The following is a 72,089-nucleotide window of genomic DNA, read 5'->3' as shown; positions in this document are numbered from 1 at the left end:
GTTTCATTGAATTGACATGAGTCACTCAGGAAAGCTAAATCTCAGGTTGTCTTTCTGCTTGATCTTGCTAGGTAATTAAGGTTATGGCTTTATGCCTCAGTTTGATTTGAAACACTGAGAAGAACACCCACCTGACAGGTAGCAGGGCACAAACTCTGTCTAGAATGTCATGCTTCATTGTATCTAATATGCCTTCCTATGTCCAGTCTGAAGCACAGAGAAGGGAAACCTTAAGAAATACATCAAATAAATATCTCTTATTCCTTGCTGTCTTTATCTTCCCCGCCATTCTTTAGGTTAGAAAATCATCACACCAGTTAGAATGGCGATCATTAAAAAGTCAGGAAACAACAGATGCTGGAGAGGATGTGGAGAAATAGGAACAACTGTAAACTGGTTCAACCATTGTGGAAGACAGTGTGGCAATTCCTCAAGGATCTAGAACTAGAAATACCATTTGACCTAGCCATCCCATCACTGGGTATATACCCAAAGGATTATAAATCATGCTGCTATAAAGACACGTGCACACGTATGCTTATTGCAGCACTATTCACAATAGCAAAGACTTGGAACCAACCCAAATGTCCATCAATGATAGACTGGATTAAGAAAATGTGGGGGAGGGGGAGGGATAGCATTAGGAGATATACCTAATGTAAATGACGAGTTAATGGGTATAGCACTTCAACATGGCACATGTATACATATGTAACAAACCTGCATGTTGTGTACATGTACCCTAGAACTTAAAGTATAATAAAAAAAGGTAAAGAGATTTTCAAATATAAAATTTCAAATATATATATATATAAAAGAAAATGGACTATATTTTACTTTCCATCTTATATACTCATACTATCAAATAATCTATGTAGGTATGAGAGGTAGAAAGAGAATCTTCTTTCCACTATAAGAGAATTATTGAGATAGGTATCAATTCTTGGTGTTAAATTTGCTTAATAAAGTAGATTAACAGATCTTAAAAATTATACCTAATGATAATAACAGGTTGCTCTGTTACCATTGGTTATTCTAAAGGTGAATTCTATTTTGGAATTTGAAAGTTTGAGTATTAACCTAATCTTTTTCTTTACAGTTTAAATATTTCTTTTAGCAGATGGTTTGCTTGGTATAATCAAGAATAGAATATGTACTTAGAAAAGCAAAATTTAAAATGCACATAAAAATCTAAAATTATTTTATCTATTACTTTGTCATATGTAGAACCTTGGTAAATGCATTCTCTGCTTCATGACCAAATCTGCCTGAAATGATTATTTTTTTCTATAATTTCTTTATAATCCTAAGTGTGAAATTCAGAAGGTGTTAAAGTTTCTGGAGAAAGACAAGCCAGAAAAAATTGTGGATAAAATCCTCCATCACAGCTCTTTTGATGTGATGAAGCAGAACTCTTGTACAAATTATACTACTATGGGAAAGAATGAGATGGACCATTATGTGTTTCCCTTCATAAGGAAGGGTGAGGCCATCATATACTGGTTTCTGTACAGCTTGCTATTGTGATCATGGAGAGAGTAGATAACAGCAATATTGTAGGAAATGGAAAGAAATTTGGTATACTGGGGAGAGAAAAATGGAAAACTAAACAAAACAAAAAAATTTTAGAGGAAATAATCCGTGGCAAAGAAATTCTTTTTTTCTCAGGAAGTCTAACATGTAAGACAAGCCTTCTAATGAGAAATATTTACTAAATAGCATGTGAATCAATAAGCATGAGTGTTGGCACCCATTTCTATGTCAGAAGAATGCCCTTTGTCTGAATCATCTAGATACTCTCTACATTCCTTAAAAATTTTACTGTGTTAGGTAGCTAGCTTAAATAATGTTAGGCATACTAAATTAATAAAAGAGTGTCCACTCCTTGAATTTGTTGCTATGACTATGGTAAATTATTCATTCCTCATTAAAGAATCTCAGTGGCATAAAACCACACATTTCATTTCTCATTTCAGTAACATGTTGGTGGATACTAGTCACCTATGGCCACTGCACTGAGCTCTCCTGGGCTCAGCTTCCTGGATCTTCTCTTTCTGAAACCCAGGCTGAAATTGCTGCCCATATGTGGATTATGCCCAATATCATGATAGAGAGAAAAAGCAAGAGAGTCAATGAAACTTATAATATCTTTTGAAACTTCTTTTTAGATGTGGTGTGTGTCACATATATTCAAAGTTCATTGGCCAAAGCATATTAGAAATCCAAGCTATGTTAAGGGGCAAGGAGGAATTGCACAACACATGACAGTGAACAGGGATGTAAAATCCTCTTATGGTAAAGAAGGGAGTAAATAATTGTTAGCAGTAAAAAAATTTAAGACATTTTTTGAGAGACAGGTGTTTTGGCTATAGGCTATAAAGTGTAATGGTAATTATAATGTGTTTTCATAGGTCTCAGGTTTTTTTTTTCATTTTAATTAGGAAGTATGCCATGGGTAAGTATTGCTGGGAATATCTGGATCTCGGCCAGGTACAATTTTGTCTTTCAGGAGATGTTTGGCAACTTCTGCAGACATTTTTGATTGTCACAACTAGGAGGAGACTGTTGGCATTGCATAGAGGCTAGGAAAGCTGCTAAACATCCTACAATGCCCAAGTCAGTTCTCCTTTCCCCCAGCAAAGAATTGTCTGGCTCCAACTTTCAACAGTGAATATTTAAATCAATTAAGTAAAACGCCAAAGTTGAGAAACCCTGAGCCAGATTAACATAGATTTTAGATATTTTTTCCTACAACCAGGCTTCCAACTATATCTCTGCCTTACCCTGCGATATATTCTATGAAAATGGCATTAATTTTTCTTATCAGATATTTATTGTAAATGCTATGTCCTATATCCTTCCTGTAAGGTTTTCGAGAAGGATAACATTTTGAAGACTGGGAAATTCTGTGGTAAAAAACAAAAAAATGATTAATTGCATTTAACCCAGCAATGTCCAATCTTACTTGACCATAAAACTTTTTTTTTAATAAATTATCATTTGACATGGGGAAACATATATATGTATATATATATGTATATATATATGCTTATATGTATTTATACATGTTTATACATATTTATATACATTTATATATTTATATATGTGTGTGTGTGTGTATATATATATATATATATTTATTTATTTATTTTGAAACAGAGTCTCGCTCTGTCCCCCAGACTGGAGTGAAGTGGTGTGATCTCGACTCACTGCAGCCTCCACTCTTGGGTTCAAGTGATTCTTCTTCCTCAGCCTCCCAAGTAATTGGGATTTAGGCACATGCCACCACACCTGGCTAATTTTTGTATTTTTATTAGAGATGGGGTTTCACCATGTTGACCAGGCTGGTCTCGAACTCCTGGCCTCATGTGATCTGCCGCCTCGGCCTCCCAAAGTGCTTGGATTACAGGTGTGAGCCACCACGCCCAGCCAGAAAACATAATTTTAAAAGGACTAAAAAGTCCTTTATATCTTTTGTTTAGAAAATTCTTGAAGCCAAAGAATCGAGATTTTGAGATGTGTTTTTTTCCCAGTGACATTTCTATAAGCTATTTAAGGGATTGTTTATTTACACAGGATACTGAAAAAATCTGTGGGAATTTTTTGAAGACTAACAAGGTCTAGAAGTATGGGAGTGGAAGTTTAGGATGAGAGATATGGCACCGATATGATGTCCAAAAGTTAAAGGGGTAAAAATAAAGGGTATAGTAATTCAAATTAAAACTTGTTTCAGAAGAAACATTTTACAGTAGTCTCAAATGTGTTATTTTATATTTCTTTTTAGGTGTTTCAGGAGACTGGAAGAATCAATTCACTGTAGCCCAGTATGAGAAATTTGAAGATTATGAAAAAAAAATGAAAGAGTCCACACTGCAGTTTCGATCAGAAATCTAAGAAGTACCTGCTTTTTCTCAATCTCCTTTAGTTAGCACTTAATTTATAAGAAGGAAATCTTTCCCGTATTTGGTAAAGGAAAATTCAGTAGTGATGTATTTCTTATTTACCCACATTGTTTGTAATGGAATAATAAAAAAATTGCAAAGTCTACATAGGAAAACTCAATAGTATCTCTATGATTTTAATTTCCTTCCACTCTGTTTTGGCTAGCCTTACAAATGAAAGTATAAAATGAAGTTTAAAATCTACAAAGTTACCCTATTTTTCAAATCTAATTCTGAATTGCTAGACTTGCCAAGAAGACATTTAGGCCAGTTTTCAAGATTAATGGATCAGAACAAAAAAAGGCTTAATTTCTCTCTGTTCTATGCTGAGAGTAATCCCAGCGTAATATAAGTTTGACAACATCTTTGTACAAGAAATTCACTGAAATTTATTGCCCTAGAATGGTTTACTATAGATTAAATTTTGAATAGTTTATTATTCATAGTATTTTACAGTCATATTTCATATGTTAATGATCTAAAATAGCACCAAACAAGTAATCGGAAAATGTGTTCAATGAAGTATTGTTTGCATAGTAATGTGTTATCTACTGCCAGAGAGAAAAATCAGTTAGTTATAATGATATTAAAGTGATTAAAATGTATTAAATACCTCTTGTGCAGTAACCCTGAATGCAAAGAACTTTAAGTCAGGTGAGAGACAAAAAGACAACGTGGGGAAACTTTGTCCCTTCTGCTAAATTTTGCTGTGAACCTAAAACTGCTTTAAAAAAATAAGAGTCTCTCAAAGAAAAAAAAAAAACAAAATAAAAATATATACACAGAGAAATAATTATGACAGCTTACAAAACAGCCACAATACTAGCAGCTGACATTTACTGAGTACTTAAATTGTGCCGCAAACTATGCTATACAGTTTACATAGCTTTAGTTCAACTGACATCCATTCAAGTCTTTAACATATATATTTTAATTTTTCCTAATTTTACTGAAAGTAAACTGACTGAGAGGGTAATAAATACCCAAGTACACATGTAAAATATTCAGTAAAAGCATGGAGAAAGAATAGTTTGATTTTTTATTTTATTTTTTTAAGAGACAAGGTCTCACTATGTTGCCCAAGCTGGAGTGCAGTGGCTATTCACAGGCATGATAATTTTGCCACTGCGCCTGGCCTTTCTTCATAATGGGTTAAGAGTCTCAGTTACTCACTCTTATTCCCCTAAACCCTTAGTAGGTATCCTGTCTCTTTTATGTTCTCATATATCTGCCATTGCAGGTTAATCAGATCTTCTAATTTATAGCTAATTCAGATGTGACTACATTTAAAAAGACAGCTGAAAATCCTTCCTGACATGAAAATAGCAGATCTCATATCTTCTATGGGACTGTTTACTGCTCTAATCTAGCAATCTCCAAATCTTCTGAATTATTCACCATTGCAATAAAAAGTTTTGAGTACTCTCCAAAAATATACACACATTCATTTCTTGGAAATTACACATATGTATGTTGTATGAATATATTAATCATACTGTGGAATGCACATAAATAAAAATAAAAAGAATATAAAAAAGAATAATCTAGAATATATTTTTATTAACTATAAAAAGTACATTTATTCTCACTAAAATATTTTAATTGTTATACTTTAGAATGAGAAAAATGTGATTAAAATGTCTTTATTAATTTAACAAATCTTGGTTTGACACCTTGATTTGGAATTATGGTTCTAAATTCAAATTATTTCAGCACTTTGTTGCAGTGAATATAAAAATGAAAAAAAGGCATAAATGAAACAATTGCAAATTTTCCTATGCCTACTAAAACTTATTTGCCTTTTCAGAAAAGGTTTTTGCTGAAATATGGTAAATACCTTTCTATCTTTGTTCTGTCTTTATGCAACATATCATTCATGTTGCGTTTTTTTTTTTGTTTCTAACAAGGAAGATCAAAATCTACTGAAAGTCCATGAACATTTCTAAATGACTTAAATAACTATGTTGTTTTCCAGTTTTTGGAAATGCATTTATATTAGAATTTTTAAATAATACATTTACATTATTTTCACCATCAATTTCCAAAATTTTCAAAAGTCCCTCTCCTTAGTTCACTTTTGAGTTATGTTTTAGGAAGTCCTTATTATCCTATTCATTGTTAATATTAAATTTCTCTGAAATCATAAAACTGACAAGCATTTTTTATCGTAAAGAGCAATTTGAAAGGACATTTTTAAGGATACATTTTAAAAATGGCAAAACTTTTGTGCTTAAATATTTGTATGATTTATCTTCATCTTTTTAAAAGGTAAAATTTGTTCTTCTTTAAGAGCACTGTGTTTATAAAATTAGTTATATATATAACCAATTTTCTGCAAACAGTCACCCACTTCAGTGGCTGAAAGTAAAACAAGACAAAACAGTTGAAAATGCCACTGTCAATTCTTCTGTCTTCTTGGAACTCCCTTTTCTTAGAATATTGGTGGTACTACTGCACATACTTCATAATCATCCGACATAGGGAACAAATGAGGATTCTAGTGTGAATCTGCAAATTGTATTGGAATAAATATCAATTTCTTTCTTATTTTTGTCATTACATATCATTATATATTATCACCATATATGTATAATTATATATAATCACTATATATGCATAATTATATATAATCATTACATATACGTATAATTACATATAATCATATAAACTGGGGACTGTCTGTATGCATATATGTGTGTGTGTGTGTGTGTGTGTGTGTGTGTGTGTGTAAACAGATGGTCCCCAAGTTATGAGGGTTTGACTTAACGATTTTTCCACTTTACGATGGGTTTATCATGATATGGTCCCATTGTAAGTTTAAGAGTTCTTTAAAAATTACAATGGAATTGCGGTTGCTATTGAATGAATAACACATTCTGCATCATCATAAAATTGAAAAATTGTAAGTCAAACCATTGTAAATTGGGGACTATCTGCTCTTTGCCAGAATTCAGTGCATTTTCAACTTACAATATTTTTTATTTATGATGGGTATATCAGGATGTAGCCTCATCATAAGTAGAGAAGTATTTGTACATGAATAAAATATATATCTATGCACATGTATTTATAGAAAAATCAATTAACATTTTCTTCTTGAACCACATTTTATGAACCTAGGTACTCTTTGGAGTGTATGTATGATACTTTAAAGAACAATCCTGTAAATCACAGATAATTCTTTACTTGTTATCTGCCTTTCAGGAACGTTTATCGACTAGTTTTCTCTTCAATTCTTTACTGCCAACATATTATTTTCAAAGGTTCCACATTAAACTACCTTTTAGTGACTAAAAGTTTCCCATTACTTTTTACTTATTCTCTCATGGTCTTAGAACCTAGGTTTCTGAAGGTTGTTGTCTCTGGCATTTAGATTACCACCTAGACAGAACTTACATTAAATAAACTCAAATTAACTCTTTAACTTAATCTGGTGTTATTTTTTATCTTAAGATATCATGACTGACATAGGAAATATAATCAAGCTGATGATGTCAGACTATCTCATTTCCCCTTTAAGGCTAGTTCAGATACATTAAATGTTAAAAGAATGAGCCAACACAACTAATTCTGTAGCATCTAAAGCAAGGAAAGTTAGGGTAATCTAATCATTTGTGTTCTTCATGACACATATTGAAGCTATTGTAAAATTCAACTGCTGTGTCTGGTGATATTTGTTCAAAATATTCCCATCAATGCCTACCTTTTTGTTCACAACATTTGAATCAGATTTGAATCACCTCTGTCAGGGTCTCCATATACAACGAATCACATTTCAGTCAGACCTCTTCTCTTCTTCATTTGGCTTCCAGCCCACATCAGGGTGCTTCTGCTATATGGCATTGCTCCCTCTGGCATTAAATAGCACTAGTTGAGATACAAATCCTTCTATCCAAGATTCACTATTGAGGACTAAAAATTATTGATACACAAAACAACTTGGATGGGTAACAACGGAATTACCCTGAATGAAAAAAAAAAAAAGCTAATCTCAAAAGGTAAAATACTGTATGATTTTATTTATATAACATTCTTGAAATGGAGAACCAATTAATGGTTGCCAGAATTTATGAAAAGGTTAGGAGGGAAGTAGATATAATTATAAAGGAGCAACCTGAGGGATACTGTAGTGATAGAAATAGTCATATATTAACTGTATACATATTCTGGTTTTGATATTGTACTACAGTTTTGCAACATGTTACCACTGGAGAAAACTGGGTAAAGAGCATTTGTGATTTTGTATAATTTTTAAAACTTCATGTAAACCTACAATTATCTTAAAATTTTATTAAAAAAAAAACAGGCTGGGTGTGGTGCTCACACCTGTAATACCAGCACTTTTCATGGCGGAGGCAGGGGGATTGCTTGACAGCAGGAGTTTGAAACCAGATTGGGTAACATAGCAAGGCCCTATCTCTACAATAAATCAAAAAAACAAAATTAGCTGAGGGTGGTTGTGTGCACTTGTCATCTTAGATACTCAGGAGGCTGAAGTGAAAGGATTGTTTGAGCCCAGGAGTTTGAGGCCACAGCGAGATGTGATTACATCACTGTACTCCAGCTTGGGTGGCACAGTAAGACTGTATCTCTAAAATATTATACAATAAAAAGAAAATAAATAAACAACAATTTTAAGCAAGTGATGGTAATTATAGCCTAAAATAAAGCCTAGTGAAAGAAAACTACCCATGATAGAATTTAAGAGGGTTCTAAACCTTGGTAAAGGACATCTTTAGGGCTTAGAAAGCCCTAAAGTGAAACACATCTGCTAGTTACTGGGTATTTGGTTAGCTGAGCACAGGGTTCAGCTGGCTCTCAGCCCTGGGGATACAGAAATGAATATGCTGTACTTTTAAAATATTAACTTTAAAGTATTAAAAGGATTAAGTTTCCAACACATGAACTCTGAGGGACATATTCAAACCTTAGCACTTGCTGAAGAATGTTCTTGATTGACACAGCAGAAATCTATCTTTTAATGTGTGTTTTATTTGGCTTCCTGACTAGGAATATTCTACTATTCTACTCTGAGTCCAGAGAAGTAGATGACAGGGTCTGAATCTATAATGTGGAAAAAGAGAAAAAATAGTCCATGCACACTAAGCAGTCACTCATATTCTGGGAAACGTAGACATTAGATATTCCCAAAGCTAATCATATAGTTACTATAGAAACCAAATAGTTCCTAAATTGTATAAAGGGGACTTTTCATAGCAAAGACCTTACTGCAAAGAATGAATCCTGATACCTTCTAAATTTCATTAGCATTATATTGGCTATAACCCAAGAACTCTGCACTTCCCATGGTGAAATTTTTATATTAAAAAGACAAATTTCTCTGAAGTCTGACAGTGACCTAAAATTAGATCAATGATCAGATAATTCCATGTGATTATCAAGTGCTAACTAGCTTAACTTCATCTATACCCTGAAATATTTAGTTCCTTTAGAAAGCTTGACCATATTCAGTGCCTCACTCCAATGTACTAACTGATCTATAACTTTAGAAATTACGGAAAGCTTCTCATATGTTAGTACCACACAACTGAGGGAGTCAACATTCTTGCCTACTTGCTTGCGCCTGCTATTAGATATTTTTATTATCCCTACTTGTTTTTGGTTTGCCATGCTTCCCATCCACGCCTTTCTTTTAGTGTGTGGCTCAGCTTTGGCTTCTAACAGATAATTCTGATCCATGGCTTTGCCCCTCAGAATTTGAATAGGACTGTACATTACATTACTTGTGTTCTATTGACTTGTCCATAATGACTATATGTGGCGGCTTTTTGCCCCCAGGTCAATCTTACTATTATTTTATCTGGTCATTCAAGCGTCATCTATTTCAGGACCCACTCACTGTTTTGTGTCTGAATTGCTTTCACTCCATGGATGTAAACCTGAAGACTATACAAGATTTTATTGTATTTAGCGCCCAATGAATAAAGAGTATTCTAGGTTTGGTGAGAGATTAAGAAAAAAGCTACTGTTAAAAAAGAATAATAAATCATAGGCACAAAATATGTGACATAAAATAAGTAGAAAAAAGAAAGGGAATGTAACTATTATTAGTATCATACCAGGAGTATCACAAAGATGTCATTTGGTCAATAGATATTCTGTACATGGCAAAATCCTCTCTGCCTTCCACTGAATATGTGCATAGAACTCTTTCAGGTAAAAATAAAAATGATCTTTACTTCCAGCACTTCTAGGCTCTTCCCATACTACATACTCTCAAGAAAGAGACTCCCTACTTATTTGGAGAATCGCTGGTTTCAGGGATGAGGAAATTTCCCAGATATATAAAAATAATGTTTCTTACAATAGAGATTAGCATTTAGCTTTGCTTATTGGGTTTGGTTTCTTTTGTCTCTTTGGCCCAAAAGCTGCTCTCACTACAAAGACTCTGGGCAAGGATTCAGGGCAGCCTCTTTTTACCTCATGACCCAGTATTCCCTGAGTGTGGAAAAACAGCCACACAACTATACAGTCTCTTCAGAATGGAACATAGAGAGGTGAGAGGGATTAGGGAGTAATCATTTTGCCACAAAGCCACAAAACTAAGGCATGCATTTAGGATGTTCTTGTTGCTTTGCAATAATTATGCTTCCCGTCATAGTTGGGGAGAAAAGGAAGTCAGGGTGCAGGGAGTTACTCATCCCAGAAAAATAAAGCAAAATTGACCCTTCAAAAATGATATAAAATAAAATCCAGTTTAAGTGATCACATTCATGGTTGTGAATCCTGTGCCTCTCTCATATTTTACATATTTTACATACGACCTGACTCTCTAATTACACCAGGGTTCAATACATGATTTCTGTGGAGATTGCATCTGTATGTATGTGAAGAATTCTTGATTTAATATCCTGTGTCTGACATAAGTTTAGGCCAAATATTTTTCTCGGTAGTTTGACATTTCCATTATTGTTTTTGGCATAGCAAATTCAGGAAAATAATACCTGTTAGCACTATGGTGGCCTTACAATAATGTTCTCACATTATTCAGTTGCATATAAAGTAGTGAGTGAATGATTTATCATTAATCCCTCATAAAAAGGAGCATTAATGTAAGCTGATTAAAGAGATTGAGTTCCCAGGGAGAAAAAAAAAATCTACTCAGGTTGTTCCAAAAGGAAAAGGAATATATCCCTGTTGAGGTACAAAGACTGGGTCTTTTAAGCCAGAGGGGGTAAATCTTTTCCTTATTTCCTAAGGCAAGGTTCATTGCCTTTTTGTTCTTCTTAATTACTTTTTTACGTCTCCTTAATTACACCTTTTCCATCCTTAGAGCAACGCTTCTCAGTGCATTCTCCAACGTAAAATCAAATGTCCTACCTATTTTGAAAGTGCTGCTTTGCATCAATTCTAAAACTTCTACTGTATTTTAAGTATGAAATTCTAAAAATTATTCAGACTTTCTCTGTTCATAGCTTAGAATATTACATAGTTGCCTGCCTGGCTTAAAAATATAATTACTTCCTGCCTGCCTTAGAAATACAATTACTTCCAACAAATTTTCTCATTATTTTAGATTTCTTTAACTGTGTTCCTCTAATCAAGTGAAACATGCAAACAGGAAATTTATTCTTCCTAGGTTAAAAAAAAATACATATTTTGAAATGGGAAAGCTATCCACAATGTGGCAAGCTAGGGGCATGTTTCAGCCCTGTTTGTGTTACAGCACTTCTTTCAGCCTTGCCATTCAGTGGGTCCTGAGTTACTGTCCCGTAACCAGGAAGAATGAGGTATGCAGACAAATGGAGGATAAGCAAGATGAAGAGGAGCTTTATTGAGCAATAGAACAGCTCAGAGAAGACCCACAGTGGGAAGCTTCTCTTTGTAGCCAAGTTGTCCTGACAAGTGTTCAGCTCCTAGCAGAGAGGGTAGTTCTTCTCTGAAGGCAGGCATCCCAACAAGTTTCAGCTATCAGCAGAGAGCTTAGCTTCTCTCTGCAGCTGGTCATCCCATCCTCTCCTCTGCTCTGGCTGAGCCTGGGGGTTTTATGGGCCTCAGTAGGGGAGAAAGTGTGCATTGACTGATCCATGGGCAGCCATGGGCAGGCCTGGAAAAGGCACCACAAGTCCCTACTTTAGTTTGAGCAACTAGCAACCCAGCTCTGTTGGCTTGAAGTTGGGCCTCACTGGGGACTGGTCCCTTTCCACCCAGGAGCCAATCTGTTTCCTGCTGCTGTCCATGGCATCCAGGCTGCTTGTGCCAAGGGGCATCTGCAGGCCAGCGCCAAGCCACCCTCTGTCCCACCACTCTGGTTCCCCTTCACCCCCCCAAGACACACACCTGCCCAAGGTGGCAGGGCCTGAGGGTGCATACACCCAGCCAGGCTGTGACAGTGACTGGGCTTGGCCCCAACCCTGCTTCAAGATCAGAGTGGGCACTGGGAATGTGGAGAGGCCAGCCAGTAGGAGCAGGCACTTCTGAGCCAGCAAGGGAAGGATGGTGCCTTCCTGGACCCATAAGAGCACACAGAGGCCTGGTTCTACAACCCTGACTGGAAGGGCAGGGCTGCGGCCTGCTCCCAGCTCCTACTGGCTCCATGGAGCATGCATCCTGGCTGTGCCCCCTTGCAGCCTGGGCCGGGAGCTCCATATCCTCACTGGAGCAGGGCCTGCATTCAGGGCATGGGCAACATTGCCAAGAGCTTCCCCTATTGCCCGGGTGCTCCCAGGTGGCCCAGGATGGAGCAGATCGTGGGCTGCAGGCCCTGGGCCCAGCCATCAGGGGTGTCAGGCTCAGCAGTCACCCATGGCAGGGCAGAACCCAGGGATGTGACTTCACACAGAGCCTCCTCTACAGGCACAGGAACCAGGCACCCTTGGAAGGGTGGGTGCAGTTGCTGCGCCACTGGCCATGTCCCAGAAGCAGGCACTGCTCCCAGTTCCCACCCCTGGTCCCAGAAGCATGGCCCCAGCTCCACACCCCAGGCTTGGCCCCCATGGTCCATGTGCAAGTGCCACACAGCCCGAGGCCCAGCTCTGCCTTCGTGCCCCTCTCTTCCTGACTGCACTGTTCCCCCATCAGAGTTCAGCCCAGCCCAGCCCCATTGAAGCGGCCCCCAGGGCTGTGGGCTGTGGGATGGCTGGCCACCTCCTTCCCATGACCTCCCTGCAGTGGCCAAAGTGATGGCAGCAGCTGCTCCAGATGGCCCTCACTGCCATCATTTTGAATATACCAATATGTTATTTTTTTTGGCTTAAAATATGCTAGATTTCAGACTTGTTTTTGTACAATAACAGTGGGACATCAAACACTTAAAATTGATAGGAAATACAATCGCCTTTCAACTGTGGACAAAATATGAATCACATTCTACATTATTGCTGTGAAGTACGGCTCTTCACACGGCTTTCCTCACACGGCGGTCCTCACAAGGGGCACCGGTTGAGGTATTGCTCTTCACACTTCCTTCGCAGCTTGCCCCACGAGGGGCTCTATCTGCGGGGAGTCTGTTTCTGCAGACCCCTAACGTTCCTCACACGGTTCCTCACACGGTTCCTCACACGGGGCACCAGTTGAGGTGGCGCTCCTCACACTTGAGGGCATCAGCTGCGGGAGTCTGCCCGCAGACCCTGACCCAAACGACGGATGAATAAAACATACACTGACACACAGATGTTCTGCTTTGCCAGTCCTGTTTAGTGTCGGGCTGCCTACACACCAAGAGAGGTTTGTCACTGCGGCCGACCCTGAGCAGTTCACACTTCAGGCATTTATTTAGTATACAATTAACAACAGAAGCTTTGAGTCAACACACTTGTGGATAAGTAACATGGTGAAGAGAGTAGTTCTACGAGTGATTAAAGCTCAGGTGTCCGCGGTCTAAGGTAAATACCATTAGGGGGCAATATCCCTAGTAGACCTCCCCCCAGACGGCCATCTGGCTCAAAGGTTAGTTAATGGAGGTAGGGTAAACAGACTTAACTGAGGGAGCCTCTATTGTCCCTAGTATTTACCCTATGACCTAATGCTTTAAGGTAAGAACCGGCTACCTTCAGCCTGTTCAATTATTACAAGCTATGTAACCTTTTGGCCCTCCAAAAGGTTTGTGACTGTTCCCTATAACTTTCCCTCATATTTCCCCTTAATATTTCTGCCACCATCCTGAGTGAATCCCAACATAGCTGCAGCTATAAACACAGCATCCACAGTAAAGAAAACAATGCTATGAGCTATAATAACCACACACTCAAAATTTCCCATAATAGCTTTCATTTCAGATATTTTGTTTTCTTTCCCTCATATATATGTGAGTAGGTTTTAGGCTATGTCACCAGTATTTTGATTCAGAAAACAATGGCACTGCACTTACAATTCTTAGACTTAGAAGAAAAATAACACTGTGGGCATTAAAATATTCAGTATTGTCCATTTATATCACTCAGTTCGAATGGAAGTGTTCAAATGGTTTTATCTGAAATGTACATTTAATGTAAAACATTTGATATACAAATGATGTGAAGGGACTTTTATTGATAAATGCAGTAATCTATGATTTTAATATTTAAGTCGTTTTTAAATCTCAACTATTCTAAAGTTAGAAAAATCATCAAGAGCTCTAATTTAAGATGAAGGAATTTTAATTGACTGGAATTAACAGAATTAGTGGTTGAGTCATTGAGCTTGGCATGATCCTGATCTCTACTAAAAAATGAGATAGTTTTGCTTTGAGTGTCTCACAATCAACTAAGACAAATAATAAGACAGTTACTCTGATATCATTCTAAGTACAGCCACATGATGCTTCTAAAGGTAAAATGAGAATATAAGGAATAGATATTTAAGGTTAAGATTGTAAGTGATTGCTCAAAGTAATTGTCCTACTGTGTTGCAATGAATGGTATATAATCATTTTAATTGTGATATTAATTAACTCAGCAAACTAATAACCTACTGCTACATAATTTTAAATAGGCACTCTCCAGTTGATAACTTGATAACTATAAAGTGTGCAACATGTTCCATAAATTCAATGACCATAAAAGATTAATATGTGTGTGTGTGCACAAACACACACACAAAGTGAAGTAACTTCAGGCAATGTCTTGTGATATTTATTGCCTATACGGAATCCAAAGAAAGTAAATCAAAAACTAATGTGACTGCTAAGAAATAAAAACAGGAATAAAATACGTATGATATAATTTCATAATATTTTATCCAAAATAGCGATATTTACCAAAATTAAAGCTATATAAATAAAGAGAATTCTGAAGGAATCATTGTCAGGAATTTTTCTCTAATGCATATTTTTCTATTTTTGATTTTCACTTCTTTCCATCAATCAGTTAATGAACATGTGTGTCTATATTTTTATCACTTTATTAGTCATTGTTAAAAGAACAAAAAATGCAGAGCACATGACTTGTTTTTCTTTGGGGAGCTTACAAATGAATGCATCAAAATGAACTGTGAGACTACATATTAAATGTTCACTTGTGTTGTTCAAACATTACATATCTCAGGAATTCTGATATGTTATTTATTTCAGCTGTAAGAGACAGAGTGCATATTGTACACTGACACCCCTTTTGTCTCTAGAAAGAGAATGAGAAGAGTATTTTAATTTAGAATTTTAAAAAATTAATGTGTTCTAAACAATTAAACTCTGCTTTGTATGTGAAAAGACAGGGACTGAGAAGATGTGGGGAGAATTACTAGAATCAGAACAATAGCTAGGTTAAAATAATATATATAAAATATTACATTCTAAAAGAGGAATCTATTTTTAAAATAATTGTAAAGAATTTGTGTGTGTGTGTGTGTGTGTGTGTGTGTGTGGTGTGTGTGTGTGAGGGAGAGAGGGTGAGAGAGAGAGACAAAGAGACAGAGCATGCCATGTTTTACACAGGGTCTCCCGCAAGACTACTGCATGAAAACTGAGAAAGATAAATTTATCTTTCATTCCTTCCATTTCTTTACCTTCCATAGGGAGATAAAATTTATCAATAATAGAAACTAGCATTTGTCTGTTAGATCATTTTTAACAAGCATAGAATTATGCGTAATTTATTGAACAATTTAAACCAAAAATTACTAACCTTGTGAATCCTACACATTAGTATGGTCTGGGGGTTCTAATTTTTCAAAGCGAAAAAAACATGTGAGATACTCTGTCAAAGAAAGTGGAAAGCATCTTACATTTAAAAAAATCTTAACCATGACCTTTAAGAAGTACCATATTTATGTAAATATGAGGTTTTATAAATTCAACTAAAAGTTATGGAGGTTCCTTAAATAATTTTAAGAAATTTGATCATGGCTAGATTCACTTTTTTCAAAGATAAGTTTAGTTACTATGGCTTATAAGTTAACATACCTGGTTATATTGGGAAAATTAGAAGATTACTGTAATGATATTAATCAAAATTGCGATGACTTATCTAAACAAACTGACAAAAGACTCATATAAAGGAAAAGATGGAAATAATAATGAATAATTGGAAATTCATTTTATTACCAGTATTCATGTTACCTTGATAATAGAAATTCACTCATTAATTTTCATCTTCTTAGTATCTTTACAGTTTCATATTTTCTCCATATTTCACATGATGTTATATTTATTTTTATTTTAATAATTTTGTAGATTATCAATATTTTAAACATAATCTACGTTTTGTTGATAGTGTGAAAATACAATTTCTTTTTGGTATGTTGTTCTTTATACAACAAACTTGCTGAAGCATCTTAGTCATCTAATAATTGGTCAGTGTCATCCTTTTAGCTTTCCAATGATAGCATCTTCCAATGATAAAATTTTATTTTTTCATTCCAATTTATATGCATTATGATTTGTTTTCTTCTCTTATTTTAGCAGCAGAGACCTTTCACTATTTTAAATATAGGCAGCAGTTAGTATATATCTTTATCCTGACTTTATAGAGGATTCATCTAAAGGATTATCATTAGGTTCATTATAGATTCTGATCGATAACCTTAATAAGTTTAAGTTACATTAAAATATTCCTTTCTATTTCTAACTTGTTAGATATTTTTATGAAATACTGTCAGATTTTATTGACTTTTTTCAGCTGTCATGGTAGTTATATGGTTTTATTCCATGAAGATATTAATGGAAAAAACTACATTAATAAGGTTTTAAAAAAAACTTTCATTCCAGAAATAAAGTAACTTAGTTTTAATATGTTTCATCATTTACATTTTATAAATTCTGTTTGACAGTATTTTTTTTTGCATTTGTATTTATTGAGATTGGCCTGTATGTATTTTTTCTCAGATTGTCATTATCTGGTTTTGATATTAAGGTTGTATCAGCTCCACAGAATAAACTTGGATGTACTCTCTGTTTCCTTCTTCTCTGAAAGAGTTTATAAAAAATGGAAATATTTTAAAAAGTTGTCAAACTTTTGAACAGCAACAAAAACATTAAAAAAATTTTTTTTAATTATAATTTTTGCCTTAAACCACATAGGTTTGGCGATTTCTTTTTGGGATGAATTTTCATCTCAAATGTAATTCCCTTAATGATTAAAGTACATTTTTCTATTTCTTCTTGAATCAGTTATTAGGCATAATTTTTCTTTTGATTTATTCATTTCTATTATTTTTTATGTTTATTGGCATGAAATTGTCTATAAATTTCTCTCATCTGTGTTTAAACTTCTGTAATTTGTGGCAGTCTCTTCTATTCCTAATATTGTTTTCCTCTTCTGTTTGTTTTACAACCAAGCTTTCCGGAGATATTTATAATCTATTAAACTGCTCCAAGTAAAAACTTTTATTTCTCTGATCCTATCTAGTGAATACTTCTTGTTTGTTTTATTTAATTCTCATCTATTTAGTAACTCCTTTTTTTTTTTTCTACTTGGTTTTGGTTATTTCTTGTTGGTTTTATTGGGTCTTCACTCATCATCTTTTGAATATTATTTATTTATTTATTTTTTATACTTTAAGTTTTAGGGTACATGTGCACAACGTGCAGGTTTGTTACACATGTATACATGTGCCATGTTGGTGTGCTCCACCCATTAACTCGTCATTTAACACTAGGTATATCTCCTAATGCTATCCGTCCCCCTTCCGCCACCCCACAACAGGCCCCAGTGTGTGATATTCCCCTTCTCGTGTCCATGTGTTCTCATTGTTCAGTTCCCACCGATGAGTGAGAACATGCGGTGTTTGGTTTTTTGTCCTTGCGATAGTTTGCTGAGAATGATGGTTTCCAGCTTCATCCATGTCCCTACAAAGGACATGAACTCATCATTTTTTATGGCTGCATAGTATTCCATGGTGTATATGTGCCACATTTTCTTAATCCAGTCTATCATTGTTGGACATTTGGGTTGGTTCCAAGTCTTTGCTATTGTGAATAGTGCCACATTTTATTTCCAATGTAAATATATAAGGCCATAATTTTGCTTCATGTGCTACTTAGTACTGCTTTAGCTGATTTCTACAAATTTGATATGTAGTTACTTTCATTATTTTTCAGTAATAATTGCATTTTTACCTCCAATGTTTCTTTATTGTATCACACATGACATAAAAATGGGATTTTTATTTTTCAAATGCTGATATTTTATGTTCACTTTTTGTTTGAAACATTATTGCACTGTAGTCAGAAAATGAGACCTACGTGATTTCAACTTTTTAAAACATGTAATGGCTTTATGCAAACCTAAGAGAATATATGATCTTGATTGCTTGGATTTAGGTTTCTGTGTTATTCCGTCTAAGTCTTCCATAGCCTTATATATTTTGTTCTTCTTAGCCTCTTAACAACTCAGAAATATGTGTTGCATCCTCCACAGATACGATGGTTTATGAAATTTTTCTGGTATGGTTAGTGTTTCTTAACATTTTAAGAAAAATTTTAATAGCTTACAATTTTTAATAGACTAGTTTTTAGAGCTGTTTTAGGTTTACAGCAAAATTGAAAGGAAGATACAGAGGTTTCACATATATGCTCTTCCCCTACACATACATAGCATCCCCCATTATCAACATACCCCACCAGACTGATATATTGGTTACAATTGATAAACTTACATGGACACATCATTATCGTCCCAAGACCGTCCCAAGACCATAGTTTACATTAGAGTTCACTGTTGGTATTACACATTGTATTGGATTGAGCAAATTTATAATGATGTATCTACAACTATAGTATCATATGGCGTGGTTTTATTGCCTAAAAATCCTCTGTGTTCTGCCCCTTCATCCCTCCCTTCCCCTTAGCCCTTGGCAATTACTGACATTTTTACCATCTCCATAGTTTTGCCTTTTCCAGAATATTATATAGTTGGAATCATAGAGTATATAGCCTTTTCATATTGGCTTCTTTTACTTATTAATATACATTTAAGTTTTCTAGATTTTTTAATGGCTTGTTAGCTGATTTCTTTTAAGCATTGAATAATATTCCATTGTCTGGATGTACCATAATTTATTAATTCACCTACTGAAGGACATGTTGTTTGCCTGCAAGTTTTGGCAACTACGAATAAAGTCGCAATAAATACCTGTGTACAGGTTTTTGAGAGGACATATTTTCAACTACTTTGGGTAAATAAAGAGCTAGATTTCTGGATCACGTGGTAAGCATATTTCTAGTTTTATGAGGAATTGTCTTCCAAAATGTCTGTACAATTTTGCATTTCCACCAGCAATGAACTCAAGTTCTTATTGCTTTTCATCCTCTTAAGCATTAGGTGTTGCCATTCTAATATCTGTGTAGTGGTATATGCATTTCCATGATGACTAATATCTTTTCCTATGCCTGTTTCCCATCTGTATATCCTATTTGGTGAGGTGTATGTTAAGGTCTTTGGCCCATTTTTCATCAAGTTATTTGTTTTCTTATTCTTGAGCTTTAGGAATTCTTTGTATATTTTGTATAATAGTCTTTTATCAGCTATACATTTTTTGAAAATATATTTTTCCTATTCCATAATTTGTCTGTTCATCTCTTGACAGTATTTTTAATAGGACATAAACTTTTAATTCTAAAGAAGTCTAGCTTATTAATTATTTCTTTCAGGGATCATGCCTTTGGTGTCATATCCAAAAAATGTCACCATACTCAAGGTCATTTAGATTTTCTCCTATGTTATCTTCTAGGAGTTTTATAGTTTTACCTTTTACATTTAGATGTGTGATTCATTTCTGTTAAGTTTGGTGAAAGGTGTAGTAATGTCTGTGTCTAGTAGCCTACAATTTTAGAATGATCATAGCTTTCTAGTGAGTTGAAATATACATATATATATATATATATATATCACTATATGACCTGCTTTTCCATTGAAATTGTGGGTGTTCTTATTTTACCTGATGTTAATATAGCTAACATAATTTATCTTTGATTAGTATTTTGAAAGTATCATAACATTCTTTAACTTTTAGTCTGTTTTTATGTTACAGGTATTTTACTCTAAAATACTTTTATTGTATTTTTTAGTCTATATTTTAGGTGGTAAAATTAAATCCTTTTCAATATTTTTCAAAAACATATACATTTGAATTTATTTATACCATTTTATTTTATACTTTCTATTTGTTCTTATTTTATTCAACTTGTCTCCATCGTCTTCCTCTTTCTCCATTATTTCTTTTTTATTTCTCAATTCTTTTGAATTATTTTTTCTCTACTCTTATTTCTACCTCTACTTGTTTGGAAGTTATATGGTTTCTTATTTTAATTTTTTTTTGTTTCAGTAGCTTCTCTCAAAATTATCCATGTACAATTAACAAAGTTAAAAAATAATCATGGCACACATTTACCTATATAACATACCTACACATCCTGCACATGTACCCCGGAACTTAAAGTACAAGTTGAAGAAAAATAAACAAATAAATAAAAATAATCAAACTCTTTAAATTTTGCTTCTGAATAATAGAATAAAATTATAATTTGTCTTAACATGCTACATATCCCTTCAATTAACATTTTGGTGCACACAATTTGAATTTCACAGATATTTTCTCACAGTCCTAGAAATATGTTACTCTATACCTTCTGGCCTCTATTGTTCAATAGACAGCACTATGTTCTGAATGACTGCTATGGTCTGAATATTTGTGATGATTTCTATTGCAAGCAACACTCCCAAAAGTGTACCCATGAGACCAGACTCCATTAGTGTTCAGCCAGAGCAATATTGGGAAAAGAAAAGATACAGCTTCATATTAAGGAAGTTCTAGTAATTATGAAGCGATATGTTTGACTTCACTCTCAACTCATAAACACTCCTCATTTTCAGACAGTGTCAGAGAAGGATAACATCTGTTCCTGCATGCTTCTGACAATCAGTTTGCATGATATCTGTGCCCTATTCACATCCCCTTGTTAGATAGCCGCTAAAGATTATAACATGAAGCCTAACAAATCAAAACCATAGCTTAACTCAGAAATTCATGGTATAGTTTTCTTTGAAAAGCAAATACATTTTTAATAAAATATAGGCCACAATTTCTAGAGGATATACAGGGTCCACAGTAAGAGCTTCTACATCTGAGGCACTGTGATGGCTTCAAAATTCCCGAGAGTAAATTTAGTAAGAACAAATATGAACAGTGCAGGGAATAACAGAGGCTGTGGATGTTTATGGTGTGTGAGTTTTTGAGTTGAGGTGTTATTAGAAAAGTGGAAGAATAGTAAGAAAACCGGAGAAAGTGAAGGAAGTGCACACACACTGAAATTTTATCTGTACATGTAGGTATATAGTAGTAGCATGAATGGAGTTTTCTAGCACAATGCAGTGAAAAAACCAAATGTGTTCTAAGAACAGACCTCTAAAGAAGAGTAGCTGTAGCATAGCTGAGGAGGAAGCCAGTCACAGTGACATTCCCATAGAGATACAGTCCCTACTGTCATGAACAATGTTCTTTGTGAGCATGACTATATCTGGGTCATTAAAAGTTCTACTAAATAGCCTATTTTGCCTCATAACCCACTGCTCAGAAGCCATCTTCATTGTTCTGGCTTCTCCTGTTACTTAATGAGAAAGTGAATGCAAAAATAATAATTACAAAATCCTATACTTGCATAATACTGACCATCAGTGATAGTACTAAGTGCTTCACAAGCATTATCTTTGAAAATGTCCACACCATCTCTGTGATAATACTCTACAGTATTATCCCCATTAATATATAATAAAACTAAAAGAGATATTAGGTAACTTCCTCAATGCCTGATAGAACTGGGATTTGAAACTAGACATTTCTACTTTGCTATAAAAATCCTACCTTATCAGGACCCCAAATCTATACTTTACAAATTAGAAAATTGACACTAGAGTTGTTAAAAGGTATTTCATGGGCTATACTGATAACAAAGTAGCAGAGACCAGGTTAGAAAGTATCTTGAATTCTGACTTTCAACCCTAAACCGCTAATGTAATTGACAAAAAGGTGGTATAAACCAGAAAGTTAAGGATATTTAAAAATAAAGTTGTGACAAAAGAAAACATAGGCATATCCTGGAAAGAAAGACACAAAAACATTGTGCATCAGGTAGTGGATGAGTTGCAATACAGCATTCTATGCTTTCTCTATTTTACCCCTTACGGATTTTCAGTATATTCAACCTGTCCATGAAGTTACAGCTCTTCAGGAAAGATTAAAAATGGGCTAGCTATGCTAGAAGTCTGAATCACTATTCTGTGTTTATTTACTGGTTAAAGTTTATTATTTTATGAGTACACTATGATAGGTACAGGGTATATATTAAACCACCTATGTCAGTTAAACATTGTATAGCCAGGTGACACAAAATTAACTCTAGACCCACCTCTTTATTTCTTTAAAAATATACAGAAACCTAAAAGGTCTCATGTATCTTAAGTTATTTAATGTAAACTTGGAAAGCTCAACAGCTGTAATACATAATATCACCTTAATTTTACTAAAACTGAAATAAATCATTATTATACCTTTCAAAATAAAAAAGATACATTTTATTTCCTGTGGGTAAATACAAGTAGTCATTTACTTTGTTTCTTAAATAATCATAAAACAACCATTTTAGACTAGTCACTCTTTGATAAGTTTACCTTATCTAGCTAGGAAAGTCAAAATTCTCAAAAGATTTAATACAACTTCTTTTTTTTTCTTAGTAAAATACAACAAAATGTTTAATGAGCAAATTCATCTTAGCGAATATGAAACTGCCACAGAGAGTAGGAGAAGGGTAGGGGCCACGGGGCTGGGCGCAGGTCAGGGGAGACTAAAGAGGAAAAATAAACTATGTAAGAAACCCAGGAGGGGACCAGAGAGGACCAGAGGCTGAAGGAACAGAGCTGTGGTCCTGGTAAGGGAGAGGGCAGGGCTGAGGGCCGGACAACAAAATTCAAAATAGTTTGGCCATAAAATACAAACATGCTATGTTCCTATCGTGGGGAAAGGGAGGAGAAAGGGGTTCTAAGGGAGAAGGAGAGGCTGTTTTGGGAGGGGCTGGTGTCCTACCCCGCCCTGCTGTGCACAACTTCTAAATAAGTAAATGATGCTAATCATCTGCAAAGGCAATTTGAGGAAAACCTAGAAAGCAGATGGATAAAAGGCAGCAGGAATCTCTTCTAAAGACTTATTCAGCTGTAAAATATTAATTTCTAAATATATTTTTTAAAATTGATTTGGTGGTATTTTGATTCATTTGATGTATGTACAAAGAACTACATTCAATCTAATACACAAAACATTCTTCATTTGTTAAAAATTACACGAAGCAATGTATTCGATAGGGACACTTGCCCAGCTGCACATTTTGATATAGTTTAGCTGTTTCCCCACAATCTCATCTTGAACTATAGTTCCCATAATCCCCATGTATTGTGGGAGGGACCTGGTGGGAAGTGATCATGTCATGGGGGTGGTTTCTCCCATGCCCAAAAATGTTGAAGTGACTTTGGAACTGGGTAACAGGCCAAGATTGGAATAACTTTATCAAGCTGAGAATGGATTAAGATCAGAGATGTGGCCAGTATCTCCAAAGGTGAAGAGTTAACAGAGGGAGGAGTAATGGGGTAAAGGTTGGAGATATTAAAGCGCAAATTACATGTTAATAAAAATATAATTTTTATGTTTTACTGAAGCCACCTAAGAGATCTCAGGGTAAAAACACACTCTTTTAAGAGAGCTTTTGTTGTTTCTTTTTCATGAAATGGAAACCACAGGCAGATATATGGGCAATAGAGGCAGCTGCTCACCTTTCCTAAGGCTATGAAAAGAATAAAAGGGCCATCTGTGTCTCCCCTTGCTTCTTCCTAACCTTGGCATAAAAAGGAGAGGTAGTCCTGCAACTCAATCCCTTTTATGGTAAACAAGAAGCAGGTGAGCCTCCCTGTATTTTTGTGAGGTAGAGTGTGCATGTTGCTCTGATTCCCAAGGAAGTAGTAACTCTCTTATCCTCTTTTTTTCTGCTGAGAAAAGGATTGTGAGTGTATGTGTGCTGTAGGTAGAACTGAGTGTGTATAAGTGGGGAAAAAGAACATATGTATAAATGGGCATAAGGTAACGAGCTTTGTTATTTCCTTCTCCAGGGGCAAGAAACAGGCCAGAAGTAAATAGAAAAATTATAGTCCTCAAACAGGTCTTCTTTCTTTGGCAGCTAAGAAAGTAAGCACTCATGTAATTCTCAAGATTACTACAATTTTGGTACTGAGACATTCATTGTCTAGTGTTCTGCAGACTCATTTTTATTAACAGTGAGAAAGAAAGAAAAAAATACATACCCATTTGCTTAGCCCCAAGAACCTTGTCTGGCCTAACCAGATACATCTCCCTTTCTGGAGAAAGAAGTGAATATATTGGTTGGTGGCAGTTGTGTATGAGAATTTACTTTTGTGCTCATTTTGGTTTCAATTGTGTTTACACAACAAGCAACAAGTAGGTTGGAGAATCTTGATCTGAACTCAAGTCTGTCTTTCTGACACTGGAGTTCATGATCTCACCACTGTACTACGTTTCCATTGAAGGTTGATTAGTTGGTTTGGGGTGAAATAAATAATTAGAGATAAAACAATTGTGATAACAATTACATGATTGTATTTACCACGTACAATTGGCTCAATAAAATTAATCTCTTTTCTATATCTAGGACTAAAAACTCCTATTATATGTCACATAACTCTATGATTATTAACATATTCCTAACAGCCTTTCATTCAGAAATACCTCTACTGAGTACATTCTAAAGGCTAGGATTAGTCTTAGTCTATAGTACCAGTGTTACAGAAAAGGGGTCCCAATCCAGATCCCAAGAGAGGGTTCTTGGTTCTCACAGAAGAAAGAATTCAGGGCTAGTCCACAGCACAAAGCAAAAGCAAGTTTATTAATAAAGTAAAGGAGGCTGGGCTTTGGTGGCTCACACCTCTAATCCCAGCACTTTGAGAGGCCGAGGAGGGTGGCTCACTTGAGGTCAGGAGTTTGAGACCAGCCAGGCCAACATGATGAAATCCCATCTCTACTAGAAACACAAAAAATTATCCGAGCGTGGTGGTGCTTGCTTGTAAGCCCTGTTGCTTGGGAGGTTGAGGCAGGAGAATCGCTTGAACCCAGGAGGCAGAGTTTGCCGTTAGCTGAGATCATACCACTACAGTCCAGCCTGGATGACAAAAAAAAAAAAAATAAATAAATAAATAAAAGTTTTTTTAAAAAAAGAAAGTGAAGGAATAAAAGAATGGCTACTCCACAGCCAGAGCAGCCCTGGGGGCTGCTGCTTGCCCGTTTTTCATTTTTATAGTTATTTCTTGATGATATGCTAAACAAGGGGTGGATTATTCATGCCTCACATTTTCAGACCATATAGGGTAACATCCTGACATTGCCATGGCATTTGTAAACTGTCATGGCACTGGTAGGAGCATAGCAGTGAGGATAACCTGAGGTCACTCTCATCACCATCTTGGCTTTGGTGAGATTTAGCCGGCTTCTTTACTGCAATCTGTTCATCAGCAAGGTCTTTATGAACTGTGTCTTGTGCCAACTTCCTATCTCATCCTGTAAGTTAGAATGCCTTAACTGTCTGGGAATGCAGCCTGGTAGGTATCAGTCTCATTTTACCTAGCTCTTATTTAAGATGGAGTTGCTCCAGTTCACTTGCCTCTGACATTTACCCCCTCCCTTTTATAGGGGAACCCTTTATCCTAAGAGAGCAGAGGGATGAAGATCCATCTTCTGTAACTTTTTCTGCTGAAAAAAGGTGATTATATTCTTGCCTAACCATGAGGGTCTCTTGTGTTTAGAATAGAGAGGAGCTCAGTCAGAAAATGTTGGTATGGCTAGTGCCATATATAACTCCGAGTTCTGACAAAAGGTGATTACTGGAAGATTAATAAGTTTTCAATATAATACAACATTCAACATTGTCCTGAATACCTATGCAAAGACTAAAACAGCAATATATTCCACAGCAGTAAAGCAAAATAAGTAAAATTATCCCAAGTAAATTAATTAGCAGGCTTTCCATGAACTGAGCAACTGTTGGAACCAAGCTGATATGGGGTTGCTAGGTGACTCCAGTATACGCCCAGTATCAGAATACTGATTCAGATTTTTACATAACCGATTCCTCTTTTTTTTCTGAGAGATCACTGGTTTGTTCACAGGAATATGCAGGATTACCATAAATTGCAGAAACATATTTAAAAACAACTGAGGAGACTAGAATCTAAGAGCAAATATACCATAGTTCTTGAAACAATATTTCTCTCTCTGGTTTCCTATTTTTACTAAAGACAAATCATGGTGAGACTGATTTGCCTTATTATATTTTGCCTGATTATTTGTATAAAGTGCAGCAAGAATAATTATTTTTCACATAGGCTTCTCAAAATTGGTTTTGATGAAACCCTGTTCTATAGAAAGAATCTCAGATAAGACATTTTTGAAGTTGAGTCCTGCTATTTGTACCCTCAAATACATAAGACTTGGGTACATTCCTCTCCCCTTGGGGCCTCAAGATAACTTGTGGCTCTTGGACCTGTTCAAAAGTGAGATTCTTGGTCAGGCATGGTGGCTCATGCCTGTAATCCCAGCATTTTGGGAGGCCAAAGTGGGCAGATCACCTGAGGTCAGGAGTTCGAGACCAGCCTGCCCAACATGGCGAAACCCCGTCTCTACTAAAAGTACAAAAAAATTAGCTGGCCATGGTGGTGTATGCTTACAATCCCAGCTACTCGGGAGGCAGGAGAATTGCTTGAATCTGGGAGGTGGAGGTTGCAGTGAGCCGACATTGTGCCACTGCACTCCAGCCTGGGCGACAAGAGTGAAAATCCATCTGAAAAAAAAAAAAAAAAAGTGACATCCTTTAATTACCACAGGTCAGAGACCCTGTACACGGACTGTGTAGGGAGTCCAGTTCCCCAAAGGGCTTTTATTGACTTTACAACTCAAGTTTGATTCCTTAAAGGAAAGCACACCATTCCAGTCAAAGCCTTGATAAAATAATTTCTCTGTGTCTTGTTGAAAAAAAAAAACAGATTCTTATTGCACTTATGCAAATAATTATAGTGCCATAAATTAAGATAAAAATAGTTTCCAAATTCTGGAGAAATCAGGTAGAGAGAAACAAATATACACCAAATTTTGTTTACAGAAGCACACAGAAGTACAGAAATTGAGTACAATTTCTACAAGCTGTAAATAGCTCAAAGGTTTCCTTGACTCTGAAGAAACAAAACAAAGGATCAGCAATATTTTAGGCAGAAAGAGTTAAAAAGTTTACTTCAGTTTTCTATTGGTTCAGTTAATTCAGTTTACTCTTATTCTGCTTGATATTCATAAACATTTCAGCTTTCCTTGAGTATTGAAAGTTTTCCCCTCTATTCTAATGTCATAATTACCAGTTATCAGAAACCTGCATTCAAGAACACCTGCTAGAGCTCTATAGCTGATTATAAACCCAGCTTCTAAAGACGGTTAAAACAACAATTGTTTGTAGATGACAAAACATCTTAGGACAGCCACTATTAAAGTCACAATTGATAAGGAAATTTGGTTACTTCTGTGGCATGTAACAATTATACATAATAATTATAACTATTAATAATGTACCATAAGTCATATTAGAATTATAGGAGTTTCTCAACATTATGGAACATATACCAATAACATATTTATACAAATATAGCCCAAAGAAAGCTAAACATCATTTCATATTTGACAATGCTTCTTGTATGATTTTTACACAAAATAAGCCAAATTTCACTGTTCTATTAGTGCATTATGTATGTCAAACTCAATTCTTAATAAAACTTTATAGATAAATCTGTCCAATCTTAATCAGCTTGACCATAAGGTAAGATTCTCGTAAACTTTTTACAACCCTTTACAATTTTGTTACAGAGCAGATCATAAGCAGGTTTTTGCTCTCAGAAAAACCTGTTATGCTTTTATTTCAATGTTCAGTTTACAGAAAAACTGAATAATATCCCTTTAACTTTAGCCAGTATGTTCACAGAGTTTCTTTTACAATTATTTTTTTTCATAAACCTTCCACAACTTGTGCAGACCTTTAGCTTTATTCTATTTAACCTAAAACCATCCTTTAACCCTTGAATTTAGGCAGGAAATCCACATTCTCATGCCTTCTTATAATCTTTTACCAAAAACACACTTCACTTTCCTTACATGCCTTGCATGCAGAACTGTTTCTTCAGTAGTCTTAATTACATGTTACACTGTTAACTCTTAGGGACTTTTACTTTTAGTGAAAAGTTGTTAAGTCCAGGATTTTAATTACGTAGTAGGTATGGAGCCTAGGACAGCATACGGAAGTACAGATAAGGCCTACTTTTTCTAGCATTTAACTCCATGTGTCCCAGGCCTTACCTAGCTATAAAGCAGGCAGGTTGTACAATTAAGAGTCATAGTGGCATTTAATTAAACATTTAGGAGGTTTAATCACCTTTAAATTGTACAACATTTCTTGCATAAATTCCCTTCTTTTAAACAAACAGTTACTTTAAGACAAGAATGTGCCATGCAAGATCCTTTCTTATATAAAGTCTCTTTACTTTACAAACTTCTTTGCATATCTAGGAGGCATGGCTTATTCCATATGTCCCCAAACCTTATCTAGAATATAATGGTCTGAAATAAACTGAGCAATTTTCAAGAGTCAAAGAAGCAGTTTATGACTTTAAAGCATTTAGCAAACTTAATATCTGAACTACCTGATTTAAATCAAAAGTTTATATTTTTGAAGATACTTCTATTTTACCAATAATCTTTAAAGGTATCATTATTTCCCAAATATTAATTAAGGCACATGAACTAAATAAAAGGCATTACACGTTTTACTTTTCTGACAAAATATTCGATTTAAGCTTTTATTATTATTAAACCAATTAAAGCTTGTTCATATATAAACATCACACACATAATACATATAAATACATAGACAGAAGCAAAGGATCCTCCCCTAAGCTGGGAATTGAACCCTGAACCAGAGGGAAACCACATCCAGTTTGCACACACACACACGCGCACACACATGCCAGAAGTCTGTCTGGTAAGAAATTCTTACCCTTTGGCCAGCATGCCAGGCTTCAGTGTTCCCCGTCTCTGACCCTTCTGGGGTCTTACTGACCCTACTGACCCTTCTGGCTGCACCACAGCCCTGGGGACTGAGCCACAACATAAAGGAAAATTATCTCTTTCCTTTCTGGCTGAAGTAAGATACCTGTGACAAAACATATATATTAGCCACTCTTCTTAGCACCCAATATCAAGCTGGCACGGCTCAAATTTGTCCCTAGTTGGGCCCCATCATTATTAATCCAACCTCGGACCAGGAGCTTCAACATGTGATCTCTGGGAAAGAAGGTTACCCCAAGTAGTAGAAAAGAAAAGAAAGGGAAAGGAGAGAGAGTAAAGCTTTGCCTGTGGCAGGGTGGGGTAGGCGAAGCACTCAGGGACCCCAGAGAAAGACCTAGTCATTGCAGTGACACTTTAATTTCAGCCGGCTGCTTCTTGGTCACAGAGGGATCTTTTCCAGCATTCCCATCAGCTCTCAAGTTTTCCCCTTTAGGGAGGCAAAAATTCCCCCATGTCCCACAATCCTGTACATGCCTACTCCTGTCACTCATAGCCATCAGCAAAGAGTGCAAGGCAGATCAATCCAGAGAGAACAGCAGCTAACATCCCAGAGTGCCAAACCCATTCTTAGCTGAAACTTTACAGAGAGGGAGTTTACCAAGAGGGGCCTCTAACCCCTGAAATTTTTGAAGGGACTCTAACCCTCCTAAGTTGGGCCTCTAACCCAAGGTTGGTCAAGCTTCCTTGCCTTTTATTGAAAGGAGCCTTTAACCTACTCTGTCTTAGGAGACACTCTAACTCCCTTAAGTTGGGCCTTTAACCCAATCCCATCCTTTACCCGGGTATATGCACCCCACTTATCCAAAGTTGTTTAATCAGTTCTGTAGTCGGTGGGTTTTAGTCAGCTTCTTTACTTCAACCTGTTTTGTCTGCAAGGTCTTTATGACCTGTATCTTGTGCCAACCTCCTATCTTCTTTCCTTTGGGTCGGGGTCTCCTCAGTATTGTCCCTTCAAGGCTTGCCAGAAAGATGTTACTGGATCCCACCACGTACTCAAAGTTAGCCTTTGGGTCAGGGGTTTCTTTAGTATTGTCCTTTCCAAAGATGTTAGAGGATAGGGGTCCCAATCCAGACCCTGAGAAAGGGTCCTTAGATCTCATGCAAGAAAGAATTCGGGGCAAGTCCATAGAGTAAAGTGAAAGGAAGTTTATTAGGAAAGTAAAGGAATAAAAGAATAGCTACTCCAAAGGCAGAGCAGCCCCGAGGGCTGCTGGTTGCTCATTGTTATGGTTATTTCTTGATGATATGCTAAACAAGGGGTGGATTATTCATGCCTCCCCTTTTTTGACCATATAGGGCAACTTCCTGACGTTGCTACAGCATTTGTAAACTGTCATGGTGCTGTTGGGAGCATAGCAGTGAGGATGACCAGAAGTCACTCTCGTCACCATCTTGGTTTCAGTTGGTTTTAGTCAGCTTCTTTACTTCAGCCTGTTTTGTCAGCAAGGTCTTTATGAGCTGTATCTTGTGCCAACCTCCTATCTTATCCTGTAAGTTAGAATGCCTTAACTGTCTGGGGATGCAGCCCCGTAGATCTCAGCCTTATTTTACCTAGCTCCTATTTAAGATGGAGTAGTTCTGGTTCACAAGCCTCTGACACCAGCACTTATGATTGTGCATATTGTGCACTTCACAGTTCCAGGAAGTAAATTTCGTATCACAGCACACAACATGGTGTCCCTAAGTGGGATCTTGAAAACAGTGAGTTTATGAAGAGGAAAAAGTCAGAGGTGTTGCCATGAAAGGACACTGAGCTAGTGTTGAGCAAATAGATTCCTTTTCTTCTGATCATATCTAAAGAAGGAAGAGCCAAATTCTATGAGCCTACTTTTGAATATTTGACTTATTTCCTAATGTCCAAATTTTGTTTATTCTGGATATTACTTTATCTAATAATGTCCCTTTACTGTTACCATCCTTCTTCCTCATTAAAGATAAGTCAGGAGTACAGGGAGATCAATATTCAGATGAGAGACTTCAATTGTGCAAAAGGAAGTGAGAAAAAGCATTCTAGTGACACCTGTCAGTGGAACACACCTTCAGAGAGAAAAGTAGATTCATTTCCATTCTAATCCCTGACTTCTCAAGTGGATGAGCTATGATGAAACAAAGGAGGTCAAGGATGTGAATCTTACCATTGTTTCTATCACAAGAGAAAAATGATAACCCTGTGCACAGGAATTTATATGGGTGCAAATAACTGCAAAAAATTGGCTGCTTCTTTGAACTCACACTTTCAAAAGAAGGGTAGCTGAAAAAAATGCATGTAGAATTTGCTGGTAAATGAACCAATAAATTTGGAAATCTTACACATTCTAATATTAAAATGCACGTCTCTAGATGAGAAAAGTAAAACAAATGTCCTCAAATTATAAAGTAAACTAGGAAACACATACTTTCTCATTTTTAGCTAACTGTAAATAGATTTTTAAAAAATTCTTAGAAATTTAGTGATGTTGAAAGAATCCAAACTTCTTAAATACTTCTGTGTAGCCTGGATGATATGCATTCAGGACCAACTGTAGAGGAAAAAAATGCATTCCCTGTGAGTCTTTAAGTCTTTAAAAAATCTCTCTTCTATCTCTATTATTTTATTTGTTAAGGCTACATGACTTAGAAGTCGCAAGTAGTTTTCTGAGCCTGACTTTTTACCTAATACTTATAAGATCTTAACCAAGTCACTTAGAATCTCTGAATATGTTTCCTCATAAGTAAAATTTGAGCTAGTAACAGATTGAGAATGCCATCAATAAATTATTATTTATGAGTTGAGGGACAAACCCAATGCTTTTTTTTTCCTAGTGTAGTATCTTGGAGCTGATAAATTTGGTAACTGAATGAACAAATACATGAAAGAATGATTCATGAATGAATTAACCATAGAAATCTTTAAAGCAAGAGTGATTTTTTATTTGTGTTTCTAAGTATGGTCCTCAAACTGGTAGCTCTACATCATTTAGGAGCATGCTTGAATTGCAGATTTTCAGACTCCTGCCTAGACCAAATGAATCAAAAACACTGAGTGTCAGGGGGAAGCAGAATTTGTATTTTATCAAGCCCTTCAAGGTCATTCTGAAGCATTCTAAAATTTAAGAATCTCTTCTCTAGGTTGTTTTTCAATACTGATTTGGAGTTTAATTAGTTAATTAATAATGTGGTTTCCAGGTAACCTATGTACCTTTAAGTAGAATTTTTATGTAACTAATACCTTATGTCAAAGTTTGCAAATTGCATCTCGTCATGTGCCATACAAAAGTGTTTGTCTGGTGCATGTGTTTGGTTATCAATACTTAAACACTTATTGTATGCACACTTCTCATGAAGAATCTAAATCTTTAAAATGTTGCCTTGTTGTTCTTCATAACAAGAATATACTGGACCTTAGCCTCTCCAGTGTTATCACCATATTATTCTCCCAAAACAGAGACCATGTATCAGTTTATTGTTTTGCTTGAGCTATTACTTTTCTTAATCTCAAACTGTTTCATGAATGTTCCATGAATGTATGGGTAACCCATCCTCCAGGTTTGTCTGAGGCCCAGTTTACATCTTTTGTCACCACATAATTATTCATAGCCTCTCTTTTATTCCCCAGAATATCTGGTTTGGATGATAACTGATGGGTCACCCTATTCATAAGCATGTGTTTTTGCAACTCCAGACTTAATGTCAGCCCTGTTCAAAGTTAATATTGAAGATACTCTCTCTAATTAGAGATGAAAGTAAATATGCCCGTAGGCACGAGGAAAGGAAAGAAGAAAAGTTAAGGGGCATAGCTCAAATGATCTGTTCTAGAATAATATTTTTTGAAATATTATATCTTTTCTTTAAATCTATGTAATATTTCCTTCTGTATTATTATATTTACTCTAAAATTAAAAGACCACCTTTAAAATGAGAAACATAAAGGGAAATATGTCTGTAAACTGTTTCAATCAGTTAAGGTAATGCCTTTGCACCAAGTATATTTTAGGAATTTGGCATGAATTGAAGAATAATAAACATCAGATTAAACTCCCAATTAATTTCACTTCCTTTCTTTGTCAGCACAATATCTTGAGAACTCTGGCTTTTATGAATATATGGATTAAAAATTCAATATTGTTTTCACTGGTTCATTTGTCATAAGAAGCCCTAAATATAAATGTTCACAATTTTGACAATTTTGTCAAAGACTATGCGTAGCTACCAGGTGGAGGCCTTTTGGGTAGTTTCCTGATGTTGCTGAAAGGTTGTACATAAATCAGTTTGTTAATTGTTTTTAGATATATTTATAATATTTTTCCAGGGTGGGAACATTGTTGATAATAACATTGTTTAAGTGACACTGTAAATCTAATTTTGAGCTTCTTATAGTTTCCACAGTCAACTCTCTTCTTTCAAATCTCTTAATTTGTTCTGAGGTTATGTTCTTATATAAATAAAACCATGTAGGTTTGCATTGCAGTAGTTGATTGAAATTTTATTTTTTAATGAAAGCTCAATATGTATATTTTCTAAAGAGAAATTAATTTGTTTCCGAGAGTGTCTGATGGAAGATTATTTTTCTTCATGAATAAATGCGACAATTCCACACAAATAAACTTATTAAGCTAACATCAGTGTAGTACAGTAAGTGTTCAATGTTAATCTCATTAAAAAGAAAACAACAACAACAACCAGGATTTATGTTCCTTTTTATAACGCGTTGCTTGATTTTAACACGTGTGCACATGTACACACACACACAGATACTACTTTTACATTTTAAATGAAAACAAATAAGTAAACAAGAATAACAAAAGCCTAATTATTGTATGAGAAATTTCTTCATTAGGGCTTTATTTTTGCTCTATATAGTTGAGATATGCAGTTGACCTAATTACTAGTGTCCTTGCATAACGACACATCTTCCTTTTCTGCCCAGACAGCATGGTCGATATCTGCAGCATGAAGCCTCACCATTTTCTTCCCTATGACTCTATGATGTAACAATTCATCTTCCAAGATGATTTTAAATTTCACACCAAGTAATAATTAAGTAATTTAAATATATTTTTATTAGAATTTGCTTTTCCTTAAATTCATTCTAAACTTGATTCTCTCTTCTGGGTTGCAAAAAATTATTACACATTGTATGCGTGTATTAAAACATCATAGATACTCTATAAATAGTAACATATAATCTAGTATAGACCCATGAAAGTTAAATATACTTTTTAAAACTTCTGCTGTTTCCTTTAGGCTTTGTAGATTGTATCTCATATGCTGCTGCTAGAATAATCATATATAAGGCTTTCTCACAAGACAGATGCTAAGGTTTCAGCTCATTTGTATCTCTGTAACAATAAACACTACATTTTAAACAAACATTTTAATTATAATGACTAAATTTCTTTGAAATAATGTGATGGATAGGATATGTTCTAAGCACAATATTTATATTAACTCATTTAATAATCAAACCAAGTATGTAGACAAATGGGAAGTGTTGTGCATTGTTGGTGGGAATGTAAAATGATATAGACAAGTAAAACAGTATGGTGGTTTCTTTAAAAAGTTAAAAACGTAATTACCAGCAATCCCACTTCTTGGCACACATCGAAAGAAAATGAAAAAAAGATCTCATAAAAAAATTTGCATACTGTTGTTCACAGCAGCATTATTCACAATAACTAAAAGGTAGAAGCTACCCAAGTATCCATTTTATTTTTATTACTTTAAAAATATTATGGTATCTGTAAAATATTTAGCCTTAAAAAGAAAAAAGCAATCTTACACAAGCTACGACATGAATGTACCTTAAGAACATTATGTTCCATGAAATAAGCCAGTTACAAAAGAACAAATACAGTCTGATTACACGTTTATGAGGTATTTTGAGGAATCAAATTTATAGAAACAGAAGTACAATGGTGGTTAACAAGGATCAGAGGGAGGATAAGTTGTTCTTTAATGGGTATGGAGTTTCAGTTTTGCAAGATGAAAAAGTTCTGGAGATTGATTACACTACAGTGTGAATATACTTAACACTACTGAAGTATACTTAAAACTCATTAAGATGGTAAATTTTATGTTATATATATTTTCCCACACTCAAAATAGGAGAAAACTGAAACAACTGTATAAAGAAGATGCTATTATTCCCAGTGGGGCAATGGAGGCACAGAGAGGCTAAATTTCCTGTCCCTCTCACAAGACTGGTTAATGATTGTGTTTGGGATTTAAAGCCCAGGACTTGTGCTATAGCCCACCCTCTTGCTCACTAGTCCTCTCCCACTGCCTTCAGTGTGTTTTCCTAGCTTCACAAGTTGTGTCTAGGTTAGAATAATCACCTTTTTTCACTGATAAGTTTACTTAAGGAAGCCTGAGGTACAATTCCACAGGTTTCCAAAATTTGTCAGATTTCAGGCTGTCTGAATGTATTATATTATCTTGCCTATTGAATTGGTTTTAAACTTACACTATAAAATAATTTTCAATAGCAGATTTGTATACTCAATTGAAAATATAATTTGTTCAGCTTTTGTTTTCAGTAGTTCACTACTGCAGAAAGTTGACCTATACAGAGTCTATGTCTATGGAATGTGTCAGTTGACTGCATGAAGGTTGGTAGGAGGCGGAGGTGATCTGTGGGAGCCAGTGGCTTTACATGTCATCAAAAGGAGAAAAGAAAATCATAGCTTATAAAATCACAAAATCACATTTAGAAAATAAACAAGTTAGACTAGAAAGCTAACTTTCTAAGCTAGGGAATCTCAGAAAATTCAAACATTTCAGGTTCTCAATCAAAGAGAGACAGATTGACATACGACTGTCTCAGTGCCCTCTATGTGCCTGTTCCTGATTCATTTGGAAGCCTAACGCTTCCCCATAAGGGCAACAAAATACAACTATAATAGGTGCACATAAACCCCTTTTGTCTGTATTCTCTCTTTAATACTCTTCCACCCTCTTTACAAAATGAAAATAAAACAACCCTGACTGGCAAAGATTAGGAATCTGTTGGCAGCATCTTTTAAGAAGAAAATATGCTTTACATTTCTTTAATAAATTTATAAGTTAAACTGATGGTCTAAAGGAATGTGCTAGTGTCCCTCTGGTCTTCCTGACTTTCCCAGGCCTTCATAGGTATAACTCAGGGGCAAGAGCTTGGTGGTTGTAGTTGTGTGTAAGTTTGAGACGAGTGCTCTTAACAAATAGATTGATTTCCACTCATTTCTTGTCTATGTGATTCTGCATACCAATAGAAGAAAAAACCAAGAGTTGTGGAAATGATTAGAGTATTTGTGTTTCTGATGCCAAAGTAATTAATCATTTCATCTTTAATATGTTTGATATTTAATGATAGTAGAAACTCACGTTTATTCCAGATGGAAACATATACTGACACATGCACAAACACACACAAAACCAATTTTTATTTCTGTTATGACCAAAATTGTTAGAAGACATTCTTATAAGATATAGAGAAGCAACAATTTTGATCCACTAACCCTTCATGTTCTTTCCCTCTGCATTTCTCAGACACTTTGAAGCTTGCAGAGAGCTTAAAATCTAAACAACCTGTGCCTGTACTGACTTATGGCCACCACCCTGAACCACTTCCTGGCTTTGCTAGCTGTTGAAACAGTGGAACTTGCCTCATGCGTGTGTTTGTATGTGTGTGTGATTGTGGGTGTGGGTAGTTTAACCTTTTTATATCTTAGCTGCCTGTAAACTCAGTGATTGCTACGTTCAGATCAAACCTTGAACTTGTTTTTTTCTGGTGCCAGGAGCCTTCCTGGGCTCCCCATTGCCTGCCAGAACCACCACCGTTTCCCATGGTTACTCTACAGCAGCTTCACTGGCTGAAAATGAAAACTGAACAAAGGGATTAAATTGTGAGGTAAAATTTGCTTTTCAATTTCTTTCCTTGAAGTTTTGTCCTATCCCCACAGAATATTGTGTGCCTCAGAACAATTTCTGTTTTGAACATATTTTATAATTAGAAGTCTTTTGCATAATTCCAATTTTCTTATAGGAAACTTTCGTTGTTTATGTTGTCTAAAATCTCTCAAGCTTTCAATGTTCAATTTTATTTTTCTACATTTAGTGGAACTGAAGCATGCAAGGAATGGAGGTCTTCGCAAGAAACTGTAAGCCACTTAAGGAAAAAGAAATCTTTTTCAAGTTTTCATTTCTCTGCTCCCATCTTTCATCCAGTCCTACTCACACGCATGCATGCACACATATGCACATACACACACCTTTAAGGTGCATTCCAGAATATAAAATATGTCATTTACCACATTTATTTAAGTAGCTTGATTTGATGTGTATCAGATAGAGCTAAACTTTGTCAGACTATGACAAATGAAAGAAATTGTTTTTTCTAATTGACGGAAAAATATAGTTTTAATGTTAAATGACTCAGTTTCTTCTAAAACTGGCATTGTTTTTTATTTTTCTCTTTTGTTCCATTAATATTCCTTAAAGTCAATTTTAGACATTTTAATTTTCAGCCTATGGCTCATCTTAAATAGGAAGTCTTGAGATCCCATGTATAATTTACAACTACTTTAAATAGCCTGTTCCTTTCCAATAGGGTTTAAAATATTTTATGAACTAATTTTTAGATTTTAAAGTAAATGTCATTTATAAATCATCTTTCAGCATATATAGTTTAATTATATTAATTATTTGACATCTTCCAGTCCTCCCCTCCATACTCTTCTCCCCATATAATTCAGAACTCATCATTTATCCACTGGTCATGACGAGGTAATGCTATTTCATGCCTAATACCCTGTAGCTTCCTGAATTGGACACACCCACTTCCCAGAGGTGACTAGCATATATTCACAAACAGCTGCCTTATTTTCATCTTCCTACTCATTCCATCCTTCTCCGGCAACAATTTTACAGCATGAAGTGCCTGACCTTTTTGTCACAGGGGATTTTCATTGTCAAAGCAAAAATCCCTTCCAATTTGTAAATACTCTTGTTTGAATGAGATAAATCACGGACATTTTTGACTCTGGGTTGGGCCTACAGTAAATTTTCAGTATGATCACATGAACAGAGCTGGGCAAACTAAAGTCCATTCCTGGGTTGCCACTCCTTTTCTGTGTTTCTTTGAGCAGACGCTCTGAAGATCTGTTTCCTAATCTTATCCTCAAAATGAAAGTAAGACTTATCATTTCAGGGTAGGTAATGATTAGAGATCATATACATGAAGCACAATCAGTACAATTTGTTTTAAAAGACCCTGAATTCATTTTGATTAAATCATTTACTTACACCCTGTATCATTAGATAATTAAAGGTAGTTTAAAGTCGTTTGCTCAAGTTTTAAGTGCAAACAAATTAGTTGAGGATCTTACCAAAATGTAGATTCTGATTCTGGGTTGAAGCCTGAGATTCCACATTTCCAACAAGCTCTCCATTAAGACCAATAACACATGGGGCTTGTACATGGACTGTAATTTGAATAGAAACTGTAAATCAATTTTATGCATATAAAAGAATAGTATAAATTAAATTAAGATGAATAAATAAAGAAAAGGCAAAGGATGAACCAAGACATGAAATGGAACCAGAAATGATGCTATAAATATATAATATAAGCTACTTGCTACATGGGGAATCAGTTTGTCTATATAATTTTAGCAGACAGTATGAAAAGGGTATCAGCTCCCTCAATATTCATTCACTTTTGCATAATATGTATGAATTATAGGAGTTGGTAAGTAAAGTTATACTGCTACTAAACATTACATTCTGGAGCCAATGAATAGAGACTCATTTATTTTTCTCAATTAATTCAGAATAGACAATTTTTGAAATGAGGTGTGCCATTGATATTTCCCTTTAGATAATTTGGGAAGAAACAACTTGCTAAGAAGTTAATAAAGTAAAATGTTTCAGAAAGAGCTATTTCATTCATCATGTGGAAATCAAGTCTAACATCTGAATGTACTATGTTGACTTCTGTGGGCTCTGATTCCTTTATATCCAAACTGAGAAGGAGCACTATTCTCAAGATATCAAAAGATTCTGGGTGAGAAGTGGAAATCTCATCATTCATTCATTTCTTCATTCAATTTATTCAATACCAACTTCATCCCAAGTACACTGCTTACAGACTTACTTTCTTTTCTTTCAACTTCCTCCTTCTGCTGACTTCTTGACCATCCACATTAATTGTTCCTTTCTTGAGCTGCTAACATGTTCCATAGTATTTCATGCTGGAGAATCTTTTCTACAAGACTATCTCCACTAACAAAGTATTGTAAAGACTACCCGACATTTTACTGGAAATGGAGGATAACTGAGAAGCATATAGAAGATAAATATTGAATATAATTTTCCTAAAATGCTCCATTCACTCAGCTGTCATTGGCATCCTTGCCCCAGGGTCTCACATGCTCTAACTTGATTGTGTCTAATCTATTTTGAGACTCCTCCTCCATTAATATCCTCTATTTCAGGTTTTTGAGGCCTGCAACTCCATTACTCAATAAACAGTATGAAAATGCAAAATTCAACTTATTTTATTAATTTTCACTCTATTTGTAGCATAAGATGCTACATGTTTCAGGACAAACATATTGTTGAATAATGACTTTTACTGGAAAAACAAAATGACACAGCATTTTTCTGTAAAACACATGAATGATAAGATATAAAAATATGTTACATAATACATGTCTTACAATATAAAATGAAAAAATGTTTGCCCATATTTATCCCTCCTATATTTTGTGTGTGTGTGTGTGTGTAGATGGGGGTAGTGATGGTGGAGGAGTTGGCTTTCAGATACAAGGCTGTTATACTAACATGTTTTTCCTAGTCAAAAGCGTACCTCTTTCTATACAAATTAACATTAGGTAAACTAGTTTAAGCTCCAGCTAGCTGTTAAATTATTGATTTTTGTTTGTGGGTCCACAAATTACTTACAAAATATTTACCAGAAACTATTATACTTAATCAATTAAGAACCTCTGATTGGCAATCTTTAAAGTTATTTTACTAGAAGCAATGCAGTTTCATCTAAGATATTATGCAATTTATGCTGCAATTAGTTCAAATTCTATCTATACAATAGTAAACATGTTATATGTTATTAAATTAACAGATCTTAAGAAATAAATGGAACATCGATTATGAAGGAATCTATAAATTGTAAAATAAATAAAATTGGTGTAAAATGAAAAAAACATTATTAAAAACAAGGCTATGGTTTTTCTTACAAAGTTCAGTGGAAATAGTGGAAAAAATAAATAATAAGTAGCTCTTTGTGATGCCAATTTTATGTGTCCAATTGATGGGGCCACAGGAAACCCAGATGTCTGATGAAACATTACTTTGTGTGTGTGTGTGTGTGTGTGTGTGTGTGTGTGTGTCTGTGAGGGTGTGTTCAGACGAGATTAAAATTTAAATTGGCAGATTGAGTACAGCAGATTGCCTTCCCTAATGTGGATGGGACTCACGCAATCAGTTGAAGGCCTGAATAGAACCAAAAGGGTGACTCTCCTGGAAGTAAAGAGAAATTCTTCCTGTCTGACTGCCTTTGAACACATACATATATGACATTATTTTAGAGGCAGGTATGCAGGCATATTCCAGGATATGTAGGGTGACCTGGCAAACTGGAGACCCAGTAGAGCTGATGGTTTAGCTCTAGTCAAAAGGCTGGCAGGCTGGAGATCCAGGAAGAGCAATGCTTCAGTTTGAGTCTGCAGGCAGGAATAAAGAAACAAACAAAAAACAACGATGTTTTGATTAAAGCTCAAAGGCAATTAGGTAGAAGGAATACTTCTAGGAGCATCACCCTTTTTGTTCTACTCAGACTTCAACTAATTGGATGAAGATCACCCACTTAGGTAGGACAATCACTCAGTCTACCAATTTAAATATTAATCTAGTCCTAAAACACCAATACAGAAACACTCTGAATAGTGTTTGGCCAAATGTCTGGGGACCCCTTGGCACAGTCAGGTTGACACAAAAAATTATCAATGACAGCTTCTAATCAAGAAGAAGTAACAGGAACACCAAGCATCCAATAAAAAATTATCAGACATGTAAACAAGGAGAAAAAGCCTACCATAATGAGAAAGAAATCAATCAATTGAAAACAACATAGAATTACCCAGATGTTACTGTTAACAAAGAAAAAAATCATTATAACCATATTTAGTGTGCTTAAAAAGTTGAGAACAAAAAAATAAACATATTGAAATTGAACAGCCAGAGATTAAAACTACAAAGCCAGAGATAAAAATACATTGGATAGGAGTAAAGACAGATTAAACATTGCAGAAGAAAAGGTTAGTAATTACAAAGACATAGCAATAGAGAATATCCCAAATGAAATACACACAGAGAAAAGCTTTTTAAAAAACTAAATAGATAATCTGTCAGCTGTGGGCAACTTCATATGGACTAATATACATGTAATTATAGTCTCAGAAGGAGAGAGAGATAGAAAAAATATTTGAAGAAATAATGGCTGAAAATTATCCAAATTTGATGGAAACCGTAAACTCACAATTTCAAGAAGCTCGATAAAGCTAAAATGTATATGCGCATGCACATACACACACACACACACATGAAAATAACCACACCTAGGAACATTATAATCTACTTGCTCAAAATGAGTGATAAAGAAAGAAACCTTAGAAGCACACAAAGAAAAAAGATGAATTACAAACTGAAAATCAAAGGTCAGAATGACAGCAAATTTTCTGTAAGGAAAAATGAGGTGTAGCTGAAGTCTTAATAATGAGCAGTGGATTTATTTTGCCTTAAGTCAGATTGTTCAGATTGTTTTTGCCATATTTCTGTGAAACACGCTTTTTAATTCAAAGAGAGATATGCAGTTTCATTTCTTTCCAAAACTTCCACTAGAGACCTTTGTCCTGCTTGTCACAGAGCCAGTTATTGCTCTTGCAATCTACTGCACCTAATGCCCAGAAAATATGCCCTTTGTACTTAGATCTCCATGCGCGCAGAATGTTAAAGGCCAATTTTACTTTGTGACAAATTGCAGTGTCTTAAGACCAACATTAGTTACTCAGATTCTGATTTTTATTCTCTATATTTCTCCAGAACGACTGTCAATCTATTATATATTTGTGCAATCTGGTATTAAAATGCTTTCCCCAAAAGATATTCTGCGAAAAGATCTGAAGTTGGTCCATGGTTATCCCATGACCCGTGCTTTTGTAAGCAACTGGGAAAAAATTGAACAGTTCCATAGCAGACCAGATGACATTGTGATAGCCACTTATCCTAAATCAGGTGAGTTCTGTGGCCTGACAAATTCAAGTCGGACCTCATTTTTTGTTTCCTGGAAATCAACTTGTCCATAAAATCATTATCATTCTAAATAAAAATATTCATTTTGTGCAGCCATCTATTTTAGCATATTAAAATTGGCATTTGGGGCATAGAAAAGGGAATTAAGTTTGTAGTAGAATGTGTTAAGATGGTAGTGTTTCCAATAAATTCTTCTCCCTCTCCCGTGCAATTTGGGTAATTATTTTGAAAATGTTGCCTTTTGTCACAGGTACTACTTGGGTTAGTGAAATTATAGACATGATTCTAAATGATGGAGATATTGAAAAATGTAAGCGAGGTTTTATTACTGAAAAAGTTCCAATGTTGGAAATGACTCTCCCTGGATTAAGAACATCAGGTAAATTTAACCCACTTGGAATTATTATTTTGTAATATTATTTAGACAGCATATGCATTATTGTATGTGTGACTTTCACTGAAACTGGAGTAGATTTGGTGACATAAAATGGAAGCTGGCAAACAATATAAAACTGAAGAATAAGAAGAAACTTTATTTTTATCTGTTGTACATCCAGGTATGATATCAAAGATGAAAGAGTCTTACTGTACAAAACAATTACAAATTTGACTGATAAAATAAACAATATTTTTAAGTCTTATTGACTTTTATTTGGTAGAATTTGTCTGATTAGATCAGTAAGTTCCTAATTTAGGACACTGTTGTAATTAATAAATAAGAAGCAACTTTTCTTAAAACATAAAATTCACTAATACTATTAATTTTTCTTCCACAAAATATTTATGGAATGCTTGTAAAGAATTATTCACTGTGCTATGGTATAGATATATAAGATTAGAAATTGTATATTGTATCACAGGGAGCTTGCAGCAATATTGTGACATTAAAAAGTAAATAACAATATGTCAATGTTCATAGTCTTACATAGCCAAATAATAGGGTTCTGTGGAAGCAAACAATAGGAAAGCTTACTTTAAGTGGGTAATAAAGGAAAAAAACTTAGACAAATTAAATTAAATGAGTTTAATTGAGCAAAGGACAATTCACAAATCAGGCAGCCTCTTGAGCCAAAATAGCCTCAGGGATTCCAGAACAGCTACATGGTTTATGGAAGGAAGGAATGTGACATACAGAGAACAGAACTGAGATATAGAAACAGCTGGCTTAGGTAAAGTTTAGTGTCTGACTTATTTGAACACAGTCTGAAGAGTTTGCCACCTTTGATTGGCCAAAACTTGGTGATTAGCACAAGAGTAGAATGTAATATGTTTACACATCCAGTTAGGTTACAATTCACTATGTATAGAGAAACCTTTAAGCCAAACTTAAAATGTGTAAGATGACAGCTTTAGTCTAAACTTAATTTAACAAGAGGTATCTACCCTTTAAGCCAAACTTAAAATGTGTAAGATGACAGCTTTAGTCTAAACTTAATTTAACAAGGGGTATCTACTCCAAATTGAGATCAAAAAGTTGTACATACTTGGGGAAAGAATATCCCAGGATGCAGTCCTGGAAAGCATATTCCAGGAAGATCTTGATATAGTCCGGGGACTAAAATGATCCATGAAAGAAGGAAAAAGTGGGATGCAAAACAATTGGAAATTAGGCTAGGATAGATCATGTAGGACTTGTAATTCTTAAAATATTTTCTCACTTTATTCCAAGAACATTGAGGAAGATATTGAAGGGTTTTATGCAAAGAAAAATTATATAGAGTTTTTGTTTTTTGTTGTTGTTTTAAATACAAAGACTCCACAGGTTGCTTGGTAAAGGTGGAATTGAGGATGCTAGATAAGACATATTTCTGACTTGTTGATGGACTGTAAAAGAAATATGAAGAAAATGAAAGAAAAATGACAGTTTTATTTTTCATCAAGCAAGTGGACTATGGAACCATTTGCTTGCAAGGAAAAGTGCTTGGAGAGGAACACATTTGGGTGTAGGATTATTAATAATTCAGTTGTGAAATGTTAGCTTTGTGACATTGGATAAAATTATAATGAATTAAAATGATGGTATTTGGAGCTTGTAAAAATATATTAATTAGGCAATGCTCAGCATAATTGGACATTGGAATCAATGTGATTGCCCAGGGAAAGCCTGTGGAGCTATATGAGAAGAGAAGCAATGAGCTGTGAAAAACATCAACACGCAGAAGTTAGGTGAGAAAGAGAGGCCAGCAAAGGAAACTGAAAAAAAATGAGCTTAGAGGGAACGCAAGAGTATGGTGTTCTGTAAGTAAATGAGAGGGGTATTCAAGAAATGAAGCTTGACTTTCAAATGCTGCTGGAATCCTGGGAAACAAGTAAGTAGTAGGATGGTGATAGACCTGTATGCCAATGTGAAGAGAAATATCCAAATCCTCTTCTATAACGGAGGTGCCGCTCAGCAGGCTGACTGAACTAGTTACTTCCGTAGGCAGAGACTGATCAACTGGCAGGATGTCAGTCCTTCTATGTCATTGCCAGAATTCAGAGAGCAAATGCCAATTTTTGTTTTGTTTTGTTTAAAAAATATATTCAATTTTTCAAAGTTACAAATATAAAATCCCAGTTGTTTCCCAAGCCATTAAGTTCAGCTTATAAATATTATTATTTTACTTATATAACAAAAAGAGTTTAATATTCAATCCAAGTTTTATTTAATTAAGCTCCTTTAAACACTTAAGTGGCATTTATATATTAATATATTTCATTTCCTTGAGTACTAAATTTATCTGACCAAGACAAACCTTCCCAAGTACTTATAGTCCAATAAATTAAGCTCATAAATACAGCAAATCTTAGCCATTTTAAATGTTCCAAAACTACATAGAAACTTAGCAATGATTCCACCACTGTACTCCAGCCTGGGCGAAAGAGCAAGACTCTGTCTCTAAACAAATTTAAAAAAGAAAATTAGACACTTAGCAAGATTTCATCTTAAAATTCAAGTATAAATACTCAACATTTTTTACTTAGCATTACAAAGCAAATCTGTTACTCTCACAAAGTTGTTAATCTTACATTTGTCAAGGACTTAAAATGCAAACTGCAAAGATTCTTAAAACAAACGGTTATGATAAGATGTTCTTAAACATGACTATGTTATGTCTTGATCTTCTTAAACATGCCTATCCTTGGAAAGCTTGGAACTGAGGGATTATGCTGGGGCAAGGAACCCAAATGAGTTCAAGAGGGAGGCAAGACTTCAGAACCATAGAAAGTATGAAATGAAAAAGTGACAGAACCAAAGTAATCAGAGACATGGCAGTCAGGGATAACAGATGGAAGGCAGGATTGGGGATAGAGAGGGAGGCTATGCAGCATTGCCTGACAGTGAATGGCTGAAGTTCATCAGGTAGATGAGGGTAAACTGCAGCATTTAAATCTACTCTAGGCCGGGCGCGGTGGCTCACGCCTGTAATCCCAGCACTTTGGGAGGTCGAGGCGGGTGGATCACGAGGTCAGGAGATCGAGACAGTCCTGGCTAACACGGTGAAACCCCGTCTCTATTAAAATATACAAAAAATTAGCCGGGCATGGTGGCGGGCGCCGGTAGTCTCAGCTACTCGGGAGGCTGAGGCAGGAGAATGGCGTGAACCCGGGAGGCGGAGCTCGCAGTGAACTGAGATCGCGCCACTGCACTCCAGCCTGGGCGACAGAGCGAGACTCCGTCTCAAATAAACAAACAAACAAACAAACTCCAGAGCCTGAATGTGGATAATTTTGTTGTCTTTATACATTGCTAACATTCATACTTGTGGATATAAAGGGTTCATTAAAAGACTCACTTGGCAAAATGATTGCAAAATAGGGGAAATTGAGAAATCTTTCAGGGAAGCTGAATGCGGAACAAGGAACAACAGATGTGAGAAAAACTTCTTAAAAGAAACAGACATAAGTTCATGTAATGGGCATTAAGTAATAACGAGTTGTGGAGGATTACAATTTCTCATTTTTATATGCTGGGTAAAGTGACTGTAGCTGCTAGATCAGTAGAGACATAGTAAAATCCCTGATGGAGTTGTATAGTAATTTATGTTTACAGTCATTTATATTGGCAAATAAAATACAGGACAATTAATTAATTTCAAATTCAGATAAATAACCATTTTATTAAGTATGTAAGTACTTTCCAAATGTTGTAAGGGAAATATTCTTGCTTAAAACAAACTGTTTATCTGAAAATTCAAATTTAACTTGGATTTTCACATTTTTTAATTTCCTGTATGCCAAACCTGTGTCTACTGACATTAAATAGGCTTCTTCATATTAACCATGTGCTAGTCACGGTTCTCTATGGACATTTATTTATGAACAAAACAAGTTACATCTCTGTTCTTATGAAATCTCCATTTTAGTCTAAGTATAGGAGTGAGGTTGGGGAAGGGACATGGGGACATACAGTAAACAAACAAGTAAATAAACTATGAAGTCAAAATGTGTTTTATAGAACATTAAAAGAAAAATGTAATAGGCTGAATGACTTCTTAGCATATGCAGTGAATTACTGTGAACATTTAAAACAAAGTATTGTTTTCAATGAGTGAGTCAGATGCAATTTTGTTTGGGTTTGCCTTTCTATTCAGAGATGGCAAGATTATGTAAGATTATCAGGTATTCTAGAGTTTAGACTGTATATAAGTAATACTGTGGAACATAAAAGAATGCATAAGAAGTTTATGTATCATCTATCTTAAGACCTTAATTTGAAATCAAGTTCTACCACATATTTGTTGTATGACTTTAGAGAGTTAAGCTAATATCTAAAGATTACACATTTTTACTGTCTATACATATATGGAGAGACATATGACACATATAGGATATAATGAAAATATAGATAAAACAGCTGATATTATATACAAAGTTAACATCATCTATGCTACAGTACCTGATACAACACAATAGCCAGTTTTAGACTTACTAGTTATTGATACCTCTTTGGCATGAAGAAAACATTTAAATAGTCATTTATAGCAATGCACAGGTACAATAAAACTCCAAATTATTAAAGAGGGTATTATTATCTCTCCTTTTGGAGATGGAGAAAGTGAAGTACAGAGATTCTGAGATACTTTCAAAGTGTCTCACTATGCTTAAGTGATAGAGTTAGCATTTGAACTCAGGGTGGCTAACCTCAGAATGTGTATCCTTGAATGTTACACAGTACTGACTCTAGTAATGTGGTGAAATGCCTGTGATTGTTTCAGAATTTATCTGCATTATATAATGCTCAAAAATGTCTTGAAAAACTGGTTGGCAAAATAAGGAAATGTAGCCTTTCTGGAGACTCTAATATTTCCCTATACTTAACTAAATTTCTCAGGTATAGAACAATTAGAGAAGAATCCATCACCCCGGATTGTGAAAACACATCTACCGACTGATCTTCTTCCTAAATCTTTCTGGGAAAACAATTGCAAGGTATGCTCCAGACTCCAAGTCAGTTTTTTAGTATGGCCCTATCCCTTTACCCACTCACATAGTTTATTTTTTAAAATATTTTTTGTTTCTTTAACCATATACTTGCAACAATCTATACCATACCCACTCACATTGCACATAAGTCTTCAAAAGTCATTTACTTGTGACCATGAAAACTGAGCTACACTGAAATATTTCAGTTAAAAATTAAGTTTTAGCCTGAGTTTATATACTCAAGTTTTCCAAACTTGAGCAGCAACAGAATCCAAACCTCAGCACAATATTACTACTTTTTTTTCCAACTCTCCCTAGATCTTCGGGCCTTCTGTAAAAACTGAACTTAAGGACGTTAGTCCTTATTTGAAGATTTGGTATAATTCTTTGTTGTAACATTTGTTCCTGCTTATCTGCTTTTGGGGAAATTTTATATTTCAAATTCTATTTCTTTAATAGCTACAGTGCTATGTAGATTATGTGTTTTTTTCTTATCTGACTTTTGACAATTTGTGATGTGTGAGAAACTTTTCTAAGTTGTTGACTTTACGAATGAAAAGTTGTTAATATTATTATACTCATTATTATTTTAATGGCTGCAGGATTTGTTCTGATACCCTGTTTTGTTCCTGATCTCAGTTATTTGTGCCTTCTCCTTCTTTTCTTTGTCCCTCTTAAGTATATTAATTTTATTGATATTATTAAAGCTAGTTTTTTGTTTTATCAATTATTTCTGTTGTTTATCTGTTTTTAGTATCATAGATTTCTGCTTTTTTTCTCTATCGTTTCTCTCCATCTACTTACTTTGGGCTTATTTTACTCTTCTTTTTCTAATCTCTTTAAGTAGGAACCGATATTATTGATTCGTTTCTTTCCTATTTTCTAAAATAAGCCTTTAGTGTTGTAAATATGTTTCCTCAGTAAAGTTTTAGTTGCATCCCACACATTTTGATATGTCATGCTTTCAATTGCACTCAAATGCAAAATTGTCATGCTTTCAATTGCACTCAATGCTATGCACATTTTTATTTTATCTGAAATTTCCTCATTTACTGAAAGATTTTGAAGTGTATGATTTAACTTCTAAGTGTTTGAGGATTTTTATGTTTTCGTTCTATTATTGATTTCTAATTTTATTCCATTTTAGTCAAAGATCATACTCTACACAATTGCAATTCTTTTAAATTTCTTATGGTTCATCTTGTTCTATCTTGTTAAACGTTTTCTGAGCTCTTGAGCAGGTTGCGTATTCTTCTTTGTAGGTGGATGTATTCTCTATATTTTTATTACATCCTCTTGACCAATAGTGTTGTTCAGTTCTTTTATATCCTTTCTTGTTTTCTGTCTAGCAGTTCTATCAATTGCCTGACAGTGGATTGTAAACATGCTCAACTATAACTAATGATGTGTCTATTCTTACTTCAGCTTTACTGGTTTTCATTTCATGTATTTTGAAGTTCTTCTGTTTGCTGTTTGGAATTCAGAATTGCTTTACCTTCTTAACAGATTAGTCCTTTTGTCATTATGTAATGTGCCTTGTAATTTTTTTTCCACTGAAGTCTATCTTGTCTTGTATTGATGTAGCCACTCCTAGTTTTTACCGATTAATGTTTGCATTACATATTTTTTTTGCTACCCTTTTACTCTCAACGTATCATTGTCATTTTGTTTGAAGTGTGTCTTTTGAACAGCAAACAGCTAAGTTCTGTTTTTACACACTCTGACAATTTTTGTCTTTAGATTCATGTGTGTATATTATATACATTTAAAGTAGTTATGGGATAGAGCCAAGACGGTTGACTAGATGAATTCTGGAAGAGCCTCTCCCACTGAAAAAGACCAGAATATCAAGCAGGCTGGCATACTCCAAAAATATCTTTGGATAAAAGGCATTAAGGGTGAATAGAGGGAGAATGCAGACCCTGGAGCTAAAAGGGGAGGAAGCTAGGAATCCTGCATAGGTTTGCTGAGCACCATGACTCATTCCTGGCCCCACACAGCTCCTAGAGAAGGAGTGAGTGAAACAGACATGGAACAGCCCACTCTTACCATGGACCTCCAGGATCCTAGCTGCAGGAGACTCCATGACGCCCAGAGACATTTTAGCTGGCAGGGAGAACTTCCCAGAGAATTGGCAGAGACAGTACTCTACTCTGTGTGGAGTCCAGAGGGTTTGGCGCAGGAATAGCTGCAGTGGAACATGGCCATAGGTGCCCATCCCCCAAGGCTCTCCATATTTCTTTAGGTGGCTTTAGCTTTTGTTAGCTCCCAGGTTTGAAGAAAGCAGGCCTGTCTTGCACATGGGCCGGGGCCAGTCTGATCTGACCATTCCTCTCTGTGCTGGCTTCTACTAGGACCCCTGCATAGCCACACTCGCTTAGTGCACAGCCTCAGCTGCCCTGCCGAAGCACTTGCCGGCAGCCGTTGTCATAGTTCTTCAGCCAGCAGCCCCTAACTTCCGGTTTTTCGCCCAGTTTTTTGCTTTTGCGTATGGATCCCTACTGGTGCAGATTCACTTTCAGTCTTCTCCCACCAGTGCTCAGTAACCTGCAGCCTACCCCTGCTACCCTGTGATCAAGTGTTTGCCCGTGACTGCTCCATCACTACATACGCGCCTCTGGCTCCCTGCTTCCATGTTGGATTACACTCTCTCATGTCATCTCCAATGCTCCGCTGAAGCACTTTTGCCAGCATCCCTGATTGAAATGTTGTTGCCAGTAGATTGGGAAAACATCAGCACCTCTGGTAGAGCAGGTGCTTGACCTCAAGGGGCCAGAGAACAAAGCAAAGGTTCTCGCTCTAGCCCCGTAGAGACAGAGCACATAGCCCTGGAGTGCTGAATTAAGCCTTGGTCCCCTAAAAGCATCCAAAAAGGAAAACAATCTAATAAACCCACATTTACACTACAGTCAAAACCTCAAGGGCAACAAAGAATATAAAAGCAAAAAGCACCATCCAAAGAAAAGGAATTTCAAAGATTAAAGAAACATTAGCTGCCACAGATGAGAAAGAAACAGCTCAAGAATTCTGGCAACTCTAAAAGCCAGAGTGTCTTTTTGCCTGCAAATGACCTAACTAGCTTGCCAGCAATGGTTCTTAGCCAGATTGAAATTGTTGAAATGACAGACATATAATTCAGAACCTAGATGTCAAGGAAACTCAATGAAATATAGAAAAAGGTTGAAACCCAATCCAAGGAAAACAGTAAAACTGATAAAGAGCAGAACGAAAACATAGACACTTTGAGAAAGAACAAAACTGAACTTCTGGAAATAAAAAATGCACTAAAGGAATTTCATAATACAATGGGAAAATTAATAATAGAATAGACCAAGCTGAGAAAAGAATATCAGAGATGGAAGACTGTTCCTTTGAATCAACACAGGCAGACAAAAATTTTAAAAAGGATATAAAAAATGAACAAAACCTCCAAGAAATATGGGATTATATAGACACCAAACCTGTGACTCACTGGAATTTCTAAAAGAGATAGAGAGAGGCAATTAACTTGGAAAACATATCTGAGGATATTGTCAATAAAAATTTTCTCAACCTTGATGGAGAAGTCAACACGCAAATTCAGAAAATTCAGAGAACCCCAAAAAGATATTACATAAGACAACAATTCCCAAAATATAGAGTGAAAGAGGATCGCCAAGGTCAATGTGAAATAAGAAACCTTAAAGACAGCTAGCGAAAGGGGCAGGTCATGTACAAAGGAAACCTCACCAGGCTAGCAGTGGACTATTCAGCAGAAATCTTACAAGTCGGAAGAGATTGAGGGCCCATATTCTGTATTCCTAAAGAAAGGAAATTCCAGCCAAGAATGTCATATCCAGTCAAACTGCTTCATAAGTGATGAACAAATAAAATCTTTTCCAGAAAAGGAAATACTAAAGGAATTCATTCTCATCAGACTTGCCTTCCTAGAGGTCCTTAAGGGGGAGTGCTAAACATGGAAACAAAAGACATACCAACTACCACAAAAACATACCTAAATAGACAGAACATTAACACTATAAATCAATTACATAATCAAGTCTACATAATAACCATCTAACAGCACAATTACAGGATCAAATCTTCACGTATGAATTTTGATCTGGAATACAAATGGGCTAAATGAGCAACTTAAAAGGCACAGACTGGCAAGTTGGATAAAGAAGCAAGACCCAACTCGGCTGACTTCAAACTTCAAGAGACTCATCTCACATGCAACAACACCCATAGTCTCAAAGTCAAGGGATGGAGAAATATATATCAAGCAAATAGAGAACAACAACAACAACAAAGCAGGAGTTGCTATTTTTTTTCAGACAAAAGAGACTTTAAACCAACCATCAAAAGGACAAAGAATAATATTATACAATGATAAAAGATTCAATTCAACAAGAAGATGTAACTATTCTAAATACATATGCACCCAACTTTAGAGCATCTAAATTCATAAAACAAGTTCTTATAGACCTACAAAGATACTTACATAACCACATAATATTAGTGAAAGACTTCAACACCACACTGACAGTGTAAGATCATCAAGGCAAGACACTCAGGACTTAAACTCAACACTTGACTAAATGTACCTAACAGACATCTACCCAACAACAGAATATACATTCTTCTCATCTGCAGATGGCACATATTGTATGATTGACCACATGCTTTACTCAGCCATAAAGCAATTCTCAATAAATACAAGAAAACCAAAATCATACCAACCATACTGTCGGGCCACAGCTTAATAGAAATATAAATTAATGCCAAAAAGCCCTATCAAAACCCTGCAATTACACGGAAGTTAAATGACCTGCCCTTGAAACAGTGTAAATAATGAAATTAAGGCAGAAAGTTTTTAAAAAGTCTTTGAAACAAATGAAAACAGAGATACAAAGACACAACATATCAGAATCTTGGAGACACAGCTAAAGCAGTACTAAGAAAGTTTATAGTGCTAAATACCTACACCAAGAAGTTAGAAAGGTCTCACATTACAACCTAACATTGCACCTCAAGGAACTAGGAAAATAAGAGCAAACCAATACCAAAAGTAGCAGAAGAAAAGAAATAACCAAAATCAGAGCAGGACTGAATGAAATTGAGATGTGAAAATCCAGACAAAAAAATCAACAAAAACAAAAGTTTGTTTTTTGCAAGAATTAATAAGATATACCACTAGCCAGATTCACAAAGAAAAAAAGAGAGAAGATCCAAATAAACACAAGCAAGAATAACCACCAACACCACAAAAATACAAGGAACCTGCAGAGACTGCTAGGAACACCTTTATGCATGCTATCTAGAACACCTAGAAGGAAAGGGATAACTTTTTGGAAAAATACAACCTCCTAATGATGGCAGCGGCAAGGAGTCCAGAGTGGCTGCTGCCATCACAACGACTGCAGTGGGGAGACATGGGTGATGGTGGCAGGAGCGGCTACAGGAACAGCAAAGGCGGCAGTGGGACCCCTGTGCCCCATGACCCCATAGCAGCCTACTGCACCACCCTTACCTTTGCATGGCCGGGCAGGACCCACTTCCAGGCCCAGAGCCTCCACTGTGTCGGGTTCCTTTGTACAAAGTTGGCCAGGGCCGCTGCGGCTCCACCGCGGGGAAACACAGAGAGGAGACAGTCAGTCCCTAGAGTCCACCCCTGGGACTCCCCCGAGAGCCTGCTGCCCTGGTATCACCCTGCTACCGCGATGAGGCCGCACCGACTCACCCGCCAATGGGGGAGCAGCGTGATTAGACATGGAGGGAAGGGCATAAAGGGGTTCCAAGGCAGAGCTGGGCCCAGGGTGGTGCCCTGCTCCACGAAGCCAGCGGGAGCAGGGAGCAGGCAGGAGCCCCACCCTCCTGGGCACAGTTGCAGCAGCCCAAGTAATGGCTGTGGACCCAGGGCTCCCTGTGCTTTTGGGGGCCAGGAGCAGACAGGAGCACTGCCTTCCTGGGAGCATCTGCAGCCACCCATGCGCAGCTGTTGACCCAGGCATTTCTGCAATCTAGGAGGCCAAGGAAGGCCCCCACCTTGTTCCCACAGGCTCAGAGGTGTCTGCTTCCACTATCTGGCCACTACCCTCTCGCGGAACACACTCCAATCTCGGAGCATGGTGGACACCAAGCCCGGGTGCTGTCATAGCCCAGTTGGATGTGTGCACACTTGGGACAGCTCTGACACACCAGGCCCCTGGGTCCCCTCTGGACTTTGGGCACCCAGAACACAGGAGGAAAGCCGAGGGACTGCTGAGGGCAGGTCGAAGCTGGCCTGCAGGCAACCCTTGGCAGTAACAGCCTTGGTGCTATGAAGTGCGGTAGGTGGTAGACAGGCTCCTGGGCAGAAGGGGGTGGGTCCCCAGTGAAGCCCCACCTTCAAGCTGGGGAGGGCCTGAAGCCTGGGAGCTGGGCTGCTGGTACTGTGGACCAGAATGGGAACTTGTGGTGCTTTTTCTGGGCCCACCCATGGCTGCCCATGGACCAATGGGACTTCACTTCTTCCCCTCTGAGGCCCATAAAATGTCCTAGACTCAGACCAGAAGAGACGACAGGAGGACCAGCTACAGAGAGAAGCTACTCACCCCAGGGTACCCTCTTTGCTGAGGGCTGAACACTCATCCGGAAACCCTGACTACCATGCTCAATAAAGCTCCTGTTCATCTTGCTCACCCTCTGTTTGTTTGTATACCTCAGTCTTCCTGGATGCAGGACAAGAACTTGAGACCCGCCGCATGGCAGGACTGAAAGAGCTGTAACACAAACAGGCCTGAAACACACACCTTGCTCATCACCTTGTGTGCGACAAGAAAGACAGAAGAGAGAAAGAGAGAAGAGCTGTGGCCCTTCAAGGAGCCCAGACCTAGGAGTTCCCTGAGCCAGGGCTGTGACACCCTCTTCAGGGCTCTGTGATTCCTGGTGTCTCCAAGCTTCTGGGTGCCACTGTGTTCCCCGGTATCAGCTGTGGAAGTTGTTTATGGTGTGCCTGGTCCAGCTGCAGCCTCACAGAGAGCTGAGGCCATGAGGCTGGGGCCATGCTGGTGCCTGGAGCTGCCCACCCCACCGCAGCTGGCAGGCCGGGCTCTGCACAGTGGCCAGACTACAGGCTTGCTCACACACCCATTGCTGCTCCACACCTGGCTCACCCTCGGCAGGCATGAGATCCAGGCTGGTAGCATGAGCCAAGTGCAGCCTGCAAGGCTGAGTGATCGGAGCAAGCCCAGAGGGCCAGAGCAAACGTTGGACAAAGGCACCACTGGCCACAGAGGTTTCTGGCTGGTGAAGCAAAACCCCAAGGATCTCATAACACTAGGATTGAAACCCCTATAAATTTAAATCATGAACAGACCAGTAGCCAGTCCTGAAAATGAATTAGTAATAACAAACCTATTAATCTATCAAAACCCCGGGCCAGACAGATTCACAGCTGAATTCTATCAGATGTGCAAAAAAGAGCTAATACCAATTATTACTACTAAAATTATTTCAAAAAGTCAAGGAAGAAGGACTCCTCACAACTCATTCTATGAGGACATCATCATTCTCATACCAACACCTGGAAGAGGCACAACAGAAAAAGAACACTTCAGGCCAATATTCCTCACCGACATAGATGCTAAAATACTCAACAAATACTAGCAAACTGAATCCAGGAGTACATCAAAAATCTAATCCATCATGATCAAGTATGCTTTATTCCCAGAATGCAAAGTTAGCTCAATACATGCAAATTAATAGGTGTGATTCATAGAGAAAGTACTAAAAACAAAAACCACAAAATCATTTCAACAAATTAAAAAAAAGGCTTTTGATAAAATTTAACATCCTTTCATATTAAAGACTTTCAGTAAACTAGGTATTGAAGGACCATACCTCAAAATAATAAGAGCAGTCTATGACAAACCAACATACCGAACAGGAAAAAGTTAAAAGCATTCCCCATGAGAACTGGAACAAAACAAGGATGCCCACTTTCATCACTCTTTCTCAACATAGTACAGGAAGATCTAGCTGAAGCAATCAGACAAAAGAAAGAAATAAAAGGCATGCAAATAGAAAGAGAGGAAGTCACATTATTTCTCTTCATAGTCAATATGATTTTTTAGCTAGAAAACTCCACAGTTTCTGTCCAAAAGCTCCTAAAACTATTAAGCAACTTCAGCAAACTTTCAGGATACAAAATCAGTGTATAAAAATCAGCAGCATTTATATACACCAATAATGTCCAACCTGAGAGCCAAATGAAAATGTAATCTCATTCACAATAGTCACAAAAAATAAAATACTAGGAATATAGCTAATCAAAGAGGTAAAAGAGCTCTACAATGAGAATTACAAAACATGGCTAAAACAAACCAGAAATGACAAAAATTGAAGGAAGAACATTTCATGCCCATGTATAGGAAGAACCAATATTGTTAAGATGACCATACTGCCCAAAGGAATTTACAGATTCAATGTTATTCTTATCAAATTACTAATTACATTCTTCACATAACTAGAAAAAAGGCTATTTTAAAATTCATATGGAACAAAAAAAGAACCCAAATAGCTAAGGAAACTGTGAGCAAAAAGAACAAAGCCAGTGACATCACAATATCCAACTTTATACTACAAGGCTGCAGTAACCAACACAGCATGGTACTGGTACGAAAACAGACACATATACCAATGGAACAGGTTAGAGAGCCTAGAAATAAAGATGCACACCTACCTACAACCTGCTGATCTTCAACAAAGTTGACAATAATAAGCAATGAAGAAATAACTCTATTCAATCAATGATGCTGTGATAAATGACTAGTAGGATGAAGAAAATTGAAACTGGAGCCCTTATTACCATATACAAAAAAATTAACTGAAGATTGATTAAAGACTTGAATGTATTACCAAAAACTATAAAAACCCAGAAGAAAATTTAGAAAATACCATTCTCGATATAGGCTTTGGAAAAGGTTTCATGATTAAAACTCTAAAGGCAATTGCAACAAAAACCAGAATGTTGAAGAGGGACCTAATTAAATTAAATAGTTTCTGCATAGAAAGTGTGAGAAAATATTTACAAACTATACATCTGACAAAGATCTAATATACAGAATTATAAGGAACTTAAATCAATGAGCAGAAAACAACCCAATTAAAAACTGGCAAAAGACATGAACGGCACTTTTCAAGATAAGGCAATTAAAACAGAATTACCATGAATCCCAGCAATCTCATTACTGAGTAGTTACCTGAAGGAATATAAATTGTTCTACCAAGAAGACACATGTACTTGTATGTTCATCATAGCACTAGTGACAATAGCAAGGGAATCAACCTAGATGCTTAATATGGTTTTGCTCTGTGTCTCTACCCAAATCTCACCTTGAATTGTAATAATCCTCATGTGACAAGGGCAGGACCAGGTGGAGGTAATTGAATCATTGGGTTGGTTTCCCTGTGCTGTTATCATGATAGTGAGTGAGTTCTCACAAGACCTGACAGTTTTATAAGTACCTGGCATTTCCCTTGCTAAAACTCCCTCTGTCCTGCCACTCTGTAAAGAAGATACCTGCTTCTCCTTTGCCTTCCACCATGATTGTAAGTTTCCTGGGGCCTCACAAGCAATAGGAAACTGTGAGTCAACTAAACTTCTTTCCTTTATAAATAATCCATTCTCAGGCAGTTCTTTATAGCAGTGTGAGAATGAACTAATACAGTAAATTGGTACTGAGGTAGTGGGGCACTACTATTAAACATACCAGAAAATCTGGAAGTGACTTTGGAACTGGGTAATGGGCTGAGGTTGGAACAGTTTGAAGGACTCAGAAGACGACAGGAAAATGTGGGAAAGTTTGGAACTTCCTAGAGACTTGGAGGGCTCAGAACACTGGAAGATGTGGAAAAGTTTGGAACTTCCTAGAAAATTTTGAATGGTTTTGACCAAAATGCTGGCAGTGATATGTAAAATGAAGTCCAGGCTGAGGTGGTCTTAGATGGAGAAGAGGAACTTGTTGGGAACTGGAGTAAAGGTCACCCTTGCTATGCTTTATCAAAGAGACTGGCAGCATTTTTCCTCTGCCCTAGAGATCAGTAGAACTTCGAAATTTCTAAGTGGCAAAGCATTCAATAGAAAGCAGAGCACAAAAGTTTGAAAATTTGCAGCCTGATGATGCAGTAGAAAAGAAAAACCTATTTTCTGGGGAGAAATTCAAGCCAGTTGACTGCAGAAATTTGCATAAGTAACAAGAAGCCAAATGCTAATCACCTAGACAATGTGGTAAAGGTCTCCAAGGCATGTCAGAGACCTTTGCAGTAGCCTCTCCCATCACAGGCCCAGAGGCCTAGGAAGAAAAAATGGTTTCACAGGCCAGACCCAGGGCTCTCCTGCTATGTGCAGTCTAGGGACTTGGTGACCTGTGTCCCAGACCTTCCAACTGTGGCTAAAAGGGGCCAATGTACAGCTTGGGCCGTGTGGATTCTGAGGGTGCAAGCCCCAAGCTTTGGCAGCTTCCACATGGTGTTGAGCTTGTGGGTGCACTGAAGTCAAGAATTGAGGTTTGGGAACCTCTGCCTAGATTTCAAAGCATATGTGGAAACACCTGGATGTCCAGGCAGAGGTGTGCTTCATGGGCGGAGCTCTCATGGAGAACCTCTGGTAGGGCAGGGCAGAAGGGAAATGTGGGATTGGAGCCCCCACACAGAGTCCCTACTGGGGCATCACCTAGTGGAGCTGTGAGAAGAGGGCCACCATCCCCCAGACCCTAGAATAGTGGATCCATTGAGAGTTGCACTGTGCACTTGGAAAAGCTGTACACACTCAACACCAGCTGTGAAAGCAGCCAGGAGAGGGGCTGTACCTTGCAAAGCCATAGGGGTGGAGCTGACCAAGGTCATGGGAGCCTACCTCTTACATCAGCCTAATCTGGATGTGAGACATGGAGTCAAAGGAGATCATTTTGGAACTTTAAGGTTTAATGACTGCCCCATTGGATTTGTCTTGAATGGAGCCTCTAGCCCCTTTTGTTTCAACCATTTTTTTTCCCATTTGGAATGGGTGTCTATACCCAATGCCTGTACCCCCACTGTATCTAGTAAGTAATAACTGACTTTCAATTTTACATGCTCATAGGCAGAAGGGACTTGCCTTATTTCAGATGAGACTTTGGACTTGGACTTTTGGGTTAATGCTGGAATAAGTTAAGACTTTGGGGGACTGTTGGAAGCACATAATTGTGTTTTGAAATGTGAGGACATGAGATATGGGAGGGACCATGGCAGAATGATATGGCTTGGCTCTGTGTTCCCACCCAAATCTCATCTTGAATTGTAATAATCCCCATGTGTCATGGGAGGGAACAGATGGAGGTAATTGGATCATGAGGGCAGTTTCCCCCATGATGTTCTCATGATAGTGAGTGAGTTCTCAGAAGACCTGATGGTTTTATAAGTGTCTGGTGTTTCCCCCGCTTGGACTCACTCCATCCTGTTGCCCTGTGAAGAAGGTGCCTGCTTCTCTTTTGCTTCTGCCATGATTGTAAGTTTCCTGAGGCTTCTCCAGCAATGCAGAACTGTGAGTAAGTTAAACCTCTTTCCTTTATAAATTATCTAGTCTCACACAGTTCTTTATAGCAGAGTGAAAACTTATTAATACAATCCCCATTAATGGTGGAGCACACAAAGAAAATGTGGTGTGTATACACCACGGAATACTACACAGCCATAAGGAAAAGGAAATCATGTTTTCTGCAGCAACATGGATGCAGCTGGAGGCTATTATTCTAAGCAAATTAATTTAGGAGCAGAAAATCAAATACCATATATTCTCACTTATGCATGGAAGGTAAACCTTGAGTATACATGGACACAAAGATGGGAGCAATAGACACCAGGGTATAATTGAGGGTGAAGGGTGGTAGGAGGGTACAAGTCAAAAAACTGCCTATCAGGTAATATGCTCACTACCTGGGTGACGAAATCATTTGTACACAAAACCCCAGTGACACACAAATATGCAACAAATCTGCACATGCGCCCACTGGACCTAAAAGTTAAAAATAATAAATAAATAAATAAAGACATTATTGGCATTTTAGGACTTATATGTATCACGTTATTTGTTTGTTCTTTCTGTATCTCATTTATTTTCTTTTTCTTCCTTTCCTTTGTTGTACCTTAACATTTTGGAGTTTGTTTTTATTTATTTATAATATTTTTGAATATATTTTTGTATAGTTTTCTTAGTGACTGCTTTAGCTATTGCCATAAATATACATAACTCATCACAGTCTAATGGTGTCAACATTTTCTCACTTTAAGTGAAGTGTAAATACCTTACTTCCATTTAGGCCCCTTTACTGTCTCCGTATTTTCAACATAATGGTCCCAAGTGATCCTGTACATAAACTGAACACCGCATCAGATAATGTAACTTTTGCCTCAATTGTAAAATATTACTTAAGAAATGCATTGGGTGAGTGATTAGCTACTATGTTTACTTCTATTTTTACCCATTCTCTTTTTCTTTTTCCTTTCTAAAGTTTTCATCTTTCTACTGTCATTTTCTTTCTGTTTGGAGAACTTCCCTTAGCTATTTCATAAGATAGGTCTGCTAGCAATTGATTCTCTTAGTTTTCCTTTTTCTGAGAATGTCTTTTTCCCCTTCTTGAGTGAGAACAGTTTTACTGGATACAGGATTTGGAATTGACAATATATTACTTTCTGCACTTGAAAAACTATTGTGCTATTTCCCTTTGGCCTTCATGGTTTTAGATGAGAAACTTGTCATTTGAATTGGTGATTTTTATTATGCAATGTGCTGTATATCTGGCTTTTTTTCTAAGAGTTTTACTCATCTTTAAATTTTAGAAGTATTTTTATGATGTTTCTTGACATAGTTTTTTTTTTCCTTTTTTTGAGTTCACACAACTTCTTAGATATATTGATTTATTTATTTCAACACTTATGGGAAGTTTTTGGTCACCAATTCTCCAAATACTGTTTCAGTTCCTTACTCTTCCACCTATCATTGTGTAACTCTAAACATACAAATGTTAGGCCTTTTGTTATTGTCCCACAGGTTCCTAAGTTTCTCTTTATTGTCTTTATTCTATTTTCTCTGTGTTGTTAACATTGAGTAAATTCTATTGATATACCTTTATGTTTGCTGATTCTGTCCTCTAACACTGCCATTACACTATTTGGTCCATCTAGCGATTTATTTATTTATTTCAGTTATTATACATTGCAGATCTATAATTTCCATATATTTAACTTTACAAATATAACTCCAATTTCTTTTCTATTTTTTCATTTATTTTAAATTTTTTTTCAATTTTTAACTTTTGTGGGTATACCATATGTATATATATATATTTGTGTGAATAGGAGCCTCATAACTCAGACTGGTACCTTATCCCACTGTCGCTGAGCTGGTATCCAAGATGTAAGACGAAGTCCTCTTTGCTCTTCCCTCTCCTCTGCTCAAGTGGAAAGTAGGGATCTCTTTTGAATCCACCAACTGTGCAGCCTGGAGTTTGGGGAAGGGTGGCACAAGCAGTCCCTTAGTCTTGTATGTCTCAGTGTGTCTTGTACCCTCCAAGTCCACTGGCTCTGAGGCCATCTCAGCACTAGAACATGTCTAGAAGTATGTGGTCTAGACTGTCTTTCAAGTTTATTTACAGGTGCAGAGCACTTTAGCCTATGGTGGTGAGGCTTGCTGGAACTCATATTTCTACCACTGGGACGTGTGATTCCCCTCTAGATAGGATTGGTCTATATGCTTCCTTCATGGAAGGCTGTCAGCTGAGTTCAGTCTAGTTTTGCTTTCCGCTGTGACAGGGCAGCACTGAGTTCAATGCAATGTCTCATAATTGCTGTGCTCTCCCTCTCCCAAGTGCACAGATTCTCACTATGCCACACGGCTGCTACTAAAGGTTGGGGGAGGCATGGAAATAGCAATTCTAAGACTGTCTTTCCTATCATCTTCAGTGGCTGTTTTAGTGATATGAAGTTAAAACTAGGTACTGTGAGTGATCACCTGATTTTTGGTTCTTATGAAGGTACTTTCTGTGTGTAGGTAGTTGGCAAATTTGATATTCCTTTTGAGGTGTGGGGGATGATTGGTCCACCCTCCAAGACAACTTGTAATGGAATGTTGACTCTTTTTTATGATAGCTACTTTAAATCTTTGTCAGATAATTTAACATTTGATTCATCTCAGTTTTGTTTTTCTTGCTTATTTGATTTCTGGGGCTGCTGGACATACTGTACCATCCCTGCTGATGCCACATAAAAGGGGTATAAGGTACTTTCCTGGACTTCCTGCTCTTGTTAGCTGACTTTTTGAAAATTGGAGAGAAGCCTTCGGGCCTGGGAGAAACAGGGCTTCTCTGGTGTCATCACAGTGAAAGGGTGGGACTGCTCATAAAGCCCCGTTTACATCGCAGGAGTTTGAATGGCCCAGTACTTCATTGCCATTACTGGCAGTGAGTTAGTTCACCTGCAGAGACCCGGGTGTGGAGCAGAGTTTGGAATTCTCCACTATGTCTCTGTTGGGCTTCCTCTTTCCTAATCCTTTGACCAGGGAGAGCAGGTTTTTCTAGATATTTTTTTGTTTCGTGTATGCCTGTAAATGGTTCCAGGTCACAGTTGTTTTTGCTGCCCAATCCAAGAGTATATAGGAGATAAAAAGGACACCTAGGAGGAACTCACCACATTGGCATTACTCAGCTCTTTATCCAGTATGCTTTTAGAGTTCTTGTATCATTGTATGTTGAATAATTTCCAGGGCTTTAGTGACATTAAGAATAGAAAAGGCCGGGCACAATGGCTCATGCCTGTAATCCCAGCACTTTGGGAGGCCGAGGAGGGCGGATCATGAGCTCAGGAGATCGAGACCATCCTGGCTAACACGATGAAAACCCATCTCTACTAAAAATACAAAAAATTAGCCAGGCGTGGTGGCGGGCGCCTGTAGTCACAGCTACTCCGGAGGCTGAGGCAGGAGGATGGCCTGCCTTTTAATATCTTTACCTTCTTTTCCTTTCTATATATTTTTATCAGCACCTAATATTTTTCTAGGTATTTCACTGGTTGAAGTGAAAAGTGAAAACTTTTATTTTTTTTCCCACAACTTTGTTATTTTCAATTTGCTGGTATTCTCTTTAGTCACAGTGTCATTTTCTTGATAATGTATGTTCTAGGACCTTGCAGATCTTCCAGAAGCCACAGTGGTCTCTTTGTGCTTCACAGTGTCAAGTGGCCAGAAACTGAAATCTTTGTTTCAAAACCTCTATAGCTCGATGGTTCTAATCTCAAAAATGCATTGCTGTATTGAAAATCACTTGAATTGATTCTATATTTTAGCTGTTAATAGAAGGGCCTCCCTGGCCCACAATTTCTATTTGAAAAAGTACTCTGCTATTTTACATGCTTAGAGGTTAATTTTTTCCTAAACAAAATGTCTTTTATCTTATTTTTTTCTCCTACCCCCGCCCCCCCACTGCAGATGATTTATCTGGCTCGTAATGCCAAGGATGTTTCAGTCTCATATTACCATTTCGACTTAATGAATAATTTACAACCTTTTCCTGGTACCTGGGAAGAATATCTGGAGAAATTCTTAGCTGGAAAAGGTATGTGGACTTTATCTTAAAATTGATAAGTATTTTTTATTTTAATAATACTATTAACAATAACTTTTATGACTTTCAAAATACTTATTTTTCCAATCTAGTGAGAAGTATGTTCAAATATTATCTAAAAAACTAAATCTAATGCATCTAATATTTTTACTATGACCTTCAATTTATAAAACTAGTATTAATCATTGGCATACAGAAGTATTCTATAATCTGTTCTCGGTTGCTAGAAATCCATTTTCAGTCTCTCCTCACAATAGACATTGTTTAACTTGCTTACGCAATTAGTTAGATCTGTTAATGCATATGTCATATTTATAGTACTTAGGTAAATAGTTGATATGAGTACTTTGTAAGATAATAGTTTTCTTCTTTATGAGACTAAGTATAACTTTTTGGAGGTCAGTGTATTTTTGTCTGAAATGCTTTCTTTGTACTTGACATTAAAAAATATCTGATGTTTATATATCCATAAATAGCTAATTTTACTTTTTAAGATTGTCCTCATATTCTCAGTTCCTTTGGTTACTAAATTCAAAATGTTTTCACAATTTGATTTACTATTCAGACAGAAATAATTTGATGAATGTTTATGAAAATAGACTTTTATCTGGTTTTAGTGGCCTATGGTTCCTGGTTTACTCATGTTAAAAACTGGTGGAAGAAAAAGGAAGAACACCCAATACTTTTTTTGTACTATGAAGATATGAAAGAGGTAAAATGGTAGATATGGATTCTGGATAATTTCCCCACTGCATCATGCTGTAAAAGGATCGATATTTGCTTTCCAACTTAGTCTATCGAGTCCAAAATGATGATTGCTTTGCCTATCCACCATGTGTTTTTACCCAAATCTTGCTATAATTAATGAGTTTCTAATTGTGAAAAGAATTATTTATCTTTATTCCTCTTATTTCTTAGCCACTGCATTATATCTGACCACTCTTTCTTCTGCAATTATTTCCTATATTTACCAGGATATCACATGCTTATAGTTATCCTTAGATATCTACTCATTAATATTTTAACATTGTTTTTAAAAATTGTTTGCTATATTCGAGTTACCCCTTCCACGCTTATTGTTTTCACAACTATTTATGTGCTAATCATCCCTTATCTGTGCCTGCATTTTCACTTCTACCTCGATTTTCTAGCCCATGCTTGTATTAAATTTAACATGCTCAAAACTAAACTTATTTTCTTTCTCTCCAACATGTAATATTTTTACTATTTTGTTCTCTCTCTACAATAAAAGTTATTCTTACTGTCTTTGTTTCCTATATTTTGCACATTCAATTGGTTCAGACAGGGTATCTATTGTATCTTTCAAAGTATTCCCTCCTTTACTTCCTTACTACCTCACTCTTAGTGTAGAAACTTGTAATCATCTATCTAGTATGAAGTAGTATTAATTAAATACAACTACAAATTTTCATGCCACATTATGGAACTCTTCTACTTAAATTGGTCAAGTACACACAGACATACACACAACAGGTAAACATGTTGAAATTAGTTCCTTACTTATAAAAGCCTGAACATACAAGTTAGAATACTTTCAGATCTACAATGAAAATTACAAAGTTTGTCTTCTTTGTAACTACATCCCAGTACTTAATACAGTGCATACAACATAAACAGGGGCTCAAGGTTACTTGCGTGGATCATTGATTGTTTCAATAAATAAATGAGTGAGTGGTAATATCCAAAACTTTAATGGCATTAATCCTACTTTACATAACACAGAAATTTGGCCCCATGTGAAATATTACTTGCTTTAGTTGGTTTTGAGAAACTCCCAGGGGTTTCTCGTATCTTAGCACAAAGAATCCTCTGAGATTTTATTCACTGCCCAAGTTTTCATTCTCCATCACAGTTGTCCACATCCTATAAAGAATCTGTGATCTATGTCTTATCATTGTCCCTTTACACAGGGTTTGAGAGTATTAATGTTAATTTGCTCATACCACACAGCTGCAAAACCTTGCATGGTTTATGAAACTACTGTAACAAAGTGATATGTCTCTTGAGAGTTTGTTTAGCCAGAGATAAGTTATAAATTCCTCATAAGAGAGAAAATTATTCCAGCTCTCTAACAAATAACTCTCTTCATGTTTTGGACAGCAGAGCACCACTTAAAAGCTTTATGAAAAGAACAATTTTAGCTTCTGGCAATAGTCCCTTTTCTCCATAAGACTAAGAAATACATTCTCTCTGTTTGGCTGTTATTCAAATTCCAAATCAACCATTACACTGTTTCCCACATAACATTTGAGACCATTTCTGTCTTTATTTAGCTAAAATGCTTTATTCAAATAAACTTACTCATTTTGATTTATAGTCTAACCGGTTACCTTTTTAAGCATATCCATATATTTACAATTTCCTTCAAACTTGCAACATACATTGCATTAACAGACAATATTTTTCTTCTACCATACAATCATTTGTAGATTATATTATAGAGAAGTTTAATGCAACAACAATAATGGAAGAAAATTATAGAATATACATCAATAATAAAATTTGAAAAAAAGTCCAGTAATTTACAACATGTTTATGAGTATCTACTTGAATTCCTAATAAGTGAGGTAAAAGAATAACAGATCAGAGGAAGATTCAGCCAGAGCCAGGACTCTGCTTTAACTTCTACTGGTCTATAGACTAACACAGATGTTCCCAGCATTTTTGGCACCAGGGACGGGATTTGTGGAAGACAATTTTTCCATGAACAGGGTGCAAGGGGGCTGTATATGGATGGTTTCCAGATGAAACTGTTTCATCAGATCATTGGGCATTAGTTAGATTCTCATAAGGAGTGTGCAACTTAGATCCCTCACATACTCAATTCACAATAAGGTTCATGCTCCTATGAGAATCTAATGGCACCACTGATCTAACAGGAGGCAGAGCTCAGGCAGTAGTGCTTGCTCTTCCACCACTCACATCTTCCTGTGTGGCCCAGTTCCTAACAGGCCACTGATTGGTACTGATCTGAGGCCAGTGGGTTGGCGATCCCTGGACTACTATCATCATTAATATTTTAGGATTAGCCAAATTATTCTCCAAATATTTTTGACTGCAAAAAGAAAATGTTCTCTATTTGCCTGTCCATCTATGTGTTTTCCTAGCACAACTACTATCTTTAATTTTGGGCTTCTCTCTACTATCATCATGTCTGCTCGTTTACTCATTCTAACCACTGACACACCTTAAGTTCTGATCTTATTCTTCTGTCAGAGAGGACTGACACAGAAAATATAACAGATATTCTTGATTTTTAATATTTTATGATTAGTTTATTTAAAAATTGAGAAAAACCCAAACAAATATGGATTTCCTATACTATTCAGAGTCAACATTTAAAAAAAACGGATTATAAATGTTTTATAAATATTCACATTGTGTGAGTTACTTGTTTATTGTCTTGGGTTTTACCCACTAATAGAATCCAAAGGAGGAAATCAAGAAGATCATTAGATTTCTAGAGAAGAACCTGAATGATGAGATCTTGGATAGGATCATCCATCACACCTCATTTGAAGTGATGAAGGACAATCCTTTGGTAAATTATACACATCTACCAACCACAGTGATGGATCATAGCAAATCCCCTTTTATGCGTAAAGGTAAATACTTTGCTGGGTTTCATTTCCCTTTTGTACTTTCTTATGAATTATCATGAGCTAAGGATTAGTTCTGTGATCTCTACTAAGTTTCTTAGCCTGTTTAAGCTTTATGGTAAATACCTACCACCAAAAGTTGCTGAGATTCAAAATTATTAAATGAAACAATGCATGTAAAGCTATTACTAGAATACCTTGAATATATGATAAATATTTATTCTTCTATTTACTACTGTGCTAAATGAGAGTGGTTTTGGCAACTCTGATGTGAGCAATTCCAAGTTTGTCATTCTTACTACCTTAAATCTTTGTCTAAGATGGCATAGATAAGCTTCCTTCCTTCTGCTCCTCAGTGAAATACTAATTTCACTTAGTACAGTACCATAGTCTTTAAAGTCCCCATATCACTGAGAAAACCATGGTAATTGCATTAAAAATAATTCAACAAAAGGAGAAACTGTTATTTGACCTTATAAGAAGTTTTAGCCCTCTGCAAATACTGTCTAAACTATTAGTAACATAGAGTCTCAATTTAACTTAGAAGAATATGGCATTTACTGTTGAAATACGTTACTTCCATTTAAGTAGTCTGTTTATTGTGGCTTATTACACATAATATATGTCAAAAATGTGTTAATAATAACAATACATTTAACAAATTACTAACTTAAATAACTTTCAGAAGTTATCCACTTAATAATGCCACGATCTGTTTTCAATATCTTTGACTGAATTGGAGGGAGAGGGGTAGAATTTCAATTTATATGCTAGGAAGTAAGCATAACCTTAGGAACGTATTGTGCATATTAACAGATGAAACAAAACCGCCAATTTTGAGTAATATGATTAATTTTTTTGAAAAGTTGTTTGTTAACTTATTAAGGTAGCAAATAGTCCTAGTGTTTTCAAATTATGCTCTTTCTTTTCTAAAAACAATATATTTAACCTATTAAAAATAACTTCTAGAGTAAGAAAGCAGGTATATTTTTCATCAAAAGTTGTATGCATTATAAGTTTGAGCAAAGAAGACTGATGTATATATATCTTATCTGTATGCTTATACACAGATGTAAATGTATGTGTATGGACAGTCATCCCTTGCTATATGTGGGGGATTTGTTCCAGGAACTCTGCCTCTGAATATACTAGAACCTGCCTATATGAAAATTGGCACTCAAAACATGTGGGTGGGTTTCTCATCATGCAAATACTGTATTTTTTATTGCTTTTAGTTTGAAAAAAACTGCATATAAGTGAACCTGGCCAGGGCAAGTCTGTATTGTTCAAGGGTCAATTGTGTACATGTACATATATATTCTTTTTCCTGGTAGAAGAATCAGAAAATAAATCTTTATTAAACAAGGCAAATTCTCATTGTGATAGATACGTGAATATAATTTCCCAGAAATTTTATCTCAAATCATATGAAAATTGATGCCATTTCATGACATCTAATTATGATGTAGACATAAAGAAGACAAGCTCAATATCTGGATTCTATGGCTTCTCCAACCTCAACGGAAAAAAAGCACTTGCTGTTCTAATATTGAAGGTAGTCTTTATATCCCCTCTCTAGGGGGTTAAGAACATACTTTTGTGGTCAGATTGATCTGAGGTTTATCCAGGCTACGCCATTCCCTGAACCTATTACCCTGAATACATTAATTAACCTGCCAAAGCTCTGATTACATCACTGGCAAAATAGATAATATAATAACACCTGTGGCAAAAGTTTCTGGGGAGGATTATGGTAAATGATATGTAAGCATTTAGGATATTTTCCTAAAATAAATAATGCATACAGAAGTAAAAAGCATTATTAGTCTAAATAGTTTGACCTTCCTTCCTTCCTTCCATTCTTCCGTTCTTCCTTCCTTCCTTCCTTCCTTCCCTGATGTATCCAGTAAACATTTAGAGTACTCATTCATTAATTTGCATATAGAAAAACTTCTTCATGAATAACTATATACAGCACATATTCTTTAAAAGATTCAAAGGTAAATGATACATATCTTTGACTCAAGAAGCTCACAATGTAGTGCAAGGGGCATGTACATGAATGAATGCTGAAAGAAGTTAAGTATGAACAAATGTGCCAGGCACACTGAATCTTGAAAGATGCCATATTAGATAAATCAATATTATTATGAGGGCGGGATAGATTATGTCCAATGTTTATTGGTATGTCCTAAATTATAACAAACAGAAAAACCTGGCCTTTGGCCAGCATTTATCAGAAGTTCTTTTGTGAAGTAAATGTGTTTGCGTATATTATAAAATTTATATGCAGATCAGATCACTGGAATGATTTATATATAACTTTTAATTGCTTAAATCTGTGTTCTCCTCTGTTTTTAATGACATCCTTACGGATGCATTAGCCCCAGTATGTTTATGTTGAACCCTTATTCAACCCTATGTTGAATTCCAGAGCTATTGACATCTGGTGAACATAGAACAAAATGTAACAACTAGGGAAACAAGCATATCTATATGAATGTTTTTCTTTTAAAAGACTTGGAAGTTTTATCAAACCACTGTGGATTAATATAGCTTGTAATTTAATATGATGTATTACTATTTCATAAAATAGTGAGATGTTTTTCTCTAAAAATATTGGCAGTACATTAAAAGTTTATTCATTTTCCGAACACATATTTATAAATACCCAAGTATGAGAGATTAAATTTAAATTTTTATCCTCAAAGATTTACTTTAAAAAACATGGTTCCAGGATGTTATATATTTGATATTAATGTTATTATTCCAACCTAAATTACAAATAAAGAACAAGCCTAGTGAATTTAAGAAAAACAACTGTCATCTCCATATCATAGCATCCTTGTTTATAAATTCTAGGAAATGATACTTATCAACTTTTTATTTCACAGTTTTGCTGTGATGATGACTAATTTTTTGTCTCGTTTCCAAAAATTACTTTGTGAAATAAAATATGCCTGACTATTGATCCAAGTGCTCAGTGATAATCTCATGACCTACGACCATTAGAAACAGTAAAATTATCACTCTTGGGAAACTATTGTAAAGCCCAGGAATTTAAACAAGAAAATTAGTCTTTCTCAGAATGCCTCTTCAAATGTCAGACTCTATTTAATTATAAACCACCTTTCCAGATGGAAAAAATTATTCAATTTTTAAAAGGCTTAAAAATTTAAAGGTTAATACAATTTAAAGACTGTTTGAATTCATTCAAATAAAAGGAAGGTCTTTCTTTAGGCCTTCTAATCTTTTCCTTTGGTATATACTGATTTCTTCTTATGGAAATATTTTATTCTTTCCTATGTTTTTTTATTTATATTTAGGGATGGCTGGTGACTGGAAGAATTACTTCACCGTGGCCCAAAATGAGAAATTTGATGCTATTTATAAGACAGAAATGTCCAAAACTGCACTTCAATTCCGCACAGAGATTTAAAGTGTCTAAATCACAAATCTGAAGAAATAAGAGATTGTCTGTAGTTGATTGAAATGAGGGCAGTTATGAATTGATTTGGGCAATCAAATGAATTTATAAAGGAGAATAATATGCTTTTAATATGTTGATTCTTTTCAATGTTATTAATCAGATCCCAGTTTTGTTCCTTTGATTCTGAGGTTCCAAATTCTCCAAGGCTAAAGTTCATTGTTAACTTTTTGTAACAAAGGAACAATGTAACCACAGGCTCTTCCTGCCTTTTTCTACACTAGTACTGATAAGAAAGAAGGGATTTATTTTACTTAATCTCCCATATATTATGATTTAGAATTAAGTTCCCCTCCCTAGTACCATGGTCCAAGAAATGCTGTTTTCATAATGAGACTGTATTTCCTAACTCTGCCCCAATTTCCCTTTGCTGAAAATTTGACCCAGGACACTGTGTTCCACTGCTGTCTACCGAGTTTCAAGTTGTTCTCTGAGTCATAGCTCATCTTCCTGCAGTGCCTCTATTTGGATAACATAGTTCATGTCCCCGATCATGTACTTCAGATTTTGGAAATCTTTTTTCAATATCATACCTAATGTCTAAGTCTCCGAAAGGCAAACACCTACAATAGTCTCTGTAGGATTGGTTACCTGGGAACTGGAGCTCTGTTCTGAAAAGTAGCCCTGAGGGCTGTGAACTGCTTCTTATGGGGAGTCCTCTTTTTCCCAACAGACCCCTTTGAACTTCAGAGAAATCACCTACTGCTGTGTTCTGGTCACCATTTGGGAACTTCAGTTACTTAATCTTATGTTTGGATAGATTTGGATACCTTAATAGCACCTTTAATATCCTAGACATGATCATAACCTCTGCAAAATATTTCCCAATCTGGTGCCCAAGGAAGACTCTCTAGGCTGAATCTCCACTCTGCCCTCCTGACCCAATGTTCCTTCTACTTATTATTGCATGCTTATATCTATTTGTGTGGTCTCTGATCTGTGTTTTCTTGGAACATTTATATATATATATATATATATTTTATTATTATACTTTAAGTTCCAGGTTACATGTGCACAACGTGCAGGTTTGTTATATATGTATACATGCGCCATGTTGGTGTGCTGCATCCATTAACTCATCATTTACATTAGGTATACCTCCTAATGCTATCCCTCCCCGCTCCCTCCACCCCACAACAGGCCCCAG

General features: G+C 36.1%; 1 protein-coding gene and 1 pseudogene across 1 annotated transcript; both read left to right on the top strand.

Annotated features, from left to right (window-relative positions):
• LOC101142486 (sulfotransferase 1 family member D1-like) overlaps positions 1-3,894 on the top strand; it is a 22,098-nt pseudogene extending 18,204 nt beyond the window's left edge.
• Positions 3,895-42,606: 38,712 nt separating this feature from the next.
• On the top strand, positions 42,607-70,973 carry LOC101146257 (sulfotransferase 1B1). Its single transcript, XM_019026048.4, has 7 exons — positions 42,607-42,794; positions 43,063-43,191; positions 48,127-48,224; positions 63,700-63,826; positions 64,453-64,547; positions 67,281-67,461; positions 70,782-70,973. Exons 1-7 carry the CDS (start codon positions 42,647-42,649, stop codon positions 70,892-70,894), a joined length of 891 nt encoding a protein of 296 aa, XP_018881593.1. The 5' UTR covers positions 42,607-42,646; the 3' UTR covers positions 70,895-70,973.
• Positions 70,974-72,089: the final 1,116 nt, after the last annotated feature.

Source organism: Gorilla gorilla, chromosome 3 (genome assembly GCF_029281585.2).
Source record: "Gorilla gorilla gorilla isolate KB3781 chromosome 3, NHGRI_mGorGor1-v2.1_pri, whole genome shotgun sequence".
NCBI classification, from domain to species: Eukaryota; Metazoa; Chordata; class Mammalia; order Primates; family Hominidae; genus Gorilla; species Gorilla gorilla.
Note: the sequence above shows the minus strand (reverse complement) of the source record. Positions and strands in the feature narration are given on the sequence as shown.

What these genes read in the sequence shown, in the direction of transcription:
- LOC101146257 (XM_019026048.4), top strand. Translation starts at nt 42,647, where the DNA reads ATGCTTTCCCCAAAAGATATTCTGCGAAAAGATCTGAAGTTGGTCCAT. An exon ending in GAAATTCTTAGCTGGAAAAG is followed by an intron (nt 63,827 to 64,452) that starts GTATGTGGACTT and finishes ATCTGGTTTTAG; the next exon opens with TGGCCTATGGTTCCTGGTTT. An exon ending in ACTATGAAGATATGAAAGAG is followed by an intron (nt 64,548 to 67,280) that starts GTAAAATGGTAG and finishes ACCCACTAATAG; the next exon opens with AATCCAAAGGAGGAAATCAA.